The 72,089-nt window shown below is 39.5% G+C and overlaps 3 protein-coding genes across 3 annotated transcripts; 2 read left to right on the plus strand and 1 right to left on the minus strand.

Moving 5' to 3' along the window:
• Positions 1-687: 687 nt before the first annotated feature.
• Positions 688-13,454, plus strand: LOC122013413 (neo-calmodulin-like). Its single transcript, XM_042569694.1, has 5 exons — positions 688-783; positions 869-1,026; positions 1,117-1,197; positions 1,291-1,383; positions 13,326-13,454. Exons 1-5 carry the CDS (start codon positions 711-713, stop codon positions 13,380-13,382), a joined length of 462 nt encoding a protein of 153 aa, XP_042425628.1. The 5' UTR covers positions 688-710; the 3' UTR covers positions 13,383-13,454.
• A 10,505-nt stretch (positions 13,455-23,959) lies between these two features.
• LOC122038715 (VAN3-binding protein-like) lies at positions 23,960-27,975 on the minus strand. Its single transcript, XM_042598607.1, has 7 exons — positions 27,650-27,975; positions 27,246-27,359; positions 25,407-25,800; positions 25,068-25,319; positions 24,939-24,988; positions 24,807-24,864; positions 23,960-24,730 (listed from the first exon to the last, which is right to left on the minus strand). Exons 1-7 carry the CDS (start codon positions 27,911-27,913, stop codon positions 24,522-24,524), a joined length of 1,341 nt encoding a protein of 446 aa, XP_042454541.1. The 5' UTR covers positions 27,914-27,975; the 3' UTR covers positions 23,960-24,521.
• A 20,378-nt stretch (positions 27,976-48,353) lies between these two features.
• Positions 48,354-49,520, plus strand: LOC122008162. Its single transcript, XM_042563781.1, has one exon. The coding sequence runs from the start codon at positions 48,354-48,356 to the stop codon at positions 49,518-49,520; it is 1,167 nt and encodes a 388-aa protein (XP_042419715.1).
• The last annotated feature ends 22,569 nt before the right edge of the window (positions 49,521-72,089 follow it).

Consider the following 72,089-nt stretch of genomic DNA (forward strand, 5'->3'; position numbering starts at 1 on the left):
ACCAGAGGAACACACAAATTCACAATGAAAAATAACATCAACTCCAGAAACAAAAACAATAAAAAAAATGCATTCATTTCTTTTTCCCTCTCATTTGACTACAATCTGACCATTTAATCTTCCTGCTGACCGAGCTGTTGACTTTGTCGCACCCAGAACAATCTGTTGGGACTGACTTGTTCTTGTTTCCGCGGAGGCTCAAGTCAATCTCATTCGCGCATACTACTTTTGTTCTTTAATGCAAAAGCGAACAAGAATGTTTTACTTTTCGTCCAAGAAAAAATGAAGACTGTTCACAAGCGAGGAACAACTAGAAGATGAGAATCTAGTCAAAAAGCTAGATCTGCTGACGAAGTTATCGAGCTGCCCGATGTTTCGACAACTTTTGTTTACATTTCCATGCCACGAGCCCAATTCCAACTTATCCTCTGCCAGCAGGCAAGCACCAACAAAAAGTCAACCCAACGCAAATACTTTGACCCGAAACATTTGTGTGTGTGGGTAAAGATGATACGCGAACCAATTGACTCAAGGAAATAAATGACAAGTCTTGATCAAGCCAACTCGGTTTGGTGGACCTGACCAAATCTACCTTGTCCGTGTGGGAAGCCATTGACTTTCTAATGGAATTTGTCAGACCAAACTAAGCCTATATAAACTCCAAGAATGTATTGCCAGTTCCTCACGGCTCGAGATTTTCAAACACTCGGATGGGTTTCATCACGAAGGAACAGATCATCGAGTCCCAGGAGACCTTTTGCCTCTTCGATCGCGACGGAGATGGTTTGTTCTTGGTTCCTATCCTCTGACTGAACCCTGCCTGATCTCCATTTTGGTGAATTGTGTTAAATCATGTTTGGTTCCTTAGGTTGCATTACAATGGGTGAGCTCTCGATGATGATCAAGTCATTAGGATTGAGGGCTACCGAGGAGGAGTTGCAAGAAATGATAAGTGAGGTCGATGCGGACGGCAGCGGAGCGATCGAGTTCGAAGAGTTCTTGAGCTTCATGGCTAAAAAAATGAATGTAAGCAGTCCACGATACTATTTTCGTGTAGCTTGTTGAGTTAGTAGTCATTTCACAGGAGATTCATTGTTGTTGGCTCTTAATAATTAGGAGACCGATTCAGAAGAGGAAGTGAGGGAGGCATTCAAAGTGTTTGACAAGGATCAAAATGGTTTCATTTCTAAGAATGAGGTGAGATAGAGTTAATATCTAACTTTTTTAGTGTATTATTATGTTTGCGTAGACTTTTGCAGTTTAAAGAAGGAAAGTTTTGTGATTTTGCAGTTGAAGAATGTGATGATAAGTCTGGGAGAGAAACTGACAGACGAGGAGGTGGATCAAATGATCGAAGAGGCAGATTTAGATGGAGATGGGCAGGTAAACTACGAGGAATTTGTGAAGATGATGACATCTTTATAGAAAGAAAAATAGGATTTGAGAGGTTCTTGTTGTTAGAATTGTCATACATCATCAATAATAAACTAACGGATGTATCTATAATAAAATCTAGCTATCATTAATCTTTAAAGTAATATTGAAATTTAAAACAATAGTTAATGAAGAGCTTATCTAAATTCATCGCAACAACTATTGCTTCTTATTTGTAACCGAAGATCCTAGGAACGCAACGGATGTCTTCCATGGGAATGAGCCAGCAACCCAAGGTCTTTGCAATAGAGAAGAATAAGTAAGATGAAAAGAGCATAATTCAGCATGTCATAAATGAATCATATTTCTACCTTTATATATCTGGCCCAACTTATGGAAACTATTCACCATAAAGTCCATCCCTCATTAACAACCTATCAATGTTAATGAACATGATTAATGAATCTACACATTAAATCCGCATCCATTTAATCCAAACCCCCTTTATATGCAATCAAACATTAAATCACTTAATTAGTGTTAAATTTCCTTAATGACAATTAATTTTGTGTGTGTTAATCAATTATAAGTCTACCTTATGGAGATTAAGACCACTCATGTAGACTTAATTAGATTTAGTTCACCGATATGGACTTAATCTTACAATTTACCACTTAGGTTATACTTGATTCCTTATATACCACAGAACCCCTTAGTTAAGCTCAACATGTCAAACTTTATAGGTTAAATACCCCTTTAAATAATTTGATCCATTAAATCAATTAGTACAAGACAAAAGAAGTCATAGTTACTATAATTGTAACAAGACTCAACAATAATCATAGTACTAATATTATTAATGATATAAATCAAATATGAATGTGTAGTACAAGAATAACATAAAATGTGATCTATGAGTGTCCATTTTCAATAAGTTTTCTTTATGATCTAAACTGAGTCCAAATCATATTTATCAAAATCTTATGATAAACTATAGTGGTAAATCATGATTCAACCTTATGACTCCAAATGGAGTTTACATCATATTTACAACAACTAAATATAAAACTACAACAGTAAATATGATATCCATATGTCAAAGAAAGTCAAAACCAAGCATACGTATAAAAAATTCTACAGTATATAAAATGAGCCAAAAATATGTATTCATGAATATAGAGCATCACACAAAATACAATTCCTATATAATGGACATTTCATCAAAAGGAAGAACCCTTATATTCAGCACACACTAATAAAACACCTTGGATGATAAGCCCTTGGTGAGTGGATCTGCTAATATGGAATCTGTCCTTATATGTTTTATCATTATTTGACCATTCTGAACTCTTTCTTTACCATAAAAAATTTTATGTATATGTGTTTAGACTTCAACGAACTATAGTTATTCTTGAAATATAATTTTGTAGTTTTATTATCACAGTTGATTCTCAATGACCTGTTAATATACCTAATTATTTATAAACATGTGATAAGGTTTTGCATTCATATCCCGTGATTGGAAGCTCCATAGCAGGTTATAAACGCTGCCTTTATAGTGGAAGTGGCTATTAATGTCCGTTTGATGCTTTTCCATGATACAACCCCTACTGTCATCATAAAGACATAACCTGAAGTGAATCTCCTCCTATTCAAGTATCCAGTAAAATTGGAGTCTGAATATCCAATGATCTTCAGATGACATGATATCCGATATATAAGGATATGATCCTTCATTCTTTGCAAATACCGTATAATTCTCTTTATAGCTTCTTAATGCTCTAGTCTAGAGTTACTTAAATATCTACCCAACATCCCCACAATATACGCAAGATCCGAACGCATATATATTTTGGCATACATCAAACTCCCTACTACTGATGCATAGGGGAATTGTTACATTTCCTTAATCTCAAGTTCATGATGTAGACATTATTACAAGTTAAGTCTCACCCTTTACCACCAAAGTGTCGTCGGGAGCACAATTCTATATGTCATACTAAATGAGTACCTTTTCTATGTAGGTCTTTTGTGATAGTTCAAGTGTGTACCTTAAACGATCATGTACAATTTATATGTCTAAGACAAATGATGCATCACCAAGATCCTTCATTTCAAATTCATTGGATAGAAATAACTTAGTTTCTAGTAACAGACTCTTATCATTACTTGCAAGAAATATATCATCAACATACAAAATAAGTATAATAAACTTGCTCCACTGAACTTGATATACAAATATTGATCAACTGGATTCTCCTTGAAATCGTATGAAGAAACTATTTGATCAAACTTTCAATATCATTGACGTGATGTTTTCTTTAAACCATAAATGGACTTCTTTATTTTACATATTAGGTGATTTGAATCTCCTAACTCAAAGTTTTCCGATTACACCATGTATATAGTTTCCTCAATGTTTCCATTAGGAAACCTTGTCTTAATGTCCATTTGATATATTTCTAAATCATAATAAGTCACAAGTGTCATGATTATCTTAAGGGAGTCTTTTGTTGAAACAGACAAAAATGTCTCATTATAATCAATGTCCTTTTGAGTGAATCCTTTGGTGACTTGGTGTGTCTTATACTTTTCGACATTTTACAAGTTCCCAAACATTGTTGTTCGTCATAGACTTCATCTCTATCTTCATGACTTCGATCCATTTTTTTGGATGAGAGCATTGCTTGACTTTTGGAAGGATATGGGATCATCTTCCTGTAAGATCGGTGTGCACGTGAGAAGGGAGGGTGAATCACATATATTTTTAAAATGATTATCTTTTTAAAATACGAGTGTGCAGTGAAAAAATAAAAATAATTAAGTAAAGAAAAATAGAATTTGAATACAAGGAATTACATGGTTCTGAGTCTTCGACAACTCCTACTCTAAGACTCATAATTTCTCAGACCGTATCGATGGACAATTCACTATAAACTTCTTTCGAAACTGCTGGAAGAGGGAATTAATTGTAAGTATGAAAAACGAGAAAGTGTAACAATCTATACTTTCCTTTTGCAAGTATGAAAGATATATAAGAATATTAAATCATTATCGACACTTCAAAAATACAGAATCTGAATGGGCTCATGTGTTGGTATCGGTCTGCCGACAACGATTGGATGTCTTAGAGTAGTAGCGCAGTAACAGAGCGGAGTCGAAACACGTTGAAGCTCGTCATTTAGTTGTATGCAAGTTCTGGCCGAATAGCTCATTTCAAGAGTGTTGGAGGCTCCTCCAAGCTCATCTGAGGCTCCTCTAGCCTAAAAAATGAACCCCCAAAGTCTCGGACTTGATCACTTCTGGTGACTTCGATTTCTATCTGCATGAGGGTGCCTTCAAACTCTCTAACAAGCCTCCAATGCACCTCTAAGACACCTCCAATACCTCCAGGGTGCCTCCACACCATGCAGTTTTATCTGTCAATCTTAACTCCTTGAGGGCGTCTATGATTGGTCCAAGATTCATCCAAGCGATTTGAGGTACCTCCTAGCACCTTTGAGACACCTCGGGCACTGTTCATCCAAGGATGATTTTTGCTACTTTAACCCTGTAAAATATATTAGTTCAACAACAAAGTGTAACCTACAAAATAAGGTTAGCACAATATAGAAAAGCATTATTAATTAGATTATGTCTGTCGAAGACTAGGATTTAGTCATAGTCTTAGTTTAGGTATCCAAAATGAACATAAACTAGACTAACACCTAAAGTCCCTAATTGAGACTCATTCTCACTGAACTCACTAAAACATTCTTCTCTAGTGACTTAACTTACCATATAAAATCATTTCACTTGCCTTTAACCCACCAGGTCTTTCCGCCAGTTGTCAAGTTCGCAAACCCAACTAGACTTCGGCCAGCTGTCAGGTCCCGCGGATCCAGTTAGACTTTGTGCTAGATATTGGGTCACTCGTTGATCTATCTAGACTTCCCATCAGCTATCAAGTCCAACAAACATTGTTGGATTTCAGTTTGGTGTCAGATCCTCCAGACCTATCAAGTCTTGTACACTTAGTAAAAATATTAGATCACACCATACCTAATTTCAATTCATTTGTCATTCATCAAAACTTAGGTTTGAGCATTGGTGCAAATTGGACCAACACTTCCAACCAATGTTAAACTCATGCTCTTGGAGATATATATAATCACAAGATATCATGGATCTCCTTAGTGACACTTGATCTTGAAGTAATTGGGAGTTATGCTCAAATATAAGAGGGAATACCTCTATTTGAGCCGATGTACCTTCCAATTGTATTGGAAGTGATATGATAATATCATGGTCAACTACCCCTTCAGATTGTGCAACTTCAACTGCATATAAAATGGTAACCATTTCACTATTAGTTGCATCAGTAGTTGTTATATTAAGATTATCAATGTTTTCCTCAAATGATATTTCTCTAACTTTATCATTTCTACCATTCTCAATGAATTTGGTATTACCTGTCTCGAAAAAGGATCTACTCATGGGATTAGGGCTAAAATTTTTTACAAAATTCTCGACCCTTTCGGACTCCCAACCTGTTCCCGTCCCGAATTTTTCCCGACCCGAATCTTTCCTGACCCGAGTGGTCGAGATTTTTTCCTGACCCAACCAAAATCGAGAAAAGAATCGGGGACACAAGTTCTACCCGACGGGATTCCCGACCTGACTCGAATATATTAATAATATTTTTTAACTCGACTTTTAAAAAAAAAATAATATAGAAAACTAGGTTTAAAAATTAAAATATCTAAAAACTGAAGTATGATTTTAAAAAACACAAAAGAAACATAGAAAAGTAAGTAAATAGTAAACTAGGGTACTTACGTCGTTCACTTCATGCCACACGCGAATCATGGCGACACCGTACGTCGTTCGCCCTTCGTCGTTCGCCGTTCATCGTTCACCCTTCGCCCTCGCCCTCGCCCTCACCCTCGCCCTCGCGGTCTCGCCCTCGCCCTCGCGGTTCACCGACTTATTCCACTAGAACCCTAGCCCACGCCCACACGACCATACCTCCTTTTCAATCCGCTGCTTCTGCCTATCCATTCGGGAGCTCTCTTATCTCTCTTCCATTTCTCTGCGTGTTCGGTTATAACGTCCCTAACAACAATCGAAGCCGCGTTGCCTCCTCTGTTCTCGTATCGGGTCTTCACAGCTGACGTTTCCCTCCGGACCCTCCCTCCCTTAGTTCGTGTTCTACTGGCCAGGAAGCCAAGGCAGCAAAGAGCTACATTGATCAATAAAGGTATTTGCCAAAACTCATTATGGTTATGTATCTGAACCCCTTTTTGGTTATGTATCTGGAATTAGAAATGTTTAAGCCAAAGTCAAGGCAGGTATAGAAGTGGATGTTATTGTAGAAGATATTATGAAATGTCATGCATCAGTAGAGTTATACCAAACTGTTGCGGCTACGGAGTCAACAACGACGCATAAGAAAAAAATATTTTGATACAAATTGGACATTCAATTAACTGATCACAGTGCATCATAGGAGATGACTGATGCTCCTAGAGGAGTCATTTTTTATGGAACCCGTCTTCCCGAGACCATGGACATCTTTGGAATAATTTACCAGTTATCACAGTTCCTTGTTTTATGAAAAATGTTCAAACACTATTACTACCCATCATTTAAGTTCCTTTTCATCTGTCTTTTTGTCCATTTTGTTTCTCATATGAAGATCATAAATGGACAAATTTTGGATTCTCTAGTTTCTTCTTATATTGGAGTCTGATCATTTTAATGTCTTTAGTTTGATGTGGTTAAAATGTATTCTTGGTAACCTTTCTTCCTTTAAAATGAATCCAAGATATAGTGAATAAGGATATAATTTCTAGTTGTTTATTGTGATATGTCCAATAAGTATAAATGGATCCTGGGGCAATTTTTACTTATAGTTATCAGATTGTCTGTGGATTTTGGTCCTAGATCATGTTGAATTTTGTATGGTTATGGTAGTTTATGGAAATATCTAGGTCATTTTTTTTTTGTTATTGTATGACTAGTGTTCAAGTTACTAGCATGAGTATTACATGGTTACAATCATAGCTTATGTTTAATGCTGTTGCTTTCATATGGATTCAATTAATTTGTTCACCATGATGGTATGTGTATTATGTTTCTGGTGAACTAAATTTCTTATAATGTTCTCTACGTGTTATATAGGTTTTATATTTTTCTTAAATCTTGCTCCCTAATTACTTGAGTATCGTGAACATGCATTTGTATGCTATTTTGTCTAGTACATCTATCTAAATATTGTGTTATGCCTTATGGGGCTCAATAAAGTATTGATTCAAAAGTGTTTTGTCTTGTGATATATTTCTATATACATGATCCTGTCCGAAAGCTGAATCAACGGATGCTGGGCACGTGGCGTTCTCCGGGTCGCTAACGTAGATCGTCGGCTGATCGTACGAACCTCCGACGGACCTGCACAGAAGTCGGGCCGGGAAGGGGTTCCCGGCGGCGACCCTCCGACGCTCAAGTCAGGCAAGCTAACAGTGAAGAAGTGGCTCCCAAAAATTGTAGAGCGCGTACCTCCAGCGAAGTATAAGGCTCCTTATATAGAGCGGTGAAAGAGCTCACGCACACCTACCGAGGCAAATACGTGTCCTTAGCCCATGTCTTGGTATGTGTTTGTCAGAAAGCTTACCTGACACCATACTGCTACAGTCCAGACACGTCTTCGATGGGACAGCAGAACACCTTACCGCCAGATTTGGAGTATGGCCTAGTCATAGGACTTGACAGTTGTCATAAGATGTTCCTTGTCCTTCTCTCCCTACTCCATGCCGGGGCGTCCGGCCGCCCGACACTCATCTCCCATCCGGCCGGCCGGCACTCATCTCCCGTCGGGCCAGCCGGCACTCACATCACGTCCGGCCCTCCATATGCATCGGTATGCTGGGGAGATCCTCGGTAAGGTGCTATGTGGGGACTGCTAGCAGTATGTTACTTTATGTCTACGGCCGAGCATGACTTCTGCTCGGCCCTTCGTTACTGTTCAATCGAGCGCCGGAACCCCGACCCCTGTCGGGGCGCCTTTTGCCATCGGTTATTCACCGGTCGCGGCCGGGAGGTCGGCCCATCCTTCTCCGGTCGGCTGAGCGGTCCTTTGACTTCCACGTGGCGTTGACCCCTCAAAATGGGGGTCCCCTGTTCTAATCGCCGGATCACTTGCCTCCCCCTCAAGTCTAGTCGAAGGAGGCGAAGTCCGACTGACTGGACTGCCGATCAGACTGAGTAACGCCCGCTGCATTAGTCCGCTCGGACCCACGCTTTCTTTATTCTAGCCTTATCGGCGGGCCCGATCAGAGGTCGGCCTTTACAACCGAGCAGGACCTTCGAGAAAGTTATCCGTCCGGAGGATTTATAGACTCCGGCTGCTCGCCTTTTAACGTCGAATTTTACCGTCAGCGCCTGACGACCTTCCGCTCGGAGGGTTTATAGACGCCTGCTCGTCTCTCGATTTTTAACGTCGGAGCTCGACGGTCTTCCGCTCGGAGAGTTTATAGACGCCGGCTCGTCTCTCGATTTTTAACGTCGGAGCTCGACGATCTTCCGCTCGGAGAGTTTATAGACGCCGGCTCGTCTCTCGATTTTTAACGTCGGAGCTCGACGGCCTTCCGCTCAGAGAGTTTATAGACGCCGGCTCGTCTCTCGATTTTTAACGTTGGAGCTCGACGGCCTTCCGCTCGGAGAGTTTATAGACGTCGGCTCGTCTCTCGATTTTTAACGTCGGAGCTCGACGGTCTTCCGCTCGGAGAGTTTATAGAGGCTGGCTCGTCTCTCGATTTTTAACGTCGGAGCTCGACGGTCTTCCGCTCGGAGAGTTTATAGACGCCGGCTCGTCTCTCGATTTTTAACGTTGGAGCTCGACGGTCTTCCGCGTAGAGATTTTATAGACGCCGGCTCGTCTCTCGATTTTTAACGTCGGAGCTCGACGGTCTTCCGCTTGGAGAGTTTATAGACGTCGGCTCGTCTCTCGATTTTTAACGTCGGAGCTTGACGGCCTTCCGCTCGGAGAGTTTATAGACGTCGGCTCGTCTCTCGATTTTTAACGTCGGAGCTCGACGGTCTTCCGCTCGGCGGGTTTATAGACGCCGGCTCGTCTCTCGATTTTTAACGTCGGAGCTCGACGGTCTTCCGCTCGGCGGGTTTATAGACGCCAGCTCGTCTCTTGATATTTAACGTCGGAGCTCGACGGTCTTCCGCTCGGCAGGTTTATAGACGCCGGCTCGTCTCTCGATATTTAACGTCGGAGCTCGACGGCCTTTTAAGGCTAACTTTGAAGCGGCCGTTCGGCGAAGCTATTTGCCCTTTAATCATTTTTGCTTCCTGCATTACAAGTACATAGGCGGCCCAAAATATATACAAAAATGAGTTACATCAATGCACCTTTCACCCAGCTCGATAAGGCTGGAGATGATTCGCGCTCCATGGTCTATCCAGTTGCCGCCCGTCTTCATCCTCCAAATAATAAGCGTCCGAGCGGAGCTTTTCGATTATTTTGAAGGGGCCCTCCCAAGGAACTTCTAGCTTGCCGACGTCGCCGACCGGCTTCACTTTCTTCCAGATAAGATCGCCGACCTGGAATGATCTGGGGATTACGCGCCGGTTGTAATTTTGCTTCATTCTTTGACGATACGCCATCAGTCGGACGGACGCCTTGGCTCTTTCCTCTTCGACCAAATCCAACTCCATGTTCCTCCGTGGAAAGCATCACCGTGTGCTGTCGTCCAGCCTCGTCCATTGATTCCGTTCGGATGCAGGAGCCTTCCCACAGACGACGCCAAATTGATCCTGTCCGAAAGCTGAATCAACGGACGCTGGGCACGTGGCGCTCTCCGGGTCGCTGACGTAGATCGTCGGCTGATCGTACGAACCTCCGACGGACCTGCACAGAAGTCGGGCCGGGAAGGGGTTCCCGGCGGCAACCCTCCGACGCTCAAGTCAAGCAAGCTAACAGTGAAGAAGTGGCTCCCAAAAATTGTAGAGCACGTACCTCCAGCGAAGTATAAGGCTCCTTATATAGAGCGGTGAAAGAGCTCACGCACACCTACCGAGGCAAATACGTGTCCTTAGCCCATGCCTCGGTATGTGTTTGTCAGAAAGCTTACCTGACACTATACTGCTACAGTCCAGGCACGTCTTCGATGGGACAGCAGAACACCTTACAGCCAGATTTGGAGTATGGCCTAGTCATAGGACTTGACAGCTGTCATAAGATGTTCCTTGTCCTTCTCTCCCTACTCCATGCCGGGGCGTCCGGCCGGCCGGCACTCATCTCCCGTCCGGCCGGACGACACTCACATCACGTCCGGCCTTCCATATGCATCGGTATGCTGGGGAGATCCTCGGTAAGGTGCTATGTGGGGACTGCTAGCAGTATGTTACTTTATGTCTACGGCCGAGCATGACTTCCACTCGGCCCTTCGTTACTGTTCAATCGAGCGCCGGAACCCCGACCCCTGTCGGGGCGCCTTTTGCCATCGGTTATTCACCGGTCGACCGGCCGGGAGGTCGACCCATCCTTCTCCGGTCGGCCGACCGGTCCTTTAACTTCCACGTGACGTTGACCCCTCAAAATGGGGGTCCCCTGTTCTAACCGTCGGATCAATACATTTTTAACATGATGTCAAATTGTCAATCTCTATTTTTCTTAAATCTTGCTCACCTAGCATTATCTTTTTAGTAATATTTGAATGTTTCTAACCGTGAAGCTATTTGATTCTGAACGATATTCATATTATTGTAGCCATTCATAAGTTCATTCATGGATACATCTAGCGGAAGTGGTAGCTCTCCTTCCTTCATTCAACCTTACATAGTATCTCCATCCAAAACATCAATCATTCATGAGGAAGTAGTAGATATTGGAGGCAAAAGGAAAAAAGTAGCGGATGTATGGTCACACGCCAAGAAAATTATAAGGAGAAATGACAAAAATGAGGGCATTGTTGTTGTTGCTATTTGTAATTATTGCAAAACTGAAGTTCCTACCCATAGCAAAACACATGGGAATAATGGCATTAATAGACATGTGAAGAAATGCAAAAAGAATCCTCATAATGCAGTGAAGTCAGGTTCTTCTCAACCAATCTTAACACAGTCGTCCATGAATAATGCTTTGACACCCCACATCTTTTGCCAAAAAAAGCTTGAAGATAAGGTTGTTGCATTTGTTGTTAAAGATGAGATGCCATTTAGGGCAGTGGAAGGGGCAGGGTTTATAGAGATGATGAAGGAAGCTCAACCTCGATTCAAGATTCCCAATAGAAAGAAAAATTACATCTCTTGTATGGGATTTATATGCACTGGAGATGACTAATATAAAGAGTGTCATTGGTGATCAAAGGGTAAGTATCACAACCGATACTTGGACCTCAATTCAGAATATCAATTACATGGTAATCACAACTCATTTCTTGGACAATGATTGGAAGTTGCATAAGCGAATATAAATTTCACCAAGATTACCTCTCACAAAGGAGATGACATTGGCAAAGTTTTAGAAACGTGCTTGAGCGATTAGGGGATAGATAAAGTTTTCACTATCACAGTTGATAATGCTAGCACGAATGATAAAGCAGTGGAGTACATGGGAAAGAGGCTAAAGGAAATGAGCACTCTATTATTTGATGGTAAATACTTGCATTTGAGATGTTGTTATCATATTATAAATTTAATTGTCAAGAGTGGGTTGAAGTTTCTTAATGAGTCAGTTGAGTCCATTAGAAACTGTGTGAAATATATTCACTCTTCTGGGGCATGGTTAGACCAATTTAGGGAGTGCACTATCCTATTGAAGATGGATAAAATGTCAACTGTTCCAATGGATGTGCCTACGAGATGGAATTTCACCTATACAATGCTTTTTGTTGCATACAAGTTTAAAAAAATGTTTAGTAGGATGGCAGAGAATGTTCAATTTGTTGAATACTTTGAAGAGGTAAATGGTTCGGAGAAGAAAAAGAGAGTGGGGCCTCCTATGGAAAAAGATTGGGAGAAAGCACAAGTCTTTGTGAATTTTCTCAAAAAGTTTCATGATACTACATTGCAACTTAGTGCTACCAAGAAAACTACATCACCCTTGATTTGGGAGGGAATAGTTGCAATGAGGATGATTATTAATGAGACAATACTTGACACTACTGATCCTTCATTACAAGAAGTTGCTAAGAGAATGGAGAGTAAGTTCAATAAGTATTGGGGTAATCTTGAGAAGGTGAACAAGCTTGTTTTCCTAGGTTACATTCTAGATCCTTGTTATAAACTTCAAATGATTGGGATCCATTTGGGAGATATGAAATTGGATGCTAGTAAAATACAATCCTTTGTTGATGGTTTAAAGAATTGTCTAATGGAATTGTATCATGCATATAAAGGGAATTCACCTTTGGATCATATTAATGGGATTGATGATGGTGATGTAGATAAAGATTTGATGGAAATATATAAGAATGATCCCATTAAATTAAATTATCATCTGAAAATGGCTCAACTAAGAAAAGCTCAAAAGCAGACAGAAATAACCAATGAGATGGACAAGTACTTCTCGGATCCTTTTGTGAAATGGAGCTCAAGCTTCGATATTTTGGAATGGTGGAAAGGAAATACAACGACATTTCCAGTCTTGTCTAAGATTGCCAAGGATATTTTTTTCAATCCCTTCATCTACTGTTGCTAGTGAGAATGCTTTTAACCTTGGGAGGAGGGTTGTAGATCCATTTAGGCCATCATTGCATCCCAAAATGGTAGAGGCACTAGTGTGCACTAGTGACTGGCTAAGAGGTAAAGAAATTAACTTATATAAGGAGTCGATAGAAGATGAATTCAATTTTTATAAGGATTGTGAAGAAGTTGTCACAAGTAAGTCAATATTTAACTTGTTTATCTTGGTATAGACTATAGAATATAGATTATGCTTATATAATATTTGTTGTTTATAGGTACCCTCATTGCTTAATTGTGGATGCTCCTGCTTACCAGATAAAGGCAGATATTGAAGAATATGAATATCATCAGCACCAGTGTTTTGTGAATGATGATCTTTAAGACATCTATTTAGTTATCCGTTGACATTTTTATAATCAAGTTTCTAGTCATTTATAAACATTTGTATCTTTTTATTTCTAACTATTGCAGTGTTGCTATCTCCATCAATGTGTATCTTTTCATTTACCTGAAACCCCTAAGTTTTATATTAGTTTCTGCATGAAAATTTCTAGTATTATGTCTTAGGGCACAAGTTATTTGTTCGTGGTTTGTCTTGGGACACTACATCAGAAACTCTATGCGTTGTGAGCCTGTGAGTGCTTTTCTGCTTGCTTGTTAAAAATACATGATGCATTTCCATTATGTGATTCTAAATATTTCATTGTTCTTGTAGCTCATCTTGCCTAAATGTGTAAAAATCTTCTTCTTCGATTTTTTTTTTTCAATCTTTACATGATATGCTTAAAGATAGCTTTTATTCAGGTTTTTAGCGTGCATGGAGAAATTGAGGAAGGGGTTGTTATTGTAGACAAGGTAACTGGGAAATCCAAAGGATATGACTCCATTACTTACAAGCATATGGCATCCACTATAAGGGCATTACAGGAACCAAGCAAGTTGATTGATGTAAGAAGTTTTGTCCAAACATGTAAATATAGTATCACCGTTGTTGTGTCTCTTATTCACTGTTATAGAATTTAAATGTCTCTTGTGTTGAATAACCATAGTTGGTTATCACTAACAGACTGATTTTGCAGTCCACAAATTCTTTATCTCCATCTACAATCATATTGATATTGAATAATGTATGCTAATTCAAAAACATCCATTTCTAACCATCCTACATATTCTTTAGTTTGAATTTTCTTTTACATACTTGATTTTTTTTTCACTCCATTGATCCCTTATTTTGAACATATGCTCATGGCTTAAATGGATGAATAATGAATTAATGGTACCTAAGCTTGAAATGCTACAGACCCTTCTAGATGTCCTATATGTTCTTTAGTTTGAACTTTCTTCTACATAATTTATTTATTTTTAGTTCGCCTCTGAGATAATTTATGCTATGCAACTTGACACCTAAGGAATACTTTATTGATCCCTTATTTTCAACATATGCTCATGGCTTAAATGGATGAACTAATGGTGCTTGAGCTTGGACTTATGCTGACATTAGTTTCACAATTTCGTCTTGTAATCTTTGGAGACTCCACTTATGACAGAATTTGCCATGTGTAGGAATTATAAGCCAAATTGAAAAGTTCGGTTGTGACAACTGAGATCTATTCTGGAATTGGAACAGTAAATTGGGAAATCAATGACAATGACATCAATATTTAAGTTACTATGTTCTCCTAGGGGCTTCAGTTGTAAATAATTAGAGATTTCTTATAAATCTATCAAACCAAAGGGTGTAAATTTAATGAATGATCCTAATAATTTTCCTCTTAATATGGTAATTGAACTAGAATTCCCTTCCATCTTTTCTGTTCTTCCTCATTTTTGCGTGAGAATCTGATTACATTCTACTATTTAGAATCCTTCCTCATAATTTATTTGTTTCTTCATCTGTACAAAGCCTCAGCTATGTCATCCTCCATAGTGCTATTTTTCATGGAGCCACAAGATTTGCAATCTTACCGGAAGCCTCCAAAATGCTGCAAAGCCTCATTGCTTGCATCGCTCAGGTGAATTTTTCATCCAATTCCAGCAGCTTGTCCTCTTTGCTTGTTTTATTTTTATTATCTCTTCATTTCCAAAAGCCATTGGCGATTCTAGTTTCTTATGCTCTTTGTCCTGCCTGCTCCAGATTGTTATTTATGTTTTCTTTCAGTTCTAGATTTGATTTAAACAGATTTCTTCTTCGTCATGGATTTCCTCTGCTTCCTGCAGTATAACAACAAGATCCTCTTCTTCAAAAATAGTTCCCACTCCCCTCTCTCACTTCTTCCTATTCCACTTCTCATTGGTTTCCAGTAGTAATATATTTTGTAATTGCATATTTATCTATTTTTTTATCATCTGAACTGTTTTTCGTTCTTTTGGAAGTTGATTTGGTTCATCACAATTGTTTCAGCTGTTTCTACATATGTTTTTCTGTTTCTCAGAACTTTTTTTGTCTCATTAGACTGATCTGGATATGGTGTAATGTCAACAAAATTCCAATGTTAGTCTTCTTGGTTGTAAGCCTCTTGTGTTAGGAACACCATTGATATATCAGACAATTCCTGCTGGTCTGCTTACACTTCTTTTGGTTTATCTCTAGTAGATTTATAGTATTTCTAGTAGTTTGATAATATCTCAGTAGTAGTACTAATATAGACTCAAAATGCTACTGTATAATGAAAATATTTGAACATTCAGGATATCATCTCACTACCCGACGGGATCTCAAATATTCGGGATCCCGAATATTCAGATCCCAACGCTTGTTGGGTACGGGATCGGGAGAAAAATTGATTCCCAATTTTTATCAGAACGGGAATTGGGTAAGATGGTTACGGGACGGGTCCCTACCCGATTCCACCCCTACATGGGATTGAAAAACTTGATACCTCTTGAGTTTTTAGAGTATCCTAGAAAATGCAGCTAACGGTTCTTAAGTTCAATTTTCTTTCGTTAGGCCTATAGAGCCTAGATTCAGGTGGACAACCCCAAACATATAGACCGAGATAGTATCACTCCACCTGTCCATAACTCGTATGAGATTTTTGTTATCGCCTTACTAGGAATTCTATTGAGTGAGTAAATCATAGTCTTGAGTATCTCAACCCATAAAGACTCTTGTAGAGAATAAAATACAATCATATTTTTTACCATATCTTTTAGAGTCTGATTTCGTCGCTCTGCCATACCATTCTACTAAGGAGTCTCACACATGGTGTATTGCATCATGATTTCACACTCTATTAGGTAATCTACAAATGGCTAAGGATGTTGTTCACTTGATCCGTTAGATCTACCATAGTATCATCGTCACGATATGATTTTATGGCCTTAATCTTCTTACTAAGTTGATTTTCAACTTCGACTTTGAAAGTTTTGAATATGTCCAGGGATTGCGACTTCTTGTGAATAAGGTATAAGTATCCGTATCGGGAATAGTCGTCTATAAACCTTATAAAGTATATTTGTTCGTTCCAAGAAACTTCAGGGAATGCTCCACAAATATTCGTATATATAAACTCTAAAACTCCATTGCTTCGCTTTGAACCATTATTACTTTTGTTAGTTGTTTTCCCCTTGATACACTCAATACAAATTCTACAAGCTGACATATTAAGGGAATCAAAGAATTTCTAGTAACATTAACTTTTCTATGCATGGTTTAGAAATATGCTATAAATGCCTATGCCATAATATTGATAGATTCTCATTTGTCACACCATGATTCACACCTATACTATGCATCACAATATTATCTATATAAGTTTCAGTGTCTAATCTGTATAGTTTGTCAATCAAGGAATCAATACTGTTGGATCGGAAAGAACGCTAGAGGGGGGAGAGGGGGGTGAATAGCGATCGTCAAAAATCGATAATTAAATCGAGTACGCAGAGGAAGAAAAAAATAAGAACAACGCTAACAAACTAAGTTTTACTTGGTTCGGAGTCTTTGTCGACTCCTACTCCAAGGCTCACACTCGTCGAGTACTTTCGTGGGATAATCCACTAATAGTTCGCAAAAAGGGTTACACGATAAATACAAGAACCATAATATAAAATTATCAACAACAAGGGAAATAAAAATCAGAGTCGCAGGTTGTCGGAGAATCTTCACAGCGTCGCAGGAGCGCCTTTGGAGCAGCGCGCAAAAAGCAATTGCAGAAAAAAGTTGTTGTACTTTGCTCCTGGTGGAAGGCTACTTATATAGGCAGTTCTGGGCGCCTGGATCCCTTCCGGGCGCGTTAGTCATCCAATCAACGTGCTCCAAGCTAGCGACAAGATAGATTTTGGGCATTCCGGGCGCTCGGACCAACTTTTCCAGCAACCTTTGTTTCCTACAAAATAAAGTTAGTCCAAGATAATAAAACTTATATTACCCTGCAATACAAGTGTTAACACAATTATAGTCAAAAGTAGTAATTAGATTCTGTCTCCTTGAGACCAGAATCTAGTCAAGATCTCAACTTAGATTTTCCAAATGGATCTAAGTTGAATCGACACCTACTGTTCCCTTAAACGGGAAACGCGTCCTCACCAAGTCACTTTCCTCCAGTGACTTACCTTAACTTATCGCTTTGCCAGACATCTGGTCAACCCGTCGACCTGTCCGAACTTCATGCCAGCTATCCGGTCGACCCATTGACCAAGCTGAATTTCGTGTCAGATATCCGGTCAACCCGTTGACCTTTCTGGATTTCATACCAGTTATCTGGTCGGCCTGTCGACCTAGCTAGATTTCTTGCCAGATATTCAATCAGCTCGTCGACTCATCTGGACTTCTCCTGCATACTTAGTTAAATCGTTAGATCATATTAAACATAACTTAACTTACTTTGTTATTCATCAAAACTTGAGTTAGACCGTTAGTGCAACCTACACCAACAATCTCCTCCTTTTTGATGCAATGACAACCTGGGTTAAATTAGGAAAAAATAATATGCAAAAATAAATGATATGATTTTTAAATTAGTCTTGTTTTGATGTTATGCTTGTCATTTTGCTAACTTAATCCACCTAACCCTCCCCCTTGACATTCATCAAAAACTAGGAATAGACAATGCATGGAAAAAAGTTGCTAAGTAAAGTAATAAAAAAAAACTTTGAAAATAGAAAATTTTCAGGATTACTTGGGGGAGTGAAAAATAGCTTAGAAAATAAGTTAAAATAAGTTACTTGGGGGAGTTGAAGAAAATCTTTAAAGACATCTTGTAAAGTGAAAGTAAAAACGTTATGTCAGGATTTCTAAAAATAAGGTGATTTTGAAATTGTTTTCCAAAGCTACAAAGTTTTTAAAATACAAGATTTCCAAAAGATACAAAAATTTGATAATTCTAAGTTTTTTGTAAAAATAACTTTAAAGATTAAAAAACTAAAAATGGTTTTTAAACTATACTAATTTTTCATAAGGTTTTCAAAAGAAAGGTTTTTACAAAAATAACTTAAAGGTTAGAAAATTCAAAATTATTTTTCAAAACAAGAAATAATATTTTTCAAAAGAAATATTTTGAAAATTACTTTAAGGTAACTTTTGAAAATTCAAAAATGTCTTTTAAAATAATATTTCAAAAACTTAAATAATGGTCAAACTGATTTACAAAGCTATCATTTAAAAACATTAAGAGTGATAAAGTTGAAGTGTTTACAAACTTTACAGTTTTGAAAATGCTAGTAGTAAAAAAAAATAAAGTAATTTTTAAAATAATTTTTAAGTTATTAATCCTGCCCCTGAATTTGACATTATTTCAAAATAGACAACTAACAAAATTATCCTTAACTGTCTAACCATTAGTTACTTATTAACTATCAGAAGATAACAGTTTTCACTTAGTTAGTCAGGTTAAGTTAATTTTTCCAGTTAGTGTTTGACTAAGCTGAAAAACTTAACCTGATTACTGTTAGTTTGATATTTAATACCCAGACTTCTATTGATACACTGATATAAGCATCTTAAGTCCAGACAATCTGTCTATGCATCTCACCCCTTTCTAACTTTACTAATATACAAACAAGGTAGTCCTAGTGTGTTGGTAAGATGCTTAAGTCCTAGATCTATAGGAGCATACTTTCTGAGGGTTTGATCTAGAGTAAAGCTAAAAATAATTTTGAAAATTCTAAAAATAAGGGAAGTTTTGAGAAAAATAAATAACAAACTTTATCCTAGAATTTAAAAAAAAAAATTGAAAGTAATTTTGAAATTAAGAGCCCTAGTATATTAAGCACATTCCTAATTGTCGACGCAAGTTAATAAATTCACTTTCAGGGAGGGGTTTAGTGAATATGTCAGCTAGATTTGACTGGGACTCAATGTATTTGAGTTCAATATCACCTTTAGTGACATAATCCCTGATAAAGTGATGTCTAATTTTGATGTGTTTAGTTCTTGAATGATGCACAAGATTTTTGGTTAAATTAATTGAACTAACATTATCAATTAGTACTTTTATATTTGTAAAGTTTAAATTGAAGTCTTTTAAAGTGTGCATCATCTATAATAATTGGGCAACACATTCTCTTATAGCTATATATTCTATCTCAGTAGTAGATAAGGCAACACAGTATTGTTTCCTACTAAACCAGCGGACAAGTGATGGGTCAAATAACTGACACCCACCACTTGTACTTTTACGGTCCAGTTTATAGCCAGCATAGTCTGAGTCAAAGTTGTTGGGGTTGCAAGGTTGCATACATAGTCCCATATTGGAAACACATGGGAAAGATCATGGGTTTATAAGAGAAAAGATATCTCCATTGGCATGAGGCCCTTTGGGGAGAGCCGAAGAGCAAAACCATGAGGGCTTAGGCCCAAAGTGGACAATATCATGCAATTGTGGGGATATCTAAATTCTTTTCGATCCTATAATTGGTATCAGAGCCCGGACTACCAGAAGGTTTAACCGCCGACTGTGCCGACTGTGCACAAGAGCTATGGTATGATTGAGCCATGTGAGTACAATATTGACCTCGAACAAAGAAAGTGGGGGCTCCTATGTTCAGATCAAGAGGACCAGACACCAGACAGGAAGTCCTAGAAACACATGGGAAAGATCATGGGCTTATAAGAGAAAAGATATCTTCATTCGCATGAGGCCTTTTGGGGAGAGCCCAAGAGCAAAACCATGAGGGCTTAGGCCCAAAGTAGACAATATCATGCAATTGTGGAGATATCTAAATTCTTTTCGATCCTACAACTTCTTCCTATACACACTTAGTTATGAGCTTATTTAGTGTTCACTTATCCTTTTGAGTGTTGTAACTAATCTTAAAGGTAGTGAACTGTGTAAGCAGAGAGATTAGAATAAGGTTTACAAGGACGCTTTCAGACAAGTCTAATTTTAGTGTCTTAAGCCTTGTAACCAGGTTTGATATCTCCATGATGTACTCCCTAATGTTACTCTTCCTGTTGTATCGTATAGACACTAACTTCTTGAGAAGTATAGTAGTCTCAACCTTTTCATTTGAGGCAATCAATCTGCTAACTCCCTAATGAAAGTCTTGACATCCTTATTCTCAGTTATTGAACCTCTAAGTGATTCCAAAATAGGTATTTTCATGATTATTAGACTCATGTAATTTGATCGCTCCTACTTGTCAAAGATCACATTTTGATCCTTAATGAAGTCATTAGTTAAAGGTGTTTGGCGATCATGTCTAGATGCAAAGTCTAGATCCATGTAGCTCAATAAAACTGTAATATGTTCTTTTCATTGTCCAAAGCTTATGCCAGTAAGCATGGGGTTATTATTCAGATTAGCTGACATTGAGAGTATTACATAAACAAAAGCAAATAACATACTCAATTTAACAAACAATATATATATCTTTATAGTTGTGCAATAATAAAATACAACAAACAAAACATATAACTATAATAGAGATACCTAGTATAACATTACATTGAATTTTTTAACTAAATTGTAACTTACTAGTGGTACTCTCAAACAACTCATAATTACCATTATCTGCTACATAACTCATATTCCTTTGGGTCAACGTATTATGCGCATGATACTTTATTTATGAGCTTTCTTAGTTAGTTTATGTTTTCAACTATCACTCACAATATTTCTAATCAGTCACATAGTGTCCCTTCCTTTGGGCCAACACACTATGCACATGACTTAGAAGTTTAACTTAATTTGTGAGCTTCTTTAAATATATATTTGATATAAGAATGGTTTTTTCTTTGGGTCAATCACCCTTACCATGAACATACATCTCTCTACGTTAATACTCCTAACCTCCCCAATAGTTCTCACTTTGGCAATAGTATAGGTTCGACTAAGCAATAAGAGCGAAGAAGAATACAAAGAAAAACTATTAAAAACTGAGCTAAATTCAGCTATCAATCGATTGACAACATATATTAATCGATTAATACCCTTCTTAATTGATTGACAATAGGTGCCAATCGATTGATACGACTTATGTCCCTTTTCTAGGGAACGTCATTCGATTGCCAACCACTGGCAATTAATTAGTGTATAACAATTGAGTTTTCTAATCGATTTTGAAGGCTATTGTTCCTGAGTTCATCCACTCCAATTGATTAGTGTAATCGATCCATCGATCGATTCAGAAATTCTCTGTAGACAATCCAATGAACTGTAATTGATTGTCTCTTCACGAAAATCAATTGGTGAAAACCAATCAATTCAAAAACCCTCTGCGCTCAAAATCAAATTTAGTAATTGATCAACCCTCATGGTAATCAATTGGTGAACTCCAATCGCTCGCTCGATCGATCGATTCCAACCCTTTATGTGCATGATTTTGGGCATTCCAATTAATTGAGCCTTATGCTAATCAATTATTAAACACCAATCGATCAACTCAATTGATTTGGGAACTCTCTGTGCTCAAATTTGTGTTAACCAATCGAGTGGTGACTTTTCACCAATCGATTGATATCAAAAAACCTAATTTCTGAATATGATTTTTTAGCTCGAAAAATCCTATAATTTCATCGTTATTCGAGTTCTTCACAGATAATGTGAAAAACTCAAAATCTAGGTTATATCCTAGGGTTTTCCAATGCTATGTTTAATGGATATACATCAATTCGCTCATCCATAAGGAATAAAATGCAAAATTGATACATATTTCTAAATCGTCAAAAATATCATCAATCTTCAAAGCAATATTGAAAACCAAACAATAACAATAGCTAGCGAAGAGCTGACTTGAATCCATCGCAAAGGACTATTACTTCTTACTTATAGTTGAAGATCCTGGGAACACAACGGATGTCTTCTATAGGATTGAGCCAACAACCCAAGGTCCTTCTCAATAGAGAAGAAGAAGCAAGAGGAAGAGAGCACAATTCAACATGCCTTAAATAAATCATATCTCTTACTTTATATACTCGGTCCAACCTAGGAGGACTATCCACCATAAAGTTCATCTCTCATTAATAATACATCAATGTCAATGAACTTGGTTAATGAATTTATATATTGAATCCACATCCATTTAATTTAAATTCATTTTATATGCAATCAAATATTAGATCATTTAATTAAGGTTAAGTTTATTTAATGATAATTAGTTGTGTGTTAATCAAATATAAGCCCATCTTATGAATATTAAGCCCACATAAATGGACTTAGTTAGATTTAGTTCATCCATATGGACTTAATCCTACACTTGTTTACTTGTTTGTATAATTGTGTATTTTTTTAACAGCAATTTCAGACAGAAGATACAGAAAATAAACTTCTAAAGCGTTTTTTGATTGAAAAGTTGCATTCATTATTACTTGCACCATCTACTTCTAAGAACACAATGAACTTTAAGATAAACGTGTTCATCTGGAAAAGAGGGAGAGAAGAGGTGGTCCATATTATTGATTGGTCTCTAGCCTCAATGTGAAAGCCAAACAACTATCCTTCTTAGTGAGTAGCTATCGAGCTAGTGGAGATCACGTCCATCCTCCATGTTTTTAACAACAACATAACAACAATCAAACATTTTCTCATTAGGTAGGGTCGGCTGTATGAATCCTTTTATGCTATTGAGCTCTATCTCTTATTATATCATCATCTATATTTAAATAAATTTTATCTTGTTTTATTGTTGCTAACTAAGTCTTTTTTTGTCTTCCTCTTCCTCATTTGATATGCATGTTATCATAGTTTCACATCGCCTAATTGGAACATTTATTGGTCGTCTAAGTACATGTCCGTACCATCTTAAACGTGTCTCTCGGAGTTTTTCCTCAATAGATGCAACTCCGACTTTTTCTCTAATGCTCTCATTTCTTATTTTGTCCATCTTCGTATGTCCACACATCCATCTTAACATCCTCATCTCTGCAACTTTCATCTTCTGCTCATGTGCTCGAGTCATAGCCCAACTTTCAGCTCCATATAACATAGCAGGTTTAACTGCGATTTTATAGAACTTACCTTTAAGTTTAAGAGGTACTTTAAAGTCACATAAAACACTCAACACTCCCCTCCATTTCACCCATCCTACTTGTATTCTATGTAAGACATCTCTCTCAATCCCTCCATCATTTTGTAAAAATGATCCTAAATATTTAAATCTCTCGGTTCCGGACAACTCGTCCTCTCCTATCGTAACAATTATTTTATTACTTCAAATATTGCTAAACTTAAATTCCATATATTCTATTTTTAATCTACTAAGCTTAAAATATTTCTCTTCTAGTGTTTCCCTTCAAGATTCCAACTTTGCATTTACTCCTTCACGTGTCTCATCTACCAAAAACATTTCCTCCATGTTTTTAAGATGAGATAAAATCGGTCAATTCAATCGGTTAAACTTACCGTCCAAAGTTAAAATTGATTCAAATTAGTAAAAAGAATCGTGATCCGATAGTTTGAAACAAGATCACAGCGCACAAACATGATCAGATAGCTTGAAACATGTCCAAAACAGCCAAGTGAAAGTGGTCGAATTGAAAAATCCAAATACTGCCTGAAGCTTTTATGTAAGGAGTAAGGACCACTGCTTCAAAGAGTCATACATTCGATCATTCCAAAAGCAAAAAAGCTATAAACAATATTCCCAGCGCTTGAGACATTGAACCTTCTATCTAAATCTATACATGTCTAGGAAAAGTTAAAGCATGCGAGGGATTCGTAATCTTCAGTAGTTTTCCCACTCCGACCAATTCTGGCGCTGTTGTTATCGTGCTATGTGAATCACCAGCCTCAAGTGTTTTCTTGTTTCTTAAGATTCTGATCTGGTTCCTTTTCCCCTGGAAGAAGAAGCATATATATGCACCAAATATTCCACAACTTCAGAGCAAAAATACCTAATAAGCAAACATCCAATTGATTGAGGTCTAAATCATATCTGAGAGTCTGAGACTTTACAAATGGAGAACCCTCTTCTTCACAGACATTATCTGATTGTAATCATTCTTATCCAGCTTCTCAATTAATTCAAGTGGGTCATGCACAGCCTTCTCTTCTCAGATCTGGTGCTAGATCTGGTGTCGGCAGCAGCTGCCAAAGTCAGATCAGGTTCTTCTTCTCATTAACAATGCTGAGGAGCCTCGCTACTCCATGTGTCCACAACTCATGGTCCCTATCGTTCAAACACTCAAATTCAATGACACGGTGCTCTGCTGTCCGCAAGCCAAAGTACCGACGTAGCTCACCACCTTCCAGCAGGTGCCGCCCTGGCCATGCCTGGATGTCCTTGCAGACATCTATGATCACACCTGCAATTAAAAGAGAGAACACATCAATTAGCCACGCATGGAGAAATTGAAAGTCTGGAGGTGTGAGGGAACTTACTCTTTTTCTTTTTGGTAATAGTTCCAGCAATATGCTTACTCTTCATCTTCAGTATCACCTACCAAGAGGGTGCCCCAAGAATTAGCATTTAAAACTATTGATCAATGTGATTGATCAACAACAACAATTTACCTGACCCAATATATTAATGTAGACCGATACTATCTTCCAGTGAAGTACACCTAAAGTTGAACAATTCTCATAAGGAATTCAAAAATCAAGTCCCTTAAAAAAATTCTGAACTTGGCATTTGGTCGATACCTTTTCGAGTGCGTTTTAGGAGATCGGTTCCCTTGGCAAGGAATTCCTGGCTACAAATGCCTAAGAAGTTATCTTCCTCGGGAATAAGCTCATCACTAAAGCCACTGCCATTGCTTTCTAGTTCCTTTCGTCGATTGCTTTGGCGTTGATGGTTGCGATTATTCAGTGTTCCCTTCTCGACTGGTATCACTGCGGCAATGTTCCACGCATCTTTGAGTGCCCTTGCCTTCAAAGTTGCTGCCCCTCTCAGTGCTGCCAAGCCATTAATTCTCATGAACTCAATCCAAATGTCTAGCCAATTCTGATTTCAAATGTTTGTTAAACTAAACTTGCAATTACCCGTCGCAGCAGCTGCAGTGAGAGTAACAATATCTCCAGGAGTCCTTACGTTAACAGCAGAACCGACGACAGAAGCCAGGTGCTCACGCTCTGCGCCCATCAACTCTGCAGCTTCCACACATTGTGATGCAACAAGAGTGGCAGCTGATGCGACTGCCATATCAATCCTAGTAGCACGATCATCTTTTCCACATCCTGAGGCGGCAGCAGTTGCTGCTGCGACAGCCGCAACTGCTGCAGCAACACTGGCTACTGAAACTGCAGCATGAAGCTGTGCATTCTGTGCCCGAGTCTCCTCTTTCTTCCTCTCCCTTCTGTCTTTGAGCCACCTTCCTACCGTCTTGCTGGTTACTCTGTGGTGTTGAGGCTTAGGAGTATTATTGCTCCGGTAGGACTGTATTGGTTGACACCAAAGACCAAATAATTCTCATTTCTTTAGTAACTGATCATATAAGAGCTTAGATTAGAAACCAACTAAGCCATATATAAAAGAGAATCTGATCCCCTTAATAATTGATCACCAAGAAGGCTATTGGAATTCCAAGAAAGCCACATATCTACTATACCTATGAGCATAATTTGCCTTCTTACTTTATTGCCAACTACACAACTACACATTTTGGGAAACAATAACCAATTGAAAACATTAGAAACTTTTTTCTTCTGTTTTTTGGCAAACTTATCCTACAAAATTCTCAAATTAACAAATCCTGTTAATTTCAATTCGCTTTGAGCCCGAATGATATGAAAAAAAAATTGGAGACAAAAACAGTAGAAACTCGTAATAAAATAATCTTTTATTATTTTACATCTTTCTGGCAAGCAATGCATGGGTCAACCATTTGTGTTCAGTAAATAGGAAAAAAGAAACACTTGCAGGACAAAGGATTAGATGGAGCTATTGTACATGGGATTGGCCAGATAAAAGAATCATTGGAGAGGAGATGCAAATTTATCATGAAGTTGGTAAAAGGGACCAACTTCCTAAATGATGCAAACCTTCCTATTACATGCAGGACGAAAGACACCACATAAGTCAGTAAGGACAAGGCATGCAACAGTTCAGTAAAGAACTGAGATGCTGTTTTGCTTTTACTGACAAGGGTTGCTTCTTTACCCAGACAAGCACTGAGAGGAACAGGTCTTCTTTGACCTAAAGCAAAACAAATTCCACAGTCCAATGCAGGCCTTGCTCAGAGGGCAATCAGACAAAAGATATGGCTTTATTTTATTCATCAGGATGCAATTTTGGCTTCACTGACCACTCGGTACCAAAAATATATATATATAAATTGTAAGCGAATTCTGTTGAAAAATTTGGCTATCAATTCCTGGAGAAACTAAGGTGCAACAAGTGGAGGATTGGAATTCAAGAAATTGCATAAAATAAAGGAACAAAATCTGAAAACAAGAAAAAGCACAGGGCTTGTCTCCCTTCCAGACTAAAAAACACTAAAAAATCATTTAATAACAAGAAGGGTAATAGATTTGTCAGGTGCTGTATCGAAAGAAGAGAAAGTGTTTTCGTCTTTCTCTTTATTCTTTTGCTTTGTTTTCCTCTAAACAAAATTAACAAAAGGCAATTCATAACTTGATGGCTTTGCCTTCAGTGCTCTTCCATCTTCCAAAGAAACCACAAGCTGGTCCTCGGGCAGCTAAGAGTAGTAGAATCTAGACTATGCGCTAGATATAGATTGAAATAGCATATGAAGTGCTAGTAAGTTTTCTTCCTTTTTTTCGTCTTTTACACGCCTCAACAAAATAATAAAAGCACTGGTTTTAACAAAGTAATGATGGAAAAACAAAGACATGTGTATAATGTTGGAGAGAAGAACGAACCTTGAGCTCATCCATTTCACAGGGGGAGACTGGAGGGCTATCGGAGAGCGATCCTCCGCCGATGAGAGGGCCGCTGCTGTGAGAAAGCCGGCCAGACGTCAGAGGAGACACTTCCTGCCAGTGTCCAAGAGCAGGGGATTAAGAACAGAGCACCAGAAACAACGAATCTGATCTGTGTGATGGGCTAATTGTTCCTACAGCACAATAAATCCTCCGATTCTGCTCTAAAGCAGTTATACTTATAATCATCCGTTAGATGGAAGAATAGGTCACTATCTATTCTATTGCCATGAGCCACACTACTACCAAATTTCGCACATAGAAACAAAACCTAAAAAATCCTCTTTTTTCGACAGCATGTATCAGAATAAAAAGGGATCGGATTTGGGGGAACTCAAACCCACCGACTGCGACATTATCCGCTCCAAAATCATCTGCGAGGTAGTGGAGGAGGCGAAGGAGAAGGGGTTCCCGGCGATGGCAGTCGAGGTCTCTTCAGCGTCCTCTTCTAGGATCATGCCCTGTGTCGGGGGCATCGGCGCGAGGGCCTTCGAGACCTCGAGGGCGGAGACGCTCCAAGAGCGGGAGAGGAACTCCATAGGGTCCCCGGGTAGCTCCGGTGGGCGGAGGCCCTCAGTTTCCCAGCGCGGAGGCATGACTTCGTCCATGGCAGTGGAGCGAGGTAGCGATACCGGAGTACTTATAGTAGCAATGCAGTGGCAGAGGGCTGTAGTGTGGAGGAAGAGCGAGGTGGGATTTTATTTATAGCAGGAGTAAAGAGACGACGGTTCCTAAGAACCAAATTGGACCGGCCGGTTTTTCAATTTCCTAAACACCCGGTTCGACTCCGTCCTCTTATCCTTAAAAAACTATTTAAATAATTTTAGGATAATAAATAAATATCCAATTTAAATAGTAAAATATACAAGACTGCTAACCATCGGTGAGTGCAGTTAATTTTAAATAAATTAAAACTCAACGGAGAATAAATATTAAAGGTAAAAAATTACTTAAAATTAATTCAAATGCTTAAAATATATGTAAATATTTTATTTATCTTGGGGGCGGAGCAAGTAGAGGAGCGCGGATCCTCTTATCCGTAAAACATAGATCAGAGAATAGATCGTTGTTCATTATTGATGAGCTAGGATTTTCTGGATCATTTTTTATGGTCCAGAGGATGGACCACTCATAGTTATGGTCGAATTATGATCACGATTCAATCATAATTGGTTGCGATCTCTTCTTGGATTCATAGTGTCTATCAGATTATAATTTAATTTAAAACGGATGACCGAAAACTATCCGAAGAAGACCCTCACTCGGCGCCTAACAACTTATTCAATTATCCACCATCGATATTCTTCATACCATCACTCTCTGTCAATAATAAAAAATGATTCTTCCTTTAATTTATATTTTGTGGACCAAAAAAATGGGAACTGCAAGTAGGAAGACGAAGGCCGTGTCACTTAATTTTTTTTTTTTTTAATGTAAGATGGAGGGTGAGTGAAGGTGAATTATCGATAAATATATGGTCAATCTTGTTGGATATTAGAGCTTTAAATGGATCAAAAATGATTTTGAGGAAGGAAGCCATCAATTGTTGAAAGTCGTAATTAACTTCAAAATTGAAATCTACGATTCGCGTAGATAGATTTAGACTATTAATTTCCTCAAAACCGATTAAGGACGAATGAGAAATTAATGTTTAAAGTCGGCCCAAAATAACATTTATTATTTATTAATAAAGTGCATGGGAGAATAGTCCCACATCGGAAATTCTCGATGTGTATTCTCTACTTATTAATGAAGATGTGTTAATGGAGTTAACACAAAAATAAAAGGACAGGTTAGGAGCTCGCCACCCGCCACGTGCGCAATGTGCGCAATGTGCGCTTTGCGACGAGGAGCATTGAGGAGCTTAAATTTATGCTTCAGGTGACATTGCAGTGCCTACGTGGCACTCGGGTGACGTGTCAGGCTCGTACCTGACGTGGCAGTACCTATGCGGCATCCTCGCGGGCAAAGGGAGATGACTGGACAGTTGACTTAGGGAATGGATGGCTACCGTTGATCAACGTTGATCAAATCAAATAGGTATGATGGATCGCTTGTGATGTGATCTAGAGCGTTGGATCGCAAAGAGTAATGATCTGACGGCTTGGGATGAGACTTGATCTGAAGTATCGAATCAATGGATCCAGATCCGATGGCCGATGACAATAGGCGGGATCTGAGGGTCACAACTCCTTAGATCTGATGGATGAGATTGAAGTGGGCTTGGTGAAGGGTTACAACCCTTCAGAATGGATGATCTAGATCGATCCAGCCCAAAGAACACATCCACTCACCCAAAGGACACTCAACCTCTTCTTTCAGAATAAATAGAACCCTCCAGATGATGGAATATTCACTCAATCCTCTCTTCTCTTCCTCAAGCATTCATCTCATCTTGTACATTCAAGAGTCCAAGAAGTCTACTAGAAGGTTCGCTGGTCTCGGAAGTCGGAGTGCTTCGATTCTGAGACGTTCGTCGTCGTTGTATCTTGGGAACGAATTGTAACAATCCGTTAAGCACCGTAGCGGAGCAATATCATTTACGGAGATAGTGTCGAACACTAGCCTCGACGATTAGTTTACATACTCCAGAAGCTACCCGGGAATAACAAACCTTCTCAACGTAAATACATATTTTTTGTCCCTCAATATAAAAGTTTTAACTCCGTCCTTATTATTTTACCTATCTAAAAACCTATAATGATTAAAAAAATATCTTTAAAAGTATACAATAATTTATAAATCAATTTGAACTTTTTTTTTTAGAAAAATAAATATTTTTGAATTATTTATTAAAAAATATTTTCCATTAATTTATTTACGCAAGTAAGAAGATTTTGAAGAGTGAAATTTAAATCTGAACATTAATTTCTCCATTTTTTTTCTCTTTTAAATATTTTTTAATTAAATTAGAAAAATCTATTCTTCAATTGAAATTTTAGTTTCATAAAAACAAGGATGGTACATGCCTTACGGATATAGAAAAAGATAAATATAGATACACCGGTCATAGACACATAGTAGGATAAACTTCAAGTTGTCAATTCCTAAAAATCGACTCTTGGTCATTACATCAGAAATGTTATGTGCTCTTCATTTACGCTACATCCTGGGGGTTTGAAATTTTAGTTTTATCATATCATTATTCATCAATATATAAACGGCTTAGCAATTTTATTCATTAAAAATGAGATGTTAAAAAAATAATTTTAAAGACTTTATTGATGATTTTATTTTTCAAAATGCTAGAAGATCTAGATTTTTTTAATAATTATTTGATATATTTTTTATTTGTAGGTATTGCACTTTTTTGAGAAGAAGCTCGAGAAATATATTTTATATAGTGTTGTATTTTTTATTTATCAATATATAAACAACTTAGCAAATATATTCATTGAAAATGAGATGCTAAAAAAAATAATTTTGAAGACCTTATTGATGATTTTACTTTTCAAAATATTAGAAGATCTAGATTTTTTTAATAATTATTTGATATTCTTTTTATTTATAGGTATTGCACTTTTTGAAGAAGCTTGGGAAATATATTTTGTACAGTGTTGTAATTTTTATAAATCTTGAGAAATATGTTTTATGTGAAGTTTATTATATTTTAAATAAAATATATTGATTTTAAAATTTCTCAATTAAACTCTATTCAAATTGTATGTCAGTAAAAAAATAAATTCTAAACCTCTTTTTCTCTTTTCGCTCCTCTCAAACAGAGATCTAAAACCAACTTTTTTTTTTATCTTAACCTTTGTTTTCTCTCTCCACAAAAGCAATCCATTACACCTTTGTTTTTCAGCCACATCACCTTTGTTTTTCTGCTGCCGCCGTTTTTGGTTTTCAACAGCAATCCATTACAGAAGCTATCCATTACAGAAGCTGCTGCCGCCTTTATTCTTCAACAACAATCCAGTGTGTTGTTCACGCCAAGAACCATATCGCCGAACGCCGCGAATCCCAGCAAGCCAGCAACAGCCACATCCCAGAGGTGATGTGATTTCGCTCCTCCTCAAGCTGTTGATCTCTGGAGTTTCTGCCAATCTCTGGAGTGTCCATCATCCACCATCCCAGCAGGGAAGCTCCGGCTATCTATTTGCTGCTTGTCTTGGTTTTCTGCCACAAGAAGCTCCGGCTGTTCACATTGGTCACAACGCATATTTGTTATCTTCTTCACCACAGATAAGTTTGCATTACACAGCTCATTCCTTTTATAATGTCAGAACTTTCTTCTCCATCTTCCACCACAGAAACAAATTTTGCGACATAATTATCTTCCTTACCCCTAAATGCCATGTCTTATTTACCCATCAAACTCACCAATGATAATTATATGCTTTGGAAGATGCAATTTATTTCGCTACTTCGTGTTCATGATTTACTCGGAATTATTGATGACACTTCTCTTAAACCGCAAGAAGATGATCCAGGCTATACTATATGGAATAAGAAAGATCAACTAATTATGACATGGCTGATTTCAACAATTAGTGAGCCTATACTTCCTGCGATTGTAGGGCTTGTTGGCTCTCGTCAAATATGGGAAGCTCTTGCTCGAACCTTTGCTTTACAGTCTCAAGCACGTGTTCTTCAACTTCGCATGCAGTTACAATCGGTGCACCGAGGAGACAAATCCATCAATGAATATATGCAATCGATCAGAACCATTGTCAATAATTTAGCTGCGATTGGCAATCCTATTTCAGATCCAGATTTATTAATACATGTTCTTGCAGGATTGGGTCCTCAATATGATAGCTTTATTCCTAGCATAACTACTCGCATCGATCAAGTGTCACTTGATACCCTTCATGGTTTGCTCTCTTCACATGAGATACTTCTACAATTACAATCTCAAAGGGTTTCAGATTCTATTGCTCTTACGGCATGCAAGACTGATGGTACTATCCACCAAGGAAATCAAGGAGGTCGAGGACAAGGACAAGGACGAGGACAAGGTCGAGGACGAGGTCGAGGACAAGGACGAGGTCAAGGCCGAGGAGGAGGACGAGGACGTTGTCAGATTTGTTTCAAGATTGGTCACTTTGCTCATCAATGTTATAAGAGATATGATCCAAATTTTACTGGAGGTTTTGCATCCACATCTCAAGTATCAACCTCAACCTCATCATATCACCCCAGGGGCATTTTCTCTTGCAAGCAACCCTTATGTACCTACGACAAATTCTTCAGTCTCAGGATGGCATCCAGATTCTGGAGCAACTCATCACGTTACATCAGATTATGACATTCTTACAGAGGCCTCCTCCTATCATGGTCCTGATACTGTACAAGTAGGCAACGGTTCAGGTTTGCAAATTGCTCACCTTGGAAACACATTTTTTCATTCATCTGGTCGACTCTTTTCCATGCGCAATACACTTCATGTTCCTTCCATCACTAAAAATTTACTTTCAGTTCGTCAATTTGCTCTTGATAATAATGTGTTTTTTGAATTTCACCCTCACTATTGTCTTGTGAAGGATCCCACAACCAAAACCACCCTGCTCAGAGGAGAAATTAGAGATGGTCTTTACTATCTTCAACCTACATCCGCCAAAGCTCTAGTTGGAGAACGCACAAATAAAACCTCCTGGCATGCACGACTTAGTCATCCATCTCTACGCCTTGTTCAAGGAATCATCAATCGGTTTGGCCTACCGACATCTTTATCATCCTCATCTCATTCTTGTGAAGCATGTTTGAAAGCAAAAAAGTCATAAATTGCCCTTTGTTTCTTCTTCTCATATGTCTAGTTTTCCTTTAGAACTTATTCACTCTGATGTTTGGGGCCCTGCTCCTATTTTGTCGAATCAAGGTTTCCTTTATTATGTGATTTTTATTGATGACTTTAGCAAGTTTACTTGGATATTTTTCATGAAACGGAAATATGATCTTTTTGATATCTTTTGTCAATTCCAAAGACACGTAGAACGTTTCTTTGACCGAAAAATACTTTCTCTACACTCTGATTGGGGTGGACAATATCAAGCGCTTCATCGTTATTTGGGCTCTTTGGGCATTCTTCATCGAGTCTCATGTCCTCACACTCCCGAACAAAATGGCTCTGCGGAAAGGAAACATCGTCATATAATCGAAACTGCCTTAGCTCTTCTCAATCATGCATCAGTTCCACTCAAATTTTGGGATGACGCGGTTTAAACTGCTGTTTATCTTATTAATCGTCTACCTACTCCTTTGCTTCACCATAAATGCCCTATGGAAAAACTCCATAATCAGTCTCCTGACTATACCTTCTTACGTATCTTCGGTTGTGCATGTTATCCATGGCTACGACCTTACTCCAAACATAAACTTGATCCTCGTTCTCAACAGTGTGTTTTCCTTGGTTATAGTAATTTGCACCATGGGTACCGTTGTCTACATATACCGACAGGGCGCATATATATATCTCGGCATGTTATTTTTGATGAATCTCTGTTTCCTTTTTCAGCCACAACAACAACTCCATCCTCAAGCAGTGGTACCTTCTTACCACCACCTGGGTTTATTCATCCACAATTGCCATCTCATGTTTGTCAACTTAAGAAATCATTATACGGTTTTCGACAAGCTCCTCGTGCATGGTTTCATCGATTATCTAATTGGTTACAAACTCAAGGATTTACTGGATCGAAGACTGACTCGTCTTTATTTTACAAAAATAATGATGGATTTATGATATTTTTTCTTATTTATGTGGATGACATTCTGATAACCGGTAATAATCACAAGGGTATCACAACTTTATTAAGTCTACTCAATCAAGAATTTCCTACTCGAGATTTGGGCTTTGCTCGTTTTTTTCTTGGCATTGAGCTTATTCCACATGAGGATGGCTATCTTCTCTCTCAGAGCAAATACATTACTGGACTTCTTCAAAGAGCTAAAATAGATGGGGCACGTCCGGTCTCTACACCAATTATTGTAAACAACTCTCTATCTTCATCTTCTCCTGCTCTGTCTGATCCACAAATTTATCGAAGCATTGTTGGAGCCTTACAATATGTCACTATCACACGCCCTGATATTACTTTTGCAGTAAATCGTGCTTGTCAATTCATGCATGCTCCAACTGAACAAAATTGGGATAATGTAAAAAGAATACTTCGTTATCTCAAAGGTACTATTCTACATGGTCTTCTTCTACATCGCCAATCGTCTCGAGATTTACATGCTTATAGTGATGCGGATTGGGCTAGTTCTCCTGAAGATAGACGCTCTACTAGTGGATATGCGATATTTCTTGGACGAAATCTTATCTCATGGAATTCGAAAAAGCAACCTACGGTATCTCGTTCAAGCACTAAGACATAATATAAAGCTATAGCAAATACAACGTCTGAGATTATTTGGCTTCAATCACTTCTCTCTGAACTTCATCTTGCATCAAATATTCCACAAAAAATTTGGTGTGATAATATTGGAGCAACATATCTCTCAGCAAATCCGGTCTTCCATGCTCGTACAAAACATGTAGAAATTGACTTTCATTTTGTTCATGAGCGTGTGGCAACTCAACAATTATCTGTCTCTTATATCTCTGCTGAAGATCAAATTGCTGATATATTTACTAAGCCATTATCCAGACACCGTTTCAACAAGTTAGCAAGCAAACTCAACGTTAAAGATCTCCCGTTAAGTTTGTCGGGGGGTAATAGAGATAAAAGAGAAATTATCTAGATTAACCAGGTTAAATTACCAAATCAACTCAAATTAAGTATTAGGATTATTCTAATAATTCTGTTATAATTATTAGAATAATTCTCAGAATAATTTTTAGAATTATTCTATTATTTGTTAATTGGTTAATTGACCGAGTACTTGTTTAAACCCTATATATTGTATTGTCCTTAGGGCAAATATCAATGAACAATAGATTTTATTGCTCTCATGTTATTTCTTGCTCTCGCTCTCTCTCTCTTCTTCTTTTAACATGGTATCAGAGCCTAAATTCAAGTCCGACCCTAGGTAGAAGCGATGAAGACTGTTATCTACTTAATTTTTTAGTGTAAGAAATATAATGATATAGAAATGGAGGACGAATGAGGGTGAATGATTCGTAACTACATGATCAGACTCTGTCAACATAAATACATATTTTTCACCTCTCAATATGTCTCTATTATTTTACCTACCTAAAAACTTATAATGATTAAAAAATATATATATTTAAAAGTATACAATTATTTATAAATCTATTTGAACATTTTTTTTAGAAAAATAGACATTTTTGAATTATTCATTAAAAAACTGTTTAGACAAAAAGGTATGATATTTAAGGTGTAAAGGAACACAATTGATTACAAAAGGAGGAGCAATTTTTTTTTATTAAAAAAATTGATTAGTTTTGGTAAATTTCTATAGAAAATGAATAAGGGAGTACTATTTGCTTGTAAATGTGCAAAGGGATGGTGTTTTACTTACCAAAAAATAGTAAAAAAATATTTTAATCAAAACAAATACATGAAGAAAAAACTTTTAGAATCCAAATTTTGTTTTGTTTGCACATATAAGTGACAAATTTAAAAACAGTCACGCGTAGAATCAATCATAGAAATCTACAATAAATTCATGGGTCCCTATGTATTTAATTTCTCAATTCAATCCACGAAATGTGGGCCATTATCAACACCACAAAAGCCAAAGCTTCTAAATTTTATTTTGTCGATATCATAAACAATTTCAATACCTCAACTCCTTAATCCTTCATATTTATCGTGTGGGACTAGGATGATACGACAATCTTAATCATTTATTATAAATTATTATGTCTTGGTAGTAAATTATGCACCAAGTGATTGATCACCAAATAATTACGAAATTAAATCAATCAAAATCTCAACAAGAAAAAGCGAACAAGTGTAATTAATTGCATCGGAATTTTCGGCCACACTTACAGAAAAAAAAAATCAAAATAATTAATATGGTTTTGATAATATCCCTAGATAAAAGAAGATTAACAATTTTATGCCTCTATTTTAGATTAGCAATTAAATTTAAATAATAATATTGTCGGCAAACCTCGAAACTTTCACAAACTCATCCTTTTGAGGGAAATGGCCCGAGTTGTCTCTGTAGAATGGGATTCAGAAATCATTTGCGACGTCTCAATTGAATTCTTGGGATATATTTTGATATTGATCAGTACGTCCTTGTCTCCTCCTTTCTCGATTAAAAATTTGTTTTTCTTTTCTTTTTACTTTCAAATTAAGATGAAGGAAATAATTGAGGAGACAGAGGCATCTGGGATCATCATCAGCTAGCGAAGACTACAGGCCACCCATCGCCATCTCAATACATTTACTGTCCTCCGAAGCCAAGTAGGGCTGAATTAGAATGTTACGTCACAAGACCCATTGGCTTATCACCGCTCTGTTACGATCTATGAAGGAAGGAGCTCATGAAAGGTGTTAGAACTTTCCTAAGCTTGTCAGCTAGTACTGGATTAGACATGCATGTATGAATGGCATGAGCGATGGCAGGAGGAACTGGAGGTACAGCTCCAGCTGCTGGCAGGTGGTGGTGGTGGTGGCGGTGGTGAGAAATCTGAAAAACACCAGCCTGTCCCTTCACCGTCACTAGCTGATCATGTGATGAGACTTGCTTGCTCATGGATGCTTAGCAGGGGAGGGGAGGGGAGGCGGTCAGTTGTTCGTGGCTGTGAGCCAGCATCAAATCAGGTCGTGTCGTCGTCCTCGACATGCATGAGACATGGAATCATGGGCCAGAGTCAAGATTCTGGTAACGGCGGACCTATTTTAATTTCCTGTCAAACGGCACAGGCACCTGACCGTGCTGGGGCCCATGCATGGATGATGAGCATGGAAGTGGATATGGGTCGAGTCAGACTCATGATTTGAGGTGACCAAGTTCTTCGACCGCACCTCTGTTCTTGAGCACAATCCGCGTGCCACGCAGCTAGCGCCATCACTGCGGTTCGCTCGCCCACGAGTATTGTCAAAGAATTTTAATCTTTTGATGGGATGATAGTACCTAATAAATAATAATAATGTTAATCTATATGAAAGAAGAGATGAACGTCCTCATGATGTCGAGTTAAGTAACGTGTGGCAGATTTATTATAGGATAAAGGATTAATTTTGGATGGACATATATTTTTGAAAAAATAATTTTTCTTATTTTTTAATTAATTTGACAATCGATTATAAATTTCTCTATAATTTATATTCTTTTACCTAACTTAGAATGTACTGTGAAAATGTTTAGGATAAATATAATCATCTTTTAGTATTACAAAAGAAAAGATGAACACTATGTTAGATAATCTTTGCAAAATAAAATTTCAATCTTACGAGCTGGTGTATCAAACTGTGGGTCTCGACTGATTAGACCGAGCTCCAAAATTATTTGAGTTGGAATGCAATTTTAATAGGCGACCGTCGAGTGCTTCCTAAACCCGAATGGGAAGATATGCCACAAGCCTAGCTCAATTGCCGAATACTAAGTCGGCCGAGTGCTTCCGAGGGGGATCCGAGTGGACACTTGCATACAGGGGCGTATCCAACATTCAAAATTACTCGTAGGTTTGCGATGAAATTGAAAAAAATAAAATTAAATAAAAAAAATCATTATTATTATTATTATTATTTAAAATTATGGGGTTGGAATCCACCCTAACACAAGGATAGCATAGCTCTGTCCCTCTTACATATGTTCACGACTTCAATATATTTTTTTCCCATGAAGTTTTCAATGTGGAACTAAAAGTTCATACACAATGAAATCTCCTTCCTTTAGATTTTACTTGTTTTCATTAATTTTTTATATCAGGTATCCAATTTATGACGACTAATTCTGACTGATTTGATTTCACGAAATTTTTTTTCCCAATTATAGGATAAATTAAGAATCGCACAGCAGTAGCCCATTAGTTTAGCATTTTTAGATAATTAAAATTCATCCGTTAATCCATTGAAATTGAGATTTAATTGTTAGATGCTCAAAGAATTATAAAAATTGTATTATGCTGCTGTTTTTAGATTATTGTCGAAATTAAGACTTAATCCTTTGATGTTCTAATTTATCAAAATTAAGACTCAATCGTTTGATGTTCAGAAAATTGAAAAAAAAATACTCTCCTGTTGCTGTATCATTGCCGGGGGCATTTTCATTCGTATATTTTCGAACACACTCAACATGGAATTGAACTATTGACGCTCGCCATCGCAGAACAATGCATCCCTAGTATCGATAAGTCTTGTGGGGACGAAGATACATGTAACTATCTTTCTGGTACACCGGCATTAAATTCGACGCTTGCTAGCACGGGCCACATTATCATCAAGTTCATGTGATCCGCCCACATTAGCCTAATCCAACGACCATCAAATCCAGCATTATCGCACGTTGCGATCGAACGCAGCTGGTGGGAGGTGATCACGAGGGCCACACCATTAATGCCGATCGTGCTAGATAGAGGCCAAGAATAAACCAAAAGTTTGAACAACTTCAACTATTCATTGACTGATCGATCGATCGATCGATCGTCACACCCTCACAGGCCGATTAATTATTCACAAGCCTCTTCTTATAATTTATTTCGCCGTAAATTGATGTTGGATTAAAATTTCCCATCATGCAGGAACATGATTTTTAATTATTAGAATGCATCACATTCTATATATTTAATTAGGGATTTGTCTTATACCATTCAACAAGGCAGGATCACGTGTGCTCGATGTGATGTACAACTTGGGACCCTCTTTCTTAGTTTCTCTGTGTTTTTAAGCGACCGGTCGCACAATTAATTGTGGGGACTTTTCTTGTCATGTATGTGGTTTATCAAAAAGTATTTATTAAAAAAATAATAATCAGAAGGAATATCAAGAAATTAGTGGATGAAATAGTTTAAAGTTTCGGGAAATTAGTCGATGGATTTTAATTAATTTTATTTTTTTGTGCAGGAAATTTATATATCAGGAGATGCCTTGTTAATTGGCAATCATCAAGCACATATTAATAAATTATTTACCAAAAAAAATTCTAATTCCTAGAATATCCAACCACTAAGGTCTAATTAGTTTGGATTGACTTTCATGCATTAAAATGATCGCTTTTGGAAATTCAAAATTATTAATATTCTCTTTAAAAGTTTTCTAAGATTTCTTATTATATTTTTCATCTCAAAAATATTTTTACTATGCTGTTGTAGCGGTTAGAATTATGGTTATTATAACATATTAAAGTAAATCGATTTAACTTTTTGTTTATGTAACTTAGTCAAAATTACTAGATATAGAGCATTAATATATGAGTCAAACTTAATATATCAATACTCTTTATTAATTAGGTTATAAATTTAAAAATTTAATCAGAATCAGAATAACTTTAATTACCATATTATTATAATTATAATAGCTATCTTCGTACACTAAAAAGCAAAAAGTTTTAGCTGGAGTTAGCGGTAGCTAATTTTTAATTAGCCACCTATTATTATCGTCATTGTAAAATTAGTTGTTAACTTCACTTAGTGAATTACTGATGAAATTAAATTCCAACATTAATTTTAGCGACAAGATTAAATAGTTCATCGTTAAATTAGAGATGATTGTTTATTAACCCTATCGCTAATTATAGAGACGAATATTAAATTCTATTTCTCGATTAATTTTGTTGGGGTTGCAAATTACAAACAAAATCTCATATTAAAAATTCATGGGAAAAATAATAAACTTATTAACGGAAAGATATCTCTATTAGTATGAGACATTTTAGATAGAGCCAAAAAATAAAATCATAAGGGCTAAAACTTAACGTGAACAATATCATACTATTGTGGAGATATTTAAATTATTTCAGTCTTAACAATTGCTATCAAAGCCCGGACTATCAAAATGTCTAACCACTGACTATGCACAAGAGCTAAGTTTAATCGAGCCACGTGAGTAAAATATTGACCTCGAACAAAGGAAATGGGGGCTTCCATGTCTGTGCCAAGAGGATCAGATACTAGGTAAGAAATCTTGGTGGATAGCTAGACAAAAAAATTTTGTTTACAGTTAAGTAAGGAATACCTAGTAAGTCAGTTGGATTGAGGGGTAAGGAAGTCCTAGTGGGTTAGTTGAATTGAGGACTAGGAACACCTGGTGGATCGAGGATTGTACGTCAAACAGATTAACTTTCTGCTTGAGGGGGCCTCGTGGTTCTTCGTTTGAGGGGGAGAATTGTTGGGGTTGCAATGTTGTAAAAAAAATCTCACATTAAAAATTCATGGGAAAGATTATAAACTTATAAGGGGAAAATATCTCTATTGGTATGAGACTTTTTGGATAGAATCCAAAAATAAAACCACAAGAACTTAGATCTAAAGTGGATAATATTATACCATTGTAGAGATATCTAAATTCTTTCAGTCCTAACAAATTTATATTCCGTCGGTAAGTAAAGATAAAATTTTAAATATCCGTCGCTATATAGAGACGGAATATAAATACGTCATTGCTAATTATCTTAATTTTTTTTAAAATCATATATAAATATAGCAATGACAAAGCTTGGCACGGGGAGAAAAGTCTAAGTGGGTCAAAAGTTGACGGGACACTTGGCACGAGGAGAAAAATCCAAGTGGATCAAAGGATTGACATGCCACTTGGTGATGAAGTTTCAGCAGGTCAAGGTTGACTGGATGCTAGGCACAAGGAAATCTCAACAAGTCATGGTTGACCTGATATTGGGAAAGGGAACCCTAGACTTGAGTTTAGTAAGTTAGGGTTCGTCAATCAATCAAGTGATCGATTGAACCAGGTCGATTGGGAGAGTGCTGCGAGTAAAGACAGCCCAATCGATCAGTTGATCGATTGGAGCTGTGTCGATTGATCAACCTATCAATTCACAGCTGTTTATCATGAAATAGAAAGGTCTTGAATTAATTGGCCAATCAATTCAGGCATTCCCATTGATCAATTGGGGAAGTTTCTCTCATGATAACGCGAGGCAACCGAAATTGATTGGATAATCGATTCCGGGGTCTTCTGCGAGAGCACAGAAGGTCTTCTACGAGTAAGGTAGAATATTCAACCTCTATGTTTTCTTCAAGTCTCCTATAATAATTAAACTCAGAATTATTATTGTTGATAGATCCTTTTATGCAAACACCAAAATTGAAAGTTAGTCTGCATGAATCCAACTGTACCACATGAAATTTAAAGTCATTAACATAGTAACCAGAGTACACTATTATCTTATGGAGATGTCCATATACAAGATTGATTATCCTGGAATCTTGCACATTTGATATTCTACGATAGTTTCATAAGTGCCCCAGGATAGTTTTGATGTAGTCAATTGAGTTAAATTAGGCTTTGTGTGTGTTCGACACCTTGTGTCTAAATGTGTAGAACTTAGGAACATAAGAAATCTAGCGAAAGATGCAACGCGCTAGAGGAATAGCACGAAAAGGGAGTCGACGTGTTCAATCCATCCGAGTGATGAGGAATTGTTGAACAGTACACTGATGGAATGAGAAGAACATGTTTGGCGCATTCGAGGGATGAGAAAATAGGGAGGAAGCTTGCTCGAGAAGAAGGTTGAGTTGGGTTAGGGTGAGCTCAACTCTGGTTAGCCGGAACATCACCCAAGCAAGAGGAACGAAGAATGATCAATGTTAAAATTGACCATTCGGATAAATAGTACTCGAGGAGCCTCAGATGAGACTACATGTACCTCAGATGAACAGTGTTGGAGGTCCCTCAATTGTGGTTGGAGGGGACTCTAATGAACAGTATGTAAAGCACCTCATATCACATTGAAGGCGTCTCTAGCTAACATAGTAGAACCATTGAAGAGCCATTGCTTGCGTGGATAAAATTTTATCTATTGAGGGTACTCTGGATGACATTGGAAATGTCTCCGATGCCATGTCAACAATGGTAATTTTTACCCATGGGGCTATAAATAGCACCCTGGAGTTAAGAGTTCGATACATAATTTGTAATCATTTTCAATACTTGTTTCTGAGCTTTCAAAGGTTATAAGAGGTTATTCCACCTTCATGAAGGAGATCTTTTAGTAGATTTTCAATTAACTTGGATTAACAACTATTTAGGATATAACCAAGTAAAAACTCTAGCCTCTTATTAAATTCATATTATTTTATTTATTTATTTAATTAATTAATTGTGTGCCCTTACTAAGCTAAAGCAAGAGAAGGTTCAAACTTTTATTTTAGGGCTATTTACCCTCCCTTAGCCGGTTCACCCAATCTAACAAGTGGTATCAGACCTCGGACGCTTTAGAAGGACTAATCGCCAACTAAAGCAGCAAGATGAATATGGTTGACTCAAATGTTCACCCACCGAAGTTCAAGAGGGACTTTGCGTTTTGGAAGCGCCAGATGGAGGTATTTTTCAAAACTAACTTTGAAATTCTTCTAACAATTAAGTATGATTTTGAAGCACCTAGGGATGAAAACGATGAAGAAAAAGAAGAGCTCCAATGGAACAAAACTCAGTAGGACAATTTCGTGGCTAACGGCAAAGTAAAATTCTATCTGTTAATCGTATTACCACTTCAAGAAACCAACTGAATAGGTGCTTACAACTTAGCTAAAGAATTTTGGGAGAAGTTCCTAGAGTTGCACGAATGAACCTTAGAAACTAAACTAACAAGACGGGACATACTCCGAAATTGACTAACCAACCTTCGGATGGAAGTGTTGGATCTTCATTGACCGACAAGAGGGGGTGGATTGTCTGTAATAAAAAAATTGCACCTTTCTCAATCTTTGGACTTTAGTTAACACACTTATAAATTAAGATAAAATAAATGCATAAAAAGTAATAATAGACTACTGATTTACTTGGTTCATAATTGAGGAGGTTGCTAATCAAAAACATTATTAGAAGAGTCTAAAATGAAGAAGTATGCCGAACTAGCACTATCTTACTCTGCCTCCGGAAGGTATCTGAGAAAGATAGTGGTTGTAATGGTTGGGATTAGGCCTTGCACGTTGTCTCCTTATAAGGTCATGAACCAAATAAAAATAATTTATATCTCTCTTATATATTGCCTATTTGTTTCCACCACATACTAACGAATGGTAGACAAGCACATAAAATTGAGATAAAGTGATGGAAGTTTATATTCACCAGTACGTACCCTCCTCCTAGTTCGCACGTTCCTAATAACAAGTTGGATGGTCGTGGATCAAGAAAGCCAAGTTAATTGGATGGTCTAATCAATCTATATGGGTTGAAAGGTCCAAACAACTCAAGGGGACATACTGAATGAAATGGTCAAATGGGCTAGCTAACCGAGCCAATAGATCGAACAAATCAGATGGGCTAGAGAATTCATACAAATTGAATGGTTTGGGCAATTTAGATAATCCAAGCAATTAATATAATCTATTTGGACAACAAAGTTAAGAAAGATAATAATGGATTTGTCAATTGATTGAAATAAATTATGCACGTAAGATATGTCAATAAAATCATAATATGAAAATTTACACCTTTTCTATTATATTCTTAAAAAAAATTTATCAGTTTCTCTCTATATAAAATAATTATATTTTTTCTTTTTTTTTATTCCGTAAACTAAACACTAATAACTCACCGAGTGAAATTTTACATTTTACTTCAATACCGAGAGTTCTCAATTTCAAACGTTTTATTATTATTATTTATTTAACTATTATACATTTCATTCCATGTAATTCGACCTTGTCCCTAAGGCCCCCACCTCCTTTTGAGGAGTGAGGGAAGTGCCCTTGGAGGTAAGGTCAAATTAATTTTCTTAAAATATTCATATCAAATTCTCTATTATTATATTTAAGATTTAGGACAAATAATTTATTTTACTAAATTTAAAGAATAAATTTTCATTACATACTACATTAATTATTCTAAATTTTTTATTATTTCCAATTTTTAATTATTTTATTCTCTTTATTCTATTTTTATTATTATATTTATGGAATGAGTGGAAGGAGAGAGATTGTAAATAATGAATGGAAGGAGAGAGATTGAAAAGAAAAAAAAAATATAGTATTGAGGGTCGGGAGGTTTAGTGAGAGAAGCTCTAATTTCTCTCTAGGATTCTTGGTGCTCTGGTAGTTTCTTTGCGTGGACAACCCTCCATCATGACCGACGGAGGTTTCCTTCCTCCTCACCGGTAGGACAAGGGCTCGTTCTTGTTGTGGGTGTCTTCTACGACCTGTGGGGGGTTTTCTTGTGGCTGTTTTGAGGACCAAACAGCAAGGTAAGTGTGTATATAGTGGGGTTTCTCTCAATCTAGTGTCTTTTGATAGTTTTTGTGTATCCCGGCGAACTTCAGGCGAACTGCTCTGGCGCCGACCATCTTATATGGCTAGGGCCGCCCCTCCCCTCCACTCTTGTGCTGCCAAGTGGTTGGGGGAGGTGTGGAGGCTGCCTACTCATTGGAAGTTTGGTCAAAGGCAACACATGCAAGGACTCTCATTGGGCAAATTGTGAGGTGAAGCAATTCCAACATCCAACTGTTTTCCTCTCCTTGCATGGCTAAGGGAAAAAAGAAGTGTAACGCCCGCCCCTCTGCTAGGGCAGGGTTACGTGAAAACATACATGCATATTAAACTATTTCTAAAACAGCGGAAGTATTTATTAATATATTCTCTTAAGTTTATAAATTATTTTTTTTAACACTGATAACTAATTATCTAACCATTTATAATCATATGAGCATGTTAAGCCTAAATTGAAATTTAAAAAGGTCATGATATCAATTCCCAACATAAGCATGAATAAGCATTATGTAATCATGCAAAACATAAACATAAGATAGACATGGTTCATAATATGCATAAATTAACATAAGCAGATCTTTTTCCTTAGCCGAGCTACCACCACACACATCTCTTGCCCCTCTTGTTGCTCCCTTAGTTTATCCATCCTTTACCTTTATCTGCGGTACAAGGAAAAATAACTATAAGCGCACAGGCTTAGTAAGATCCTTTCCTACTCACAAAAATCATGTATCATAGCATAATCACATAAACATATAGCATGGTGTCATAAACATCTAAAATAGCATATCATGTAAAAGAGCATCATAACATATCATATCATACTACAAACCCAAAACGTCATGTCATATCATATCATAAAAGAGCATCATGTCATATCATATCATATCGTAAAAAAGTATCATGTTATATCATATCATATCATAATGAGCATCATGTCATATCATATCATAACATAAAAGAACATCATGTCATATTATATCATATCATAAAAGTACATCATGTCATATTATATCATAACATAAAAGTATATGTAAGATGTCTTTCAAAAACATGCGTCATGTCATGTGCAAGATGTCTTTAAAACAATATCAATATAATACTTAAATATAATCTCAACATGAGGGCCCGGCTATGTACCACATAACATAAATACGCGCAATCCCTAGGACATGGTAGTTAATCCCGAACCTACTAGGGATACTAGGTCCGTACTACATCCGTCGACCTAGGGGCAAACTAAGGAGCTCATCCCTTGGACACTAAGGTCCTGGTACAAGCCACATAAAAAGTAAAATAGCATGTCTTATTTACTTATCATATCATGAAGAGTGCTCTTAGTCCCAACAAGAAGGGAAGCAACTCTTAGGCCTTTACTTGTCATATCATAAAGAGTGCTCTTAGTCCCAACTACTAGGGAAGCAACTCTTAGGCCTTTGCTTGTCATATCATAAAGCATGCATACTTGAGCATATAGCCCATCATAAGAGTCATTATCATGCATGATTCATAAGCATACAAAAAGGAGCATATGACATATCATAGGGAAAACATAATCATGCATGGAAATCATTAATTATCATCTCCTAATTCATATCATAGCATGTGAGACACATAGTAAATCATAATTGGGTCTCTAACCCTAATTCCATAAAGTGGCCGAAACTTATAAGGTATTGAATCTAGGTTACAAGTAACATAAAAGCATGTGAACCCTAAACCAATTTCATATCATATACCATAAACAACATCATGAGCATGTTTAGTTTAAGTTCCAAGCTTCCTAAGTCCTTGGTCTTGTTATGACCGAAAGTTACCAAGCCTAGCCCTAGGTTACAAGCAACATAAAAGCATGTGAACCCTAAACCAATTTCATATCATAAACCATAAAGAACATCATGAGCATGTTTAGTTTAAGTTCCAAACTTCCTAGGTCCTTGGTCTTGTTATGGCCGAAAGTTACCAAGCCTAGCCCTAGGTTACAAGCAACATAAAAGCATGTGAACCCTAAACCAATTTCATATCATAAACCATAAAGAACATCATGAGCAGGTTTAGTTTAAGTTCCAAGCTTCCTAGGTCCTTGGTCTTGTTATGGCCGAAAGTTACCAAGCCTAACCCTAGTTACAAGCAACATAAAAGCATGTGAACCCTAAACCAATTTCATATCATAAACCATAAAGAACATCATAAGCATGTTTAGTTTAAGTTCCAAACTTCCTAGGTTTTTGGTCTTGTTATGGCCGAAAGTTCAAGGACATGAAACTAAGCCTAAGCAACATACAAGCATAAGAATATCAAGCTAACTTCATATCATATCATAAGGAAAACCATGAGCATATTAGATTTGATTTTTAAGCTTTCTTAGGCCTTTAATCTCATCATGGCCGAAAGTTTAAGGAACATGAATATAAGTTCTAAGCAACATACAAGCATAAGAACATTAAACTAATCATCTATCATAGGGTACATATCATAAGAAAATAGTGAGCATGTTTAGTTTAGATCTTAAGCTTCCTTAAGATTTTTATACTTTGGTGGCCGAAAGTTCCAAGAGGCAACCCTAGATTTTTGTAATCTAAACTCATCGAAAAACACATGAACTATTTGTACCACAGGTGAGGGGATACTTACTTTCTTTTGCTTGATTTTTCTTAAAAGAAGGTACCCTTGTGAAGAGGAAGAAGAAAGCTTATCCTCCTAGTTCTTCTTTGTGCTTCTCTTGCTTGTAAGGAGTAGATCTTGAGGACTCCTTCTTGTGGATTAGTTTTCTTAGGGAGAAAACCTTAGCTTGGATTCAGAAATGGAAGAGGGAAGCGTCCTAGGTCTCGGTTGAGGAGGAAGAAGGAGAAAGGAGGAGGAAGAAGAAGGAGGAAGAAGTAGCCAAACTTTCTTTCCCTTCTCTTCTCTCATTCCTATTTATTCTCAATGAGGATGAAAAATATCCCAATTCATCCCCTTAACTCCTCTATTCTCTCACCCTCTTTATTCCCACGAAAATAGAAAGAAAGAAGAAGAAAAAGGCAACTTGCCTTTTATCTTTTGCTTGCTTCTTCTCTTAACCAAGAGGAAGAGGAGGAAAGCTACTTGACATTCTCTTGCTCCCTTACTTAATCATATTCTTACCTTTAACTATAATTTCCATTCTTTGCTAATCATATATCATTCATGACTCTAGTGGTTATCATACCCATTTAGCTTTATCTATTGTGAGAGGTTCATGGTTCAAGCCTTAACTTCCCTTTCTTTTTATTTCTTTTTTGGTCCTATTTCCATTTCCCTTTTATTCTAAAAGAGATTATCCATATATATAGCTTAAATATTTCGTGGGTGTTACAAGAAGAGCAAGAGACATTCAGGTCAAAAGTCAACTAGTGAGGTGTCCAACCAAGATGAGGTGGCAAATGAAGCATCCCATGTGGCAAAGTCACTAGAACATGTGGACCAACCGAATTTTAATGACATGGAGGATGTGGTTCGTGTGGCTGATGATGTGGCTATGCCACAGTAAGGAGGAACTCCTCTCCAGTAACCTCACGCCCAAGGAACTCCTCCACCACCTCCTCCACCGGTGGAGTTGGAGACCTTGCCGGAGATGCAAGAACAGTGAGCCCTGACGCCTAACACCCTGCCGGAATGAAAGAATGATGCTGTGAACAAGGAGAGGGCTGATCAACCACCAAAGAAGCAAGATTGGGTTGGACTCTTCAAAAACAATCGCAAAACTAAGCTTGCCATGAATCTAGATCAGTACGAAGCAAAGTGCGAAAGATTAGCCTTCCGTTTTGAAGACATAGACAATGTGGAGGATTCAATGGAGGTTTTGTTTAGTTGGTTGCTTCATGAGTCATTATCCGGGCAAAGATGGAGTCCGATACATTGGTTCTCAATGGAAGACACCTCACAAATTCTTCCTGCACAAGAGTGGTTGGGTAGTGTATAAGTTTGATAATGAAGAATATCACCAAAAATTTCTTCAAGGAGTACCTTACTTTGTCTTTGGTGTTCCGATGTTCTTGAATATTATGCCTAAGTGTTTTCCATTTGATGAAGATGGACGCTTTGTACCGGTGTGGATACAAATTCATGGCCTTCCACTAGATTGTTGGAGCCAATTTGTGCTAAGTAAGATTGGATCAAAAGTTGGCAAACCGTTGTACACTGATAATTTGACTAGGACAAGGGAACGGTTGGAGTATGTAAGGCTTATGGTGGAGATTCCGACTATTGGTGAACGTGTGCATGAAGTCCCCATCACCCTACCTACTGGTGTTCAAGTGGATTTGAAAACCATATATGAAATGGTCCCGGATTTTTGCCAAACATGCAACAAATTGGGTCATCGATCAAAGAATTACCGGGGAAAGGCTACACCGGTTGGACAACAACGAAACAACCCCCAAACTGATCCAAATGTGCAAGGATATAGGAGACCAAGATCTCAATCAACTAGAGGTCGCGAGAGGACAAGAACGAGATATGGAAACCATACAAGGCAACAATGGCGACCAATGCAACAAAGGCCAAATGTTAAGGTGTCGGTTGACCAACAAGAGCTTGCAATTGTCATTGTGAACATCCCTATAACGGTGGACATAATTCCTCCCAATTGTGAGAATGAAGTCCGCCAAGGAGAGGATCAGATGCCACAACAACAGCCCCCTCAAGAGGTGGAAATAAATGAAGAGGTGCCAAGAGAAACTGAGCAAGTGCAGCCACCAAAAGTTGTCCAGCAGCCAGCAATTTTAAGTGAAGGGAGCACATCCTCCTCCTCTACTTCTTCCTCCATGGCATCACAAGAAGATGGGGCAGCAAGTAAGAGTATTCATACGGTATCGGAGGCATCGACATCTTCATCATTGCCCACTACTATATCATCTACAAGTAGGGATACGACAAGTAGTACACCTACCCCTACGATTGGTACAAGACAACGGGTGCGAACAACCCACAATGGTCACAAATGAAGGTTGTCTCTTGGAATATTAGGGGCGTTGACAAGCCCCTAAAGTATGGAGGGGTGCAACATCTCCTTCAGCAAAAAGACATTCAAGTTATGGCGTTAATGGAAATAAAACTCAAGGAAGAGGCCCTAAGTCCTATATTACAAAGGAGGTTCTCAGGTATGGGGCATGCACATAACTTCAATTTTTCTAATCATGGTCGTATACTACTTCTTTGAGATTTACATAAGGTTGATATGGATATTGTTACGATTACAAACCAATATATACATTGCCATATTCGATGTCGCATCTCTAGCTGGAGCTTCTTTATAACTTTTGTCTATGGACTTCATTCAATTGTCACAAAAAGACCTTTATGGGAGGCACTTTCAGATTTGGAATATAATATTACCGATTCTTGCATGGTTATGGGAGATTTCAACTCATTCTTGTCTATTGATGAAAAGAAAGGTGTTTCTCCGGTCACAAATCATGAGATGAGAGATATGTAAATTTTTACACAAGCTTGTGATTGGTGAATTTTCGTTCCATTGGATGTCGCTTTACATGTTCTATGGCAACGTTTCTTGCAAGCTAGATAGAGCTTTGGTTAATTCTTTTTGGTTGATGGCAGATTATGATGCATATTCGGAGTTTACAACACCAGGGTGTCTCTCGAACCATTCATGTACTATTGTGTACACTTTGTCCAAAGACCGGCCTCCGAATAGAGCTTTTAAATTTATCAACATATGGACATTACATGAAGACTTTGAGAAGATTGTGAAGGACTCATGGGCAGCCCCTATACAAGGAAACACTTAATATGTTCTCAAGGCAAAGATGTTCCGCTTGAAAAGGTACTTGAGGGAGATAAACAAGAATAAATTTGGGCACATCTCAGAAAAGTCAAAGAAAGCAAAAGAAGAATTAGAGGAGGTCCAAAAAAGCATTCTAGATGGTGGCCCAACTCCTATAGAGTACACTCACATAAGGAAGAAAGCAAATCTCCTAGCTAAAGCGGAAAGACAATTCTACCAACAAAGGGCCAAGAATGTATTCTTGAAGAGTGTGGATAAATGCACAAAGTTTTTCCATGATATGGTGAAGAGGAACAACAAGAGAAATGCAATCATCACACTCAAGAAATGGAATGAGGACCAAACCACAAGTATGGTGAAGTTGCGGAAGAGTTTGTTGACTACTTTCATGGCTTACTTGGCAAAAAAGAGGCGTGCACATTTTTGGACAGCAATGAAATCGCCGGAAGGAAGCTCACCTTGGGACAAACTGAGAACCTAATCAAACCGATAATGCTAGAAGAAATACAAGCCGCCTTGCATGATATTGGGTGTGGAAAAGCTCCAGGTCCGGATGACTATGATTCAAAATTCTTCACCTCATCTTGAGATATTATTGGTAACGATTTTATTGCAGCTGTACATGAATTTTTACAAAGTGGCAAACTACTAAAGCAATGGAACCACTGCTTGATCTCACTTGTGCCGAAAGGAGACCATGCGGTGGGGGTAGCGGACTATAAACCGATTTCATGCTGCAATGTATTCTACAAAGTTATTTCAAAGATACTTGCTGCTCGGTTATCGGAAGTTATGGATTTCTTATTGGATCTGCCTCAAGTAGCGTTTATAAAGGGGCGTTCTATAGGTGACAACATATACTTGACTCAAGAATTTTCTTATGTTGGCACTCGTTTGTTTTGGTTTTCCCCAACGATATTACAATTGGATCAAGGAATGTGTCACAACAGTCTTTTACTCAATCTCTTTTAATGGTGGAGTTTATGGCTTCTTCAGTGGGCAAAGAGGACTTAGGAAAGGAGATCCCCTCTCTCCCTTATTGTTTGGATTATGTATTGAGGTATTATCAAGAAAACTCAAAGCTACCTCTAGATTTCCATCTTTTCACTTCCATCCAATGTGCAAGGAGGTGGGCATCACTCACATTGTTTATGCGGATGATCTTATGTTATTTTGCCGAGCGGATACATCTTCTACACAACACTTAGCGGATTGCTTGAATTTCTTTGAAAAGGCTTTGGGACTAAAGGCAAATCCATATAAAACGTAGATTTTCATGGCCGGTGTAGAAGCAAGAGTGAAGGCCCAAATTCTTAATCTTTTAGGATTTCAAGAAGGTTCTTTACTTTTCTGATATTTGGGAATTCCATTGGCGACGGAAAATTGAGGATTGCTAATTATGGACCGCTCCTAAAGGCTATCACAAGAAAGATAAATGCTTGGCCAAAATATACTTTGTCATATGCCGGAAGATTGGAATTGATATGTACGGTTGTACAAGGAATGGAATGCTTTTGGCTTCAATGCTTCCAATTCCTAGTGGAGTTGTAGACAAGATTAAAGTACATTGCGTATGTTTGTTTGGTCCTCCAAATGCCCTCCTATATCTTGGGAAAAAATTTGCCTACCAAGGTAAGATGGGGGATATGGCCTTAAACACCTACTTGCATGGAATGAGACTTTGTTGAGCAAAATCTTATGGAATATCAAGTCCAAAACATATTCTTTATGGATAAATTGGGCACACCATTATTATATAAAAGGTGCAGATTTTTGGGCATGGGAAAACAAGGGTTCGGACTCCCCTTTGATCCAGAGGCTTATAGAAATTCGGAACAAGATCTTGAGAACCTCAAGTGGTGTTGGAAGTGCAAATATGATGATGATGGATTGGTTTGTTGGGGTAGAAAATGGAGTTAAAAATGCATATAATTTCTTCATGCCAAGGGGGTCGGAAGTAGCATGGAAATCTATGGTGTGGAAATCGAAAATCATGCCAAAATATCGCTTCACACTATGGATGCTAGCTCATGGGAGGTTGAGAACCAAAGATAGAATGAAGTATGAGCCAAACAAGAATTGTGTCATGTGCCAACAATAAGAAGAATCAAATCAACATCTCTTCTTTGAATGTCCGGTGGTTTGTGAACTTTGGTGCAAGATGAAGAGATGGTTGGAGATCAAGCATAACTTCAAATTTTTTTAGAAGTTGCATCAAATTTTTGGAAGACATTACAAGGGTGGTGGTAGAAAGATGAAGGCCCGACATTTAGCCATCTCTATCTCAATCTATTATATGTGGGAAGCTAGAAATAGATGTCGGTATCAAGGCATTGCACCAGATGTGGATTGGCTTTTTTGGAAGATCCAAATACATATCTATCGGTTTGTGGACTTGAAACCTCCTTCGAGCTCTTCATTTGCAGGTGGTAGGCTATTGTTGGAGGATGTTTGAAGGTATAATGCTGGTTGAACTTGTAATACCCCGGTTCTGAGATTCTGGTTAAGTATGGCTTAAAAGATTAGATGGTACTATCCATATCACCAAGGTGCACCTTCCTTTTCAGAAGTCCAAACTTAAGAATACCAAAGTTAAGCGTGCTTGGCTTGGAGAAATCTAAGGTTGTGTGACCTCTTGGGATGTTTTCCAGGGTGCGTGCGAGTGAGGACAAAGCACGCTGAAAGGATCTCTGGTGGTATGTGGAGCTAGTCATCAACCCGATGGGTAATTCTGGTAGCGTTCCCAGTTCGGTCCAGGTGGGGCAGCTCGGGTCGGGGCGTTACAGATGGTATCAGAGCGACCTTGTGACCGATAGTGCGCCTATGGTAGGAGCACCCAGGGCACCACCTAGCGAGGGAGATTTTGGGATTTGTCTGTGGTGTGATTCGTGGTTACACAACGAGGACGTTGTGTCTTTAAGTGGGGGTGATTGTAATACCCCGATTTTGAGATTTTGATTAAGTATAGTTTAAAAGATTAGATGGTACTATCTATATCACCAAGGTGCACCTTCCTTTTCAGAGACCCAAACTTAAGAACTTCAAAGTTAAGCGTGCTTGGCTTGGAGAAATCTGAGGATGAATGACCTCCTGGAAAGTTTTCCAAGGTGAGTGCCAGTGAGGACAAAACACGCTGAAAGGACCTCCGGTAATCTGTGGAGCTAGTCGTCAACCTGATGGACAATTCTGGTGACGTTCCCGGTTCGATCCGGGTGGGGCCCGCCCGAGCTGGGGCGTTACAGAACTTGAAGGAAATGGAAGCTATAAGCTGATGTTATTATTTCGGAGCTCACTATGCTTGCTGTCCGAATTTTGGAGCTCACTATGCTTGCTGTCCAAACTCACTGTGCTTGTTGTCCGAAGATTGCAGCTGGATTTTGCTTGCATCCATGGCTTTGGCTCACTGTCCGAATTTGCTTATGGCTTGAATTGCATCCATGCATGGCTTGGCTTGACAAATACATGGTGCTTGACTTGGTGGTTCTTCTTGATCCGTGCATGGCTTGACTTGGCTTCTAGATCCGTACATGCATGGCTTTGTTTTGTATGTTGATGTTTTGTATGTTGCATGTGTTTTGTTTGAGTTGAGTGTGAATGCAAAGTCCAAGTGTGGGCTTAAGTACGTGTAATGCCAAGTGTGGCTTGTAGTTTGATTGCATGCATGAGTAATGTGTATCCGTCTCATTGGGTATCATGTGCCCATGTGGTGTTGTGTTTATGCAAGGAAGGCAGTGTGATTGTGGAGTTAACCTCAACTATAGAGGTTTAAACTCATGATGCTTGTATGGTTTGACTGTGGTTTAAGAGTTTTTTCCTTTCAAACCAATTTTTATATACATGTACCTATTTATGTGAAAAGAAATATTATTTTACTTTTAGGTTAGAAGTTTTATTCCTTAAATTTAAAAAATTACTATTCATCAAATCTAAATTTAGGGAATAAATAGGGTAACTGATGTAAATATTTTTTAGTTACCCTATCCAAAATTTAGGATAAAATTTTTAGATAGAGTAGTTAATATGGATGCTCCTAGGCATGTATCCATCCAACTCTTGAACGCATAATAATAATAATAATAATAATAATAATAATAATAATAATAATAATAATAATAATCATCGTTCAAGACCAAGTTACCCTAATTGACTTCACAATAATATAGTTGAAGATTAGCTTCTATCACGTAAAATATGTAGTTGGCCTCCAATTCAAGGTCAACTTTGAATCATACAAATACGTCAACACCCCCAACCCACGTTAATTCACTCTCTGAATCAAGATATTCTGGACCGCTTATCCTACACAACTATGGGCAACATCTTATATAGATCATCTGACACGTTCAAACTATATTTGTTATCCCCTCTTTCATCTACATACAATTCTCTTCTCTATCCTGCATGTAAATCTCTCTCCTGGATACATGTTTGTGTCAATCTTTAAAGACCAACACCAACACATTGGTGCTGATTTACATGCACCATAAGCATGTTGGTGATGGTTTATGAAAACCAGCATCAACACAGTACTAATTTATGTACCAGCAGGTTAGTATTGGTTTGCGAAAACCAGCACCACGCAAACCAACACCAACGGTGGTGTTGATTTACGTACCAACACGTTGGCGTTGGTTTACGCAAACCAGCACCAATATACTGGTGCTGATTTTTAAGACCAGCACCAACGTGCTAGTGCTAGTCTTTAAATATCGGCACGTTGGAGTGTTGGATCGAGAAGCGCTAGAGGGGGGTGAATAGCGCTCATGGCAATTTATCGATTCGGAATCGTAAAACTCGAGTAATAAATGCAGCGGAAATTAAAAGAACACAATCAAATACGAGGAGTTACTTGATTCAGAGTCTGTGACGACTCCTACTCCAAGGCCAGCGATCGTTGATCGCTTCCGGTGGGCAACAACTATAAGCTCAAATAATGGTTACAGAATTATTACAATCTATTTGAATTGAAAGAGTATACCGACAACAAGAATGTGTAATTTTGAAGCTTCGGGTCGTCGGGATCTCGTTGCAGCACTTCGGGATCGTCTCGTTAGCAGTTTGTAGCAGAAGGATCGCTTGGAAGAAGATGTATTAGCTGCTGCTTCGAGACACCCTTATAAAGGGTGTTCAAGGCGCCTTCATTAAGCTCCAAGGCGCCTCCAACACAAGGTTTTATCCCGATTAATCTGCTGTTGATCAAGCTTTGACCGCTGCTCATTATCCTTCTAAAGGCGCCTCCAACGCCACTCCAAGGCCCCTCCAAGCCACGGTCCAAGGAGCCTTCAGTCCCCATGAAGGTGCCTCCAGCTCCTCTGGACAGCTGGCTTCGGCTTGCACCCGAGGCGCCTCCAAGCTCCATGGAGGCGCTTCGGACACTGTTCATCCGAGGTGTGAGTTGCTTCTTTGTTCATGCAAAATGTGTTAGTCCCAAACGCATACCCTGCAAAACAAAGTTAGCACATAATAGGTATACTTAAGGAAATATCGACAGTCAATGGACTGTCCGGGTCTGATTTCGGATGATCCGGTGGTAAGAGCCCGGGACCCCCTAACGAGGGGTCAATGCCACGTGGAGGTCAGAGGGCCAGGTGGTCCGTCGGAGAAGGGTGAGCCAACCGGACGTATGACAAAAGGGCAGGCCGATCGGCCTGCCCGTACACGTCTGATAGTGAAAGACGCCCTGACAGGGGTCGGGGTTCCGACGCTCAATGAAGTAGTAAATGACCGAGCGGAAGGCCTAAGAGAAGGCAGGACATAATGGGCGCGCCGGGAATTAAGGCCGTCCGGACGACGCTCTTCGCGCCGGCCGGCCGGACGGACGTCCTGGCCGGGCGGTGGGCGAAGGATAGGAACATCTTCTGACAGTTGTCAAGTCCTATGGCTAAGCCATACTCTAAGTCTGGCAACAAGGTGTTCTGTTGTCCCATCGAAGACGTGATTGAACTGTAGCAGTATGGTGTCAGGTAAGTTCTCTGATAGGTACATACCGGGGTATGGGCTGCGGACACGTAGGCACCTCGGTGGACGTGCATTAATTCTTTCACCGCTCTATATAAAGAGTCTCTTCCTTCGCCGGAGGTACGCGTTCTTGGATATTCGGAGCCACCTTTTGCTGTCCGCTTACCTGACTTGAGCGTCGGAGGGTTGCCGCCGGGAACCCCTTCCCGGCCCGACTTCTGTGCAGGTTCGCCGGAGATTCGTGCGACCAGACGGAGGCCTACACCATCGACTAGGAGTGCGCCACGTGCCCAGCGTCCTTTGGTTCGGCGATTCGGACAGGATCAATTTGGCGCCGTCTGTGGGAACGCTCCTGCATCCGATCTGCAGCCATGGACGAGGCTGGACGACAACACGTGGTGACGCTCTCGAACGAGGAACTTGACGCTCTGATCGAGATAAGGGCCGCCAAGCTCGTGGAGCAAAAACAAAAAGCCGGTAGGCGGTAGGCGACAAGCAACATCGGCGTCGGTGGTCGGCGGAGCACCACCGACCACCGTTGCATTCATCGAGCCTTATTCCGCACCGAAGCCGTACCAGCTCATAGGGATGGGGATCTTCTTGGAGGAAATGCCTGGCGAGATGTGAAGGAAAGCCCCGGCGGACGCATCGCGGCGGATCAATCGCCAATTTTCAGAGGCTATTCTACGAGACCCTCTGCCAAAGCACTACGCGCCTCCGACGATCGGCGAGTACAATGGGACAACCGACCCAGATGATCATCTGGGTAAGTTCGATAACACAGCTACTCTCCATCAATATACAGATGGAGTAAAGTGCCGAGTTTTTCTTACCATACTCTCGGGATCGGCTCAACGGTGGTTTCGGAGATTGCCGGACGGATCCATCATGAACTTCAGAGATTTCCGAGCGGCCTTCCTCCACCATTTTGCGAGCAGTCGACGCTACCAGAAAATGAGTGTGAGCTTGTTCGCCATCAAGCAAGAAGCCCGTGAATCGCTTCGAGCTTACATCCAGCGGTTCAACCAAGTGGCGATGGACATTCCAACGGCCACCTCGGAAACCATGATGAATGCCTTCACACAAGGCCTGGTGGATGAGGATTTCTTCCGATCGCTCATCCGAAAGCCGTCCCGAGACTATGATCACATGCTACACCGGGCGAACGAATACATCAACGTGGAAGAGGCACAAGCGGCTAGGAAAAAAGAGACTCCAACCGAGCTAGAAAGGCGAGCGTCCGGCAGCTCCAGATTCATGCGGTCGGCTGTAGCCAAGAACGAGCGGAAGGACCCGAAATTAGTTTCGGGCCCGGGGACATGGAAGGAGTTGAAGTACCCCATAACGATGCTCTGCTCATCAAAGCGGTAATAGCCAATTACACTATTCACCGCGTATTTGTTGACACAGGGAGCTCAGTCAACATCATATTCAAGAAGGCGTTCGATCAGTTGCAAATTGATCGAGCCGAGCTGCTACCCATGACAACTCCGCTCTATGGGTTCACTGGTAACGAAGTTCAGCCGGTCGGACAGATCCGGCTGGCCACCTCGCTGGGAGAAGAGCCGCTCAGGAGGACAAGAACAACAAACTTCGTGGTAGTTGACTCTCCCTCTTCCTACAATGTCATTTTGGGACGACCGGCGCTCAGCGAATTCCGAGCGGTCGTCTCAACCTTCCATCAGAAGATCAAGTTCCCAGTGGAGGACAAAGTGGGAGAGATACGAGGAGATCAGCTAGCAGCTCGGCGATGCTACATCGAGATGGTCCGAGCAGAAGCCAATTCCGCTCGGAAGGCGCCCCGGATTGAGGTAAACGCCATCACCGAAAAGCCACCCTCTTTAATTTATGAAGAAAAAGAGGAAGTGCAGATTCACCCAACCCGATCGGATGCCACGACTTTTATTGCGTCCGATCTGGAGGAGAAACAGAAAGAGGAGCTGATCCAATGCCTCCGAAGGAATCATGATGTCTTCATCTGGTCGACACATGAGCTGCCCGGAATTTCGCCGAGCATAGCGCAGCACGAGTTGCATGTCCGACCGGACGCTCGGCCAGTGAAGAAAAGAAAAAGGGACTTCAGCGCCGAGCAGAATGCCATCATCCGGGCGGAGGTGGAAAAGCTTTTGAAAGCCGGACATATACGTGAGGTGCAGTTCCCGAGCTGGCTGGCTAACGTAGTATTAGTCTCCAAGCCAGGCAACAAATGGAGAGTGTGCATTGATTTTCGGGATCTCAACAAAGCTTGCCCGAAAGATTTTATCCTCTGCCCCGGATAGATCAGCTGGTGTACTCTACGACCGGCTGCGAGTTAATCTGTATGCTCGACGTCTACCAGGGCTATCACCAAGTGTCGCTCGCCCGTGAAGATCAAGAAAAGGTTAGCTTCGTGACGGCCGACGGCACTTATGGCTATAATGTAATGCCATTCGGATTGAAGAATGCGGGGGCCACATATCAGCGCTTGATGAATAAAGTATTCAGAGAGCAGATCGGGCGGAATCTAGAAGTTTATGTGGACGATATTCTCATTCAGTCCCGCCGAGCGGCCGATCTCTTCAAAGACATGGAGGAAACCTTCTGAACGCTGCGCAAATATGGAGTCAAGCTAAATCCCCAGAAGTGCCTGTTCGGAGCAAAAGGAGGGCGCTTTCTGGGGTACTTAGTGACTGAGCGGGGAATCGAAGCAAATCCCAGCAAGGTGAAAGCTCTACAAGATATGCCGCCTCCAAGAAATACAAGGGAAGTGCAGCGTTTGATCGGTCGGATCACCGCTCTGTCCAGGTTCATCTCCAAAACCGCCGACCGGAGCCTTCCTTTTTTCAAGATCTTACGCAAAGCTACAAAATTTTACTGGGACGAAGAATGCGACCGGGCGTTCGAAGATTTGAAGGCATTTCTGAACTCTCTCCCGGTATTAGCCAAGCCGACTGCGGGTGAGCCACTTCATATGTACTTATCTTCAACCGAGCATGCAATCGGCTCAGCTTTAGTGAGGTCGAGCGGAGAAGAGCCTGTATATTTCCTTAGTCATATTTTAAAAGATGCTGAATCTCGCTACACTGAGCTCGAGAAGCTGGCTTTCGCTTTGGTCCTGGCCGCTCGGTGCCTTCGTCCATACTTCCTGGCGCATACGATCATTGTCAAAACCAATAGCCCGCTCGGACGTGTCCTACTAAATCCAGAGGCATCCGGACGGCTCATCAAATGGACGACGGAATTAAGTGAGTTCGATATCCAATACCAGCCCTGCTCAGCGATCAAAGTGCAATCCTTGGCCGATTTCGTGACGGAGGTGCAAAGGCCGGAGCCGGAAGCTATGTGGAGAATATATGTGGATGGGTCGTCCACTCGGCTCGGAAGCGGGATTGGAATATTGTTGCTCTCCCCTCAAGAAGAAAAGATGCACTTATCCGTCCGACTGGATTATAAAGCTACCAACAATGAAGCAGAATATGAGGCCCTCATAGTGTATACTGAAAGCCTAAGCTTTGTAAACATTCATTTTGAATAAAGAATCACATTTGGTCAAATTATCTACATTTAGTTGTAGTTGTTCAATTAATTTATACTGTAGATAACATAGTATGTGGTGTCACATACAGAAGATAATGTTATCAGTACCTTATAAATTATAAACAGTAGCTCACGACCAAAATGGAAAGGAACAAACCATTAGAAGGTCGTAGTGTAATTAGGTATCAGTTTATCTTGACTGTATAATTACACTAGTACACTTAGAGTGTATTGAGTAGGACCATTTGAGGTCGTTTCTTTTATACTGACTTTATAAAGAAACAAAGACCTCGGTTATTATGGAAGTGTGTGCTCTTAATCCTGATATAATAACAAGCACATATATTTGATATTTATTTCTTTAATTTATCAATGGGTGAGATTTAGTTCGATGAATCAATAAGCCCGATAAGTTGGGAAATGGTATCACTTATAGTGTGTGTTGTTGATTATAGAAGGAAACTGTGTCCTAGAGATACTAGGTTGATAATGTCCCCAAGAAGAGCTCATAAAGATTGTCATGTTAAACCCTGCAGGTGGACTTAGTCCGACATGATAATAAGGTTGAGTGGTACTACTCTTGGACTTAGATATTAATTAAATGAGTTGTCAGTAACTCACTTAATTAGTGGACATTCGATATCTTAAACACAGGGATACTAACACACTCATAATAAGAAGGAGCCCAAAAATATAATTTGGGATTGGTGCGGTAGTTCAATGATAGTTCTCTAGTGGAATGAATTATCATTGATAAAATTAAGTTGTGTGTTAAGGCGAACAGGATGCTTAATTTTATCGGAGACCAAAACCAATTCCTCCTCTCGGTCCTATCGTAACCTCTTATTTATAAATTCTATACCCACCTATACCCACCTTCTATACCCACCCAATAGGGTAGGCCAAGCTAGCTTGGGAACAAGCTAAGGGCCTAGGTATAAAATTGGGTGGCGGCCCTAGCTGAACCCAAAGTAGGGCCGGCCAAATTAAATTAAAAAAGAAATTTAATTTTAATTTTTATTATTATGTGGAAGACATAATTTAAAGAGAATTAAAATTAAAATATCTCTCTTGTAAAAGATCTACAAAAGATTAAAGAAAGAGATTAGATCTCTTTCCTTATTTGTAGATTGGAGAGATGTTTTATTTTCTCTTTAAAAATTATTCACATGTTGATAAAATTAAAATTATAGAAATTTCCTTTTATCAACCATGAAGAGATTTTAAAGAGAAATTTTATTTTTTAAAATTTCCAGAAACAAATTAGGAAGTTTTAATTGTTGATTAAAACTTGTCTAATTTTTTACTTCATTGATGTGGCCGGCCATTGGTTTTAATTTGGGAAATTTTATTTTATTTTTCTCAATAAAATCATGTCAAGGAAATTGAGGAAATTTTATTGTAATTAAATTTCCTAATTTGCCTAGGCCAAGGAATATAAAAGAAGGGGTGAGGGTGCCTTCATGAGACAACCTCTATTGTTTTCTCTCCCTCTTTTCCTTGGTGTTGTGGCCGGCCATCATCCTCTCCCTCTCTTCCTCTTGTGGTGGCCGAATACTTCATCCCTCTTGGAGTTCTTGTGGTGGCCGGATACTACTTAGAAGAAGAAGAAGAAGGAGAGAAAGCTAGCATCTCTTGGAGCTTGGTTAGTATTTTGGTTTTCTTCTTTGGAGAAGTTCTTCCTTTGTGGCCGAACCTTGCTTGGAGGAGAAGAAGGTGGTTGGTGGTTTCTCATCTCGGTAGATCGTTGCCCACACAACGTCCGAGTTTAGAAGAGGAATACGGTAGAAGATCAAGAGGTTTTTCTACAAGGTATAACTAGTAATTTTTATTTCCGCATCATGCTAGTTATTTATGGAAATAATACCAAATACAAGAGGCTTACGTTCTAGTATTTCGAATATGTTTTTTCGAAGTTGTGTTCTTTTGTTTTTTTCTTTTCCTTGTGATTTGATTGTTCTCTTTGGTTAACCTAAAGTTATTTTAGGAAATTAAATATTAGCTTTCTATTAAAGGTTTTGTCTAGTCGGTGGTGGTTGCTCCCATATCCAAGAAGGCCATGTGCCTCGCCATGTCAGTACTGGGAACCAATTATGGAAATTAATATTTAATGGAATTAATAACTTAAGGAGACTTGGGTCGAACGTGTAAAGTTCCGCAGGAGATCCAAGTCAAAACCTAAAAGAACAAATAGATTAAGTTTTGGATCAAACGTGTTAAGTTCTCAGGCGATCAAAATTTAATTTAAAAGAACACATGGTAGCTAGGAAAAGGTTCAGACCTTTGTACAAAATTTTTGTACAGTGGAACCTATAGGTTTTCCGAGTAGCAACCAACAATTGGTATCAGAGCTAGGGTTTTGCCTCTGTGTATTTGGTATTTAGTTTAATTATACTCATGTCATACATAATTTAGGCAGGTTAATAGTAGGATGTGCTAACTTTGTGGATGCAGGATCCAACTATTATGACTTTTAGTTATTATGTGTGTGATTGGACCCTTGGACATGTCAAGGGCATTCAAATGTGTGTGCATGATTGTATTCAAATACAGCAGGAGCTGTATTTAGTTTTATTAGGATTTTATTTTTGATCTAGATACATGTACATTCCTTTTATGGAATATAGGATCAAAATGTAAAATTTTATTTATGTCGCGAATCGAATCTTGCAAAGCGTGGAACCTTCTAAGGACCAGAGGCGCAGCGGAACAAGGAGCAAGATGGATGCGACAGCTAGACCCGGTGGCGGTGGCCAAATATGGCAGCAGCTTGGGATGACAACACACGGAGGACAACTAGAGATAAAAGCCATAATAGTTGAAAATTAGTTTCTCTATTGCTTTTATATTATGATGTGTGTGCATGTTAGTTTACAAGTAAAGTAGGCTAGCATAGTTAAAATTCCTCATTTATAAATAACTAAGTGGGAGAGGGATTTTTAAATAAATCCCATGGTCTCCATTACTGGTTTGTAAGTGATGCAAACAAGCTTGCGTGTTGGCTCTGAGTGCCTTCCTCCATAACGGATGAGCTTGTTTGCGGATCACTAGAACAGACTTCCATTTTTGGATGACTGTAGGAAGTTAATTAAGATCGTGTGATCTTCCCCAACGGAAGGGGCATAATCTTATTAATGGACTTAGTGTCAAGTAATGGTATACACTTAGACACATCTAATAGTATCCTCCCCAACGGAGTCACTGCTATTATTTGTGTGACCAAATAATACCAACTATTAATTTTATTTGTCAAAAAGTTAGGTTGACAAGATAATAAAATTAATGGGTTAAAACCCTCCTTTTACAAATGTTGAATTTGTATACGTCCACACTAACGTGGCATACAAAATTCACGGTGTTATGAGGTGTTGGTTAATTTAAAATAGTATTGTTTGAGGAATCAATATTATTCTAAATTTAGAGTTCGACCAAAGTTATTTGTGATTCTTAGGATGTCTTTCAACCTACTTATACTTCAACAGAATAGACTTATTGGACCAAACTACATAGATTGGAAAAGAAACACGGATATTGTTCTTACTCATGAAAGCTATAAATATGTCTTGTTGGCGGTGCCACAGTGCACCCTCTTGGTGAATCTAAGAGGAGATTGAATATCTTAGGAAATGGGTAAAAGCATGAGATAGCGGTGTTACATTTTGACTTCAATGTCAAATGTATTGCAACATCGACATCAAGATTTACAGCCTATGATATTATGAACAATCTCAAGGAACTCTTTGGTCATCGGGATAGGGCTTCTAGGCAAGAAGCCATGAGAAAGATAATGACACCACCATGCAAGGTACTCCTGTGAAGGATCATATCCTAAAGATGATGGCTTATATCGAGATAGAGATCCTTGGAGGAGAAATTGATGGAAACCCGGATCGATATGATCCTCCAAACGCTACCTAGAAGTTTTGAGCGGTTCGCATGAACTATAATATGAATAAGAGGGTTTATTCATTAGCGAAACTACTGATAGAACAAGCAGCAGAAGGATTATTTCGTCACAATGCTCAAATTCACTATTTTGAAAATGGTTCTACTTCTAAGCGAAAGGAAGAAGAAGAAGAAACAAAATTTGGTTCGAGAAAGAAAGTGAATAAATCTCGAGTCTGGGATTTAAAATTTGGAATGAAGAAAGAAGGACAAGTGCTTCATCATGTAGCGAGGACATTGGGCGGTGCATCTCGTAGGAACCAAAACAAGGTATATCTCATACTCTAGTTGTTGAAACATGTTTAGCGGTGTTATCTACCGGCACCGGTGTGTAGATCTGGAGCCATTGATCATGTCTGCAATTCCTTGCGGGGTTCCAGGAAACCCGACTGAAGGAGAAATTACCGTCTACATGGGCAATGCTACTAAGGTGGCGGTTGTTGCGGTGGGAGACGTCTACTTATCTTTTAGTAGAAATAGAAATTTGATTTTAAGAAATTGTCTTTATGTACCCAGTTTTAGAAAGAATTTAATTTCAGTTTCTAAACTGTTTTTAGATGGATATTCAGTTTCTTTCGATAATGATGTAGTTATTAAAAGAAATAAAGTGATTATCTGTTCCGGTGCATTAGTTGGCAATTTGTATACTTTAAATCCAATTTCTTCCACAAAACAAAATATGGAAATTTATAACTCATCTTCTAACTCTAATAAGAGAAAAGAACCTTGAAATGAACCAAGCATATCTTTGGCATCTAAGGCTTGGTCATATTAACTTAAGTAGGATTCGAGGCTTATAGCCGATGGACTTTGAGTTCATTTGAGTTGGAAAATTTTCCAACTTGTGAATCTTGCTTGGAAGGTAAAATGACCAAGAGGCGTTCAAGGCCAAGGGGTATAGAGCCAAAGAAGTGTTAGAGTTGGTTCACTCGATTTGTGTGGTCCTATGTCCAGGCAAGAGGGGGTTTTGAATATTTTGTCTCTTTCATGGACGATTATTCAAGATATGGATATATTTACCTAATGCGTGCAAGTCAGAGTGCTTTGATAAGTTCAAAGAATACAAGGGCGATGTGGAGAAGCGACTAGGTAAAAGTATCAAGACATTACGGTCTGATCTTGGTGGCGAATACCTCTTAGGAGAGTTTAGTACTTATTAGAGGTCGGGATTCAATCCCAATTATGCACCGAACACCCAACAGAATGGTGTAGCAGAGCGAAGGAATAGGACTCTTATGGAGATGGTTAGATCAATGATGAGTTATTCGAATTACCAAATTCGTTTGGGGATATGCTCTGGAAACGACAATATATGTTCCGAACTTAGTACCTTCTAAATCAGTTTCTTCTACTCCAGGATTGTGGAATGGTAAGCCAGTCTAAGACATATTGATTTGGGGTAGTCCGCATGTCTTTGAAACGAGATCTTGATAAGTTAGAATCCCGTACAGAAGTTCGCGTGTTTGTAGGATATCCCAAAGGAACGAAAGGTGGTTTATTTTATAGTCCTAAAGACCAGAAGGTCATTGTTAGCACCAATGCCCAGTTTTTAGAAGAAGACTATATAATGGATCACAAGCCCAGTAGCAAAGTTGTTTTAGAAGAACTTAGAGAGGACATGTCTACTTCAGTACCAACAGTACAAGATGAAGTACCACAAGAGACTGCAACACGTGTCACACATGATACACAACCACAGACAGTGCCTCGTCGTAGTCGGAGGGTTGTCAGGCAGCCTGAAAGATTCATGTTTTTGGGAGAGTCTTCGGACTTGATCCTGGGTAAACATGAACCTGATCCACGAACATACGAGGCCCTCATAGTGTATTATAATCCCGGCTGGATTATAAAGCTACCAACAATGAAGCAGAATATGAGGCCCTCATAGTGTATACTGAAAGCCTAAGCTTTGTAAACATTCATTTTGAATAAAGAATCACATTTGGTCAAATTGTCTACATTTAGTTGTAGTTGTTCAATTAATTTATACTGTAGATAACATAGTATGTGGTGTCACATACAGAAGATAATGTTATCAGTACCTTATAAATTATAAACAGTAGCTCACGACCAAAATGGAAAGGAACAAACCATTAGAAGGTCGTAGTGTAATTAGGTATCAGTTTATCTTGACTGTATAATTACACTAGTACACTTAGAGTGTATTGAGTAGGACCATTTGAGGTCGTTTCTTTTATACTGACTTTATAAAGAAACAAAGACCTCGGTTATTATGGAAGTGTGTGCTCTTAATCCTGATATAATAACAAGCACATATATTTGATATTTATTTCTTTAATTTATCAATGGGTGAGATTTAGTTCGATGAATCAATAAGCCCGATAAGTTGGGAAATGGTATCACTTATAGTGTGTGTTGTTGATTATAGAAGGAAACTGTATCCTAGAGATACTAGGTTGATAATGTCCCCAAGAAGAGCTCATAAAGATTGTCATGTTAAACCCTGCAGGTGGACTTAGTCCGACATGATAATAAGGTTGAGTGGTACTACTCTTGGACTTAGATATTAATTAAATGAGTTGTCAGTAACTCACTTAATTAGTGGACATTCGATATCTTAAACACAGGGAGACTAACACACTCATAATAAGAAGGAGCCCAAAAATGTAATTTGGGATTGGTGCGGTAGTTCAATGATAGTTCTCTAGTGGAATGAATTATCATTGATAAAATTAAGTTGTGTGTTCGGGGCGAACACGGGATGCTTAATTTTATCGGGAGACCAAAACCAATTCCTCCTCTCGGTCCCTATCGTAGCCTCTTATTTGTAGAGTTCTATACCCACCTATACCCACCTTCTATACCCACCCAATGGGGGCCGGCCAAGCTAGCTTGGGAACAAGCTAGGGCCGGCCTAGGTATAAAATTGGGTGGCCGGCCCTAGCTTGAACCCAAGCTAGTAGGGCCGGCCAAATAAAATTAAAAAGAAATTTAATTTTAATTTTTATTATTATGTGGAAGATATAATTTAAAGAGAATTAAAATTAAAATATCTCTCTTGTAAAAGATCTACAAAAGATTAAAGAAAGAGATTAGATCTCTTTCCTTATTTGTAGATTGGAGAGATGTTTTATTTTCTCTTTAAAAATTATTCACATGTTGATAAAATTAAAATTATAGAAATTTCCTTTTATCAACCATGAAGAGATTTTAAAGAGAAATTTTATTTTTTAAAATTTCCGGAAACAAATTAGGAAGTTTTAATTGTTGATTAAAACTTGTCTAATTTTTTCCTTCATTGATGTGGCCGGCCATTGGTTTTAATTTGGGAAATTTTATTTTATTTTTCTCAATAAAATTATGTCAAGGAAATTGAGGAAAATTTATTGTAATTAAATTTCCTAATTTGCCTAGGCCAAGGAATATAAAAGAAGGGGTGAGGGTGCCTTCATGAGACAACCTCTATTGTTTTCTCTCCCTCTTTTCCTTGGTGTTGTGGCCGGCCATCATCCTCTCCCTCTCTTCCTCTTGTGGTGGCCGAATACTTCATCCCTCTTGGAGTTCTTGTGGTGGCCGGATAATACTTAGAAGAAGAAGAAGAAGGAGAGAAAGCTAGCATCTCTTGGAGCTTGGTTAGTATTTTGGTTTTCTTCTTTGGTGAAGTTCTTCCTTTGTGGCCGAACCTTGCTTGGAGGAGAAGAAGGTGGTTGGTGGTTTCTCATCTCGATAGATCGTTGCCCACACAACGTCCGATGTTAGAAGAGGAATACGGTAGAAGATCAAGAGGTTTTTCTACAAGGTATAACTAGTAATTTTTATTTCCGCATCATGCTAGTTATTTATGGAAATAATACCAAATACAAGAGGCTTACGTTCTAGAATTTCGAATATGTTTTTTCGATGCTGTGTTCTTTTGTTTTTCTTTTCCTTGTGATTTGATTGTTCTCTTTGGTTAACCTAAAGTTATTTTAGGAAATTAAATATTAGCTTTCTATAAAAGGTTTTGTCTAGTCGGTGGTGGTTGCTCCCATATCCAAGAAGGTCATGTGCCTCGCCACGTCAGTACTGGGAACCAATTATGGAAATTAATATTTAATGGAATTAATAACTTAAGGAGACTTGGGTCGAACGTGTAAAGTTCCGCAGGAGATCCAAGTCAAAATCTAAAAGAACAAATAGATTAAGTTTTGGATCAAACGTGTTACGTTCCGCAGACGATCCAAAATTTAATTTAAAAGAACACATGGTAGCTAGGAAAAGGTTCAGACCTTTGTACAAAATTTTTGTACAGTGGAACCTATAGGTTTTCCGAGTAGCAACCAACACTCCCAAGCTTGTGCAAGTGGGCCCGTCAAGGTGATCTGCTGCTCGGGGACCACTGGCCGATCAGTACCAGCCATGTATTTCTCTGAGGGGAGGCACAGAACGGTCTTAATTAAATTCGAGCCGCTCGGCTCGCTCTGAGAGGCAGCGGCCTTACCGGTGGACGAGGAGGGAAGGTCGCCCAAACGCCTGATACGACGCAGAGTTCTAGAAGGGCTGGATGGCGGCACCTCAGAGCTGGCCCTCGGAGAGCCATGTGGGGTCGGAGTACTCTCGAGGGAAACCGTCCCGGACAACATCGTAGCATCCGCGCCCCGCTCGGGCGGTGGCTCATCAAGTGGAGTGGAGACAGACGCAGATTCCGGTCGGCGGCGCTTCCGAGTGACTAGCGGAACATCGTCGGCCGAGCGGCCGTCCACCTCGGCTGGGGTAGGAGGTTCTGTGTCGCCCGCTGCCTCCTCGTGAGAGGTAGTAGCTGCCACGGCTTCAGGGACATTCTGAGTCCCCTCACTTGCTTCGCCAGCCGGGTCAGCTAGACCAAGGCTCCGCTCGGCGACCTCTTTGTTCGTCACCGCCTCAATCTGAGCGGCTTTCAACTTGAGCTTCTCAGTCGCCTTGGCGCGCCACATGACTTCAGCTGCAGAAGCAAAAAATAAATCAGTTAGAACAAAACAAACGGGAAGATAAGGGAACTTAGGCTATGGTAGAGGACAAGCCAAATATGTGCATTACTCCCGGAAGGAGCAGCTTGATATCGTTGGCCGACCAACCGTTCGGCTGCATGAAGGTAGGCCGCGTCGCATCTAAATTTGCCAAGCTCCGGCTGCGCTGGCATCGCCGTCTGCCACTTGGTACGAAAAGTTGGCCGCTCGGGAAAACGTATATAGAAAAAGTGCTTCTTCCAATGTTTGTTGGAGCTCGGCATGCCGTCGAAGAGGACGAAACCTATCCTAGATTGAAAAACAAAAGTTCCCCACTCGGCCTGCTTGGGATAGTAGAAGTAGTGGAAAATTTTTGGGTCTAAGGGGATGCCATTCAGTTTGAACAAAACTATTATTCCGCTTAGCAGCCTAATAGAGTTGGGAACTACCTGGCCGAGAGGAATGCAGAAGTAATTGCAGACTTGCAGGAAAAATTCATGGGGTGGGAAGCGTAGTCCGGCCAGAAATTGGTCTCGGAAAAAAAAAACTGTGCCGATCGGCGGTTCATGAGGCCGATCGGCTGGTGTGGCTAATACTATTTGGTGGTCGGAAGGAATGTCGTAAGTCCGAGTGAGACGCAACGCGTCCTCCTCGTCAAAACAACTTTCCATGGTCGAGTGCCATAGACCCGGAGCACCGCCGGTAGACTGCGAGGTGCTAGTCATGGTCGAAAGACAAGAATGCGGGACAAAAGGGGAAGGTTCAAGCAAGGAATGGGTGGAAACCGACTGAAGGAAACGATTAACAGAAAGAAGAAAACGTTGGGAGCGAGAAAAAGGGTCTTACGAGCAAGGAAAATGGTCTGAAGAAGCTGCAGGGTCACCGGAAAGCCGAAACATAGGGTCGCCGGAGAAAAAAAACGGGCAGAGGAGCGCCGGAGGAGGAGGAACCAACAATGCGGCGGAAACGGAGTCGTGGGCTTTATATCGCCGCCCGGGAGCAACCTCCACCGTCCGATCCAGGTCGTTGATAACGAGGTCATCATCCAGCCGTTCATTTCAAACTGCGGCTGTCCCATCGGAAGTGACGCCACCGCCATGCGACAAGCGCCACGATCGCCACGTGTCGGCGGGATCGGCGCATTTAATGAACTCCCTTACCATGCGCGTGCGTGAAGGTAATAGGGAGAGCATCGGACGAGGATGCCAAGAAAACACAAGGCATGGACAAGATCTTGCCGAGCGGATGAGCATCCTTACGCCTGGCGATCGTTGTCGTGCAATCATTGCTCGGTCGGATCGGCGGTCCGGTCGGTCGGACTTCGCCTCCCGACTAGACTGGGGAGGCAAGTGATCCGGTGGTAGGCGGGACCCCTAACGAGGGTCGATGCCACGTGGAGGTCGGAGGCGGTGGTCCGTTGGAGAAGGGTGAGCCGGCCGGACGTATGACAAAGGCGGTGATCGGCTTGCCGTACCGTCGATAGTGAAAGGCATACGGCGGTCGGGGTTCCGACGCTCAATGAAGTAGTAAATGACCGAGCGAAAGGCCTAAGAGAAGGCAGGACATAATGGGCGCGTCGGTCGGCTAGCGCCGGGAATTAAGGCCGTCCGGACGACGCTCTTCGCGCCGGCCGGCCGGACGGACGTCCTGGCCGGGCGGTGGGCGAAGGATAGGAACATCTTCTGACAGCCGTCAAGTCCTATGGCTAGGCCATACTCTAAGTCTGACAACAAGGTGTTCTGTTGTCCCATCGAAGACGTGATTGAACTGTAGCAGTATGGTGTCAGGTAAGCTCTCTGACAGGTACATACCGGGGTATGGGCTGCGGACACGTAGGCTCCTCGGTGGACGTGCATTAATTCTTTCACCGCTCTATATAAAGAGCCTCTTCCTTCGCCGGAGGTACGCGTTCTTGGATATTCGGAGCCACCTTTTGCTGTCCGCTTACCTGACTTGAGCGTCGGAGGGTCGCCGCCGGGAACCCCTTCCCGGCCCGACTTCTGTGCAGGTTCGCCGGAGATTCGTGCGACCAGACGGAGGCCTACACCATCGACTAGGAGTGCGCCACGTGCCCAGCGTCCTTTGTGTTGGGATCGTTCGTACTCGGCTAGAGAGGGGGGGTGTGAATAGCCGCCCCAATTTCTCGCGTTCTTCCTACAGTTAGGGTTAGTCGCAGCGGAAATACAAGGAAGAAACTAAGGAGAAGAAAAACAAACCGATGTAACGAGGTTCGGAGATGAACTCCTACTCCTCGGCGTGTCCGTAAGGTGGACGAAGCCTACCAATCCGTCGGTGGATGAGTCCCCGGAGAACCGGCTAAATATGAGCTCCTTATGGGTGGAGAAACCTCGCCACAACTACTTCTTGCAACAGCAAGATAAGGAGTACAAATACAAGAGAAGCAAGAAGTAAATACACAGCAAATGTAAACAACCCTTGCCTTCTTGTCATTGAAGAAGCAATAGCTTCTCAGACGCCAACCACAGCAACTCGAGAGTCAAGAAGAAGAAGCTCACGAAGCTTGCGAAGAAGAGCTCAACAAAGCTCAAGCACAGCAGCACTTAGCGAGAGGAAGAAAGAAGAATATGCACAGAAGATGCCCTCGTCTCCTTTATACTGCGAAGAAGAAGCGGTGAAGAAACTAGCCGTTGCAGCGCAGCGGCTAGAATCTGATCGATGCGTGGACGATCGGGCCCTGATCGGTCCCCGACCGATCGGTCGATGCCTGCGAAACGATACATGCGTACTACGATCGATGCGTGGACCGATCATGCCTGGATCGGTCCACGAGACCGATCGAAGCTCTGATCGGTCCACGGGCCGATCGAGCGTCTTCTCGCGACTGCGATCACCTTGATCGGTCTGGTCCGTCGGAATCTGGATCGAATCGATCAGTAGCACATCGATCGATTCTTGATCGATCACCGGACGATCAGATAACTAGTGACTTGGTTTTGCCCAAACCAAGTCCCAAGCCTCCAACCAACATTCGGTCAACCTCGACTGTTGGTACTTCATTCCTAACATCTGGTCACTCCCTCGATCTGCTAGAATTTCCCGCCAAGTGTCCGGTCAATCCTTTGACCTACTTGGACTTTCCTCAACACCGGATGTTCGATCATCACTCATCTGGATTTTCCCTGCACAGCTTCACTCACGGGACTTTCACGGCTTCACTCACGGATTTCCACCTGCCTAACATCGATTAGGACTTTCTCCTTGCAGCTTCACTCACGGGACTTTCCAACCGCCTAATATCCCAGTTAGGACTTCCCACTTGGCTTCACTCACGGGACTTTCCAACATTGCCTAACATCCAGTTAGGACTTTCCCAGGCTCTACTCACGGTGTTGGTTGCTACTCGGAAAACCTAGAGGTTCCATTGTACAAAATTTTGTACAAAGGTCCGAACCTTTTCCTAGCTA

The sequence above is a fragment of the Zingiber officinale genome, chromosome 1A (assembly GCF_018446385.1).
Source record: "Zingiber officinale cultivar Zhangliang chromosome 1A, Zo_v1.1, whole genome shotgun sequence".
Taxonomy (NCBI): Eukaryota; Viridiplantae; Streptophyta; class Magnoliopsida; order Zingiberales; family Zingiberaceae; genus Zingiber; species Zingiber officinale.

What these genes read in the sequence shown, in the direction of transcription:
- LOC122013413 (XM_042569694.1), top strand. Translation starts at nt 711, where the DNA reads ATGGGTTTCATCACGAAGGAACAGATCATCGAGTCCCAGGAGACCTTT. An exon ending in CTTCGATCGCGACGGAGATG is followed by an intron (nt 784 to 868) that starts GTTTGTTCTTGG and finishes TTGGTTCCTTAG; the next exon opens with GTTGCATTACAATGGGTGAG. An exon ending in GTTTCATTTCTAAGAATGAG is followed by an intron (nt 1,198 to 1,290) that starts GTGAGATAGAGT and finishes GTGATTTTGCAG; the next exon opens with TTGAAGAATGTGATGATAAG.
- LOC122038715 (XM_042598607.1), bottom strand. Translation starts at nt 27,913, where the DNA reads ATGGACGAAGTCATGCCTCCGCGCTGGGAAACTGAGGGCCTCCGCCCA. An exon ending in AGCGGATAATGTCGCAGTCG is followed by an intron (nt 27,360 to 27,649) that starts GTGGGTTTGAGT and finishes GGACACTGGCAG; the next exon opens with GAAGTGTCTCCTCTGACGTC. An exon ending in GTGAAATGGATGAGCTCAAG is followed by an intron (nt 25,801 to 27,245) that starts GTTCGTTCTTCT and finishes CAACCAATACAG; the next exon opens with TCCTACCGGAGCAATAATAC.
- LOC122008162 (XM_042563781.1), top strand. Translation starts at nt 48,354, where the DNA reads ATGTGGAGGATTCAATGGAGGTTTTGTTTAGTTGGTTGCTTCATGAGT.